This window comes from Podarcis liolepis (assembly GCF_965112155.1).
Source record: "Podarcis liolepis genome assembly, chromosome: 8".
In the NCBI taxonomy this organism is placed as follows: Eukaryota; Metazoa; Chordata; class Lepidosauria; order Squamata; family Lacertidae; genus Podarcis; species Podarcis liolepis.
Genome location: NC_139560.1, coordinates 57,263,642 through 57,335,730, shown reverse-complemented (window position 1 = coordinate 57,335,730; position 72,089 = coordinate 57,263,642). Strand labels below are relative to the sequence as shown.

The following is a 72,089-nucleotide window of genomic DNA, read 5'->3' as shown; positions in this document are numbered from 1 at the left end:
GCTGGAGACCAACAGAGGCAGCTACAACAAAGGGAAGCAAGAAGAAAATTGTCTGAAAAGCAAAGGAGTGCATGGGCCATGCCAGGCAGCTTCTGTGATGCCGGATGGCGAGAGGAGACAAAGGCAAGAGATACTTTGGGAGAACCATTGTTGCTGACATCTAGGAACCACCAGGAACAGAGAACTGCTGCATAGCTAGCCACTGCATAGAAGCCACCAAGCCTGGTGTTGGGATTGAAGACATCGCCTGGGTCAGTACAGCACCTCACCCACTGACCTCAGCTCTGAACGCCCTCTGGGACACTTTGCAAACAAGTCACAGTGAACTACCTGTCACCTCCTTCAGGCCAAGACCTGCATGAGTCTACATAACAGTGGAATTCATCAGAACAGAGCTCCATATTTGAAGGCATCCTTTGCATTAACTTTTGATAACTTTACTATTTAGGTAACCAGAAAGTGAGATACTTGCGGAGGAGGAACTCATTCCACTTCTGATGCATTGTGATGCATAATAAAGGTATATGTCAGATAAGAAAAAATATTTAAGGAGGCTGTGATGACTAAGAGAAAAAGATAATCTATTTCTTTTTTTGAAAAAGAAACAACCATACTACCAGGTTTCAAAGAAGATTATCAAAATAAGTCTCTCTTAAGCAAAAGAACTAGAATAAAATCTGGCAGATAAAATCAATTTGTTTAAGAACCAAGCTGTGGCTTAACTGGGTTGTGAATTAGGGTCTTAGTAATAGGGATAAGCAGAAGTTGAGACCACCATCTGAAATGCTTCAGCATTTAACCTCTTATACAAAACTAAGACAAGCTGTCTGCATCTGCGCAAGATAAACCATTAATATAAGGGCCAAGACCTATTTCCATGTTTTTGCTGAAGGTAATGTCCCCCCGCCCCAGATTTGTCCCAATATGGAGAAGGATGAATTAGGGATGAACCACCTGTTTTCAAATACATCAAAGAACCTAACAAAGGCTTCTGTTCTAAAGGAATACACAAAACATTCAGCAATAGGGATATGCATTGTCAGAAGAAGGATTTCTGGTAACCTGTTGCATTTGAGTTCCGCCACCGACAAATGATTGTGTCATGGGATGGACCGCTCAGTCATTTAAGATCCCTTAGTCAGGGCTCCCTTCCTTTGCTTTTGTGAACATTTTTTGGAGGTTCTCACTTCCCTTTCCACTGTCATCTGAGAGCCATTGAAAGCCAGTGTGGCGTAGTGCTTAGGGTGTTGGACTAAGACCTGGTAGACCAGCCGTGAAGCTCACTGGGTGACGTCAAGTGACTAGGATGGAAACATGGATGGAGGTAGCATGCTCATCCCCACTTTCTCTCCCTCACAGCATTCTAAACACAAACAAAAATAAGTAATAATAATAATAATAATAATAATAATAATAATAATAATTTTTTATTTATACCCCACCATCTTGTTGGGTTTCCCCAGCCACTCTGGGCGGCTTCCAACAGAATATTAAAAAATACAATAATCTATTAAACATTAAAAGCTTCCCTAAACAGGGCTGCCTTCAGATATCTTCTAAAAGTCTGGTAGTTGTTTTTCTCTTTGACATCTGGTGGGAGGGTGTTGAACAGGGCGGGTGCCACTACCGAGAAGGCCCTCTGCCTGGTTCCCTGTAACTTGGCTTCTTGCTGTGAGGGAACCGCCAGAAGGCCTTTGGCACTGGACCACAGTGTCCGGGCAGAATGATGGGGATGGAGACGCTCCTTCAGATATACTGGATCGAGGCCGTTTAGGGCTTTAAAGGTCAGCACCAACACTTTGAATTGTGCTCGGAAATGTACTGGGAGCCAATGTAGGTCTTTCAAGACCGGTGTTATGTGGTTTCGGCGGCCGCTCCCAGTCACCAGTCTAGCTGCCGCATTCTGGATTATATATATATAAAGAGAATATTTTAAATTGTTAGCGACTATAGCTATTGTTTGGAGATGAGGTGGGGGTGGGGGAGGCTGGCTTTAAAAGCTTCCATTTTGCCCAGTAATGTTGCTATTTGTCAAAATAGTACATGCTGTAATAATGCAATCCACAGAAGTGCTTATGGGGTTTCCAGCACTCAAGAATTACAGCACCCAGAATAGAAACAGCACTAGCAATCTTGTTACATCTTCACAGCCTGGAAGAGAAGTGCCCTGATTAATTTGTTGTTGCCTGCATGTGTGTAGAGCATACTGAGGGAAATAAATTGATGTACTAAGATGGCGTTCTGTTCAGAAAATGAACCGGTAGGTGACAGTTCCCCTCAGGCACCCAGTTCTACAGCCTAGGGTTGGAATAGCCAAGTGGTACCTGCCAAAGGGGGCCAACAACTCTCATGAGCCACAGCCAGCATGGCCAATGATCAGGCAAAATGGGAGTTGTAGTCCAACAAAACAGAGGGCACCCCTGGCCAAGGCCTAGCTCTGGTCAACCCCCAATATATTTGAAGCAATATATATTGGAATGCCTCTCCCAGTAAGATCCTATCCAGCTTCTTTGGTCTTCATCCATGCCATTATCTGGGTGCTCCCTCTGAGGGCAGTTCAGAGGCTGGTGACAAGGAGAGGGCCTTCTCAGTTGTAGCTTCTTGTTTGCACTCTCCCCAGTGAGTTTCATCTGGCACCACCATTAACAACCTTTTGGCCCTTCTCTTCTCTCAAGCATTTGATGGATTGTAATAAATGCTCTGTTGCTTTTTGATAAAATGTTTTATGCTTCTGAAGTTTTTGCTATTTTGCTGGCTCTGTTTATAGGTTACTGTAATGGATTTATTGCAATGTATCATTTCTGACCGAGAACTCCCAGAAGTGCAAGCTGGATTTAGAAGAGGCAGAGGAACCAGAGACCAAATTGCAAACATGCGCTGGATTATGGAGAAAGCTAGAGAGTTCCAGAAAGACATCTACTTCTGCTTCATTGACTATGCAAAAGCCTTTGACTGTGTTGACCACAGCAAACTATGGCAAGTTCTTAAAGAAATGGGAGTGCCTGATCACCTCATCTGTCTCCTGAGAAATCTATGTGGGACAAGAAGCTACAGTTAGAACTGGATATGGAACAACTGATTGGTTCAAAATTGGGAAAGGAGTACGACAAGGCTGTATATTGTCTCCCTGCTTATTTAACTTATATGCAGAATTCATCATGCGAAAGGCTGGTCTGGATGAATCCCAAGCCGGAATTAAGATTGCCAGAAGAAATATCAACAACCTCAGATATGCATATGACACAACCTTGATGGCAGAAAGTGAGGAGGAATTAAAGAACCTTTTATTGAGGGTGAAAGAATGATGGTCTGAAGCTCAACATCAAAAAAATGAAGATCATGGCCACTGGTCCCATCACCTCCTGGCAAATAGAAGGGGAAGAAATGGAGGCAGTAAGAGATTTTACTTTCTTGGGCTCCATGATCACTGCAGGTGGTGACAGCAGTCACAAAATTAAAAGACGCCTGCTTCTTGGGAGAAAAGCAATGACAAATCTAGACAGCATCTTAAAAAGTAGAGACATCATCTTGCCAACAAAGGTCCGTATAGTAAAAGCTATGGTTTTCCCAGTAGTGATGTATGGAAGTGAGAACTGGACCATAAAGAAGGCTGATCGCCGAAGAATTGATGCTTTTGAATTATGGTGTTGGAGGAGACTCTTGAGAGTCCCATGGACTGCAAGAAGATCAAACCGATTCATTCTTAAGGAAATCAGCCACCTCATGAGAAGAGAAGACTCCCTGGAAAAGACCCTGATGTTGGGAAAGATGGAGGGCACAAGGAGAAGGGGACGACAGAGGATGAGATGGCTGGATGGTGTTATTGAAGCTACCAGCATGAGTTTGATCAAACTGCGGGAGGCAGTGGAGGACAGAAGTGCCTGGCGTGCTCTGGTCCATGGGGTCACGAAGAGTCGGACACGACTAAACAACTAAACAACAACAACAACATCATCATCATTTCTGACATTAAGTTATGCCTTTGGCTTGTAATCTTTCATAAATCAACAAGAGATAGATAGATAGATAGATAGATAGATAGATAGATAGACAGACAGACAGACAGACAGACAGACAGACAGACAGATACACACATACACACAAATAAGACAACTAACTAATAATACAAAATTGCCAAATGAACTTGTAAAAACCACCATTTCTCAGTCCCGGCTCTCCATATTTAAAACAGGGGTAATATAGTTTTAATTACTATGCAGAGCGGCTGATGGAAAGAATGAAGCAAACAATAAAGAAAAGTAATTTGCTTGATTAAATTCTATAAATGATTCATACAAATTAATGTAGAATTTAATGCCTCCCAATTAGCTCCTAAAATATTTGCTGTTGAAAATTAGCAGCATTTATGGCTGCTTTGTAAGTATGTTTAACCAAAAAGTCAAGTGCCTGAATGCAGGATTTTTAATAAGACAAATCCACTGCAGAGAAATTCCTGGAAAATGGTTTGCCAAAGCAAATGTCAGGCAGCCTTGGCTCCTGTTGCTCTGGCAGACAGCATTCCTTCCTCATGTCTCTTGCAAATGTTCTGTATCAGGCAATAAAGTAGTCCTTCTCTAACAAATGCAAGGGTACTCTGATAAATTAAGTCATCACCTTCACCTAGCAGCAAATCCTGTGCTTCTTCTACAGCCATTTCTGCATCCAAATGAACAGAAATAGAAACAATTAGCCTTTTCTTTCAACTGCTTGGCCATCATTCCTTTATGCACTCTTTTTTTTTTTTTTAACATCACAATCACTAGTTGTATCATGCATGAATCCTTTACGTGGGCTGCATTGTCATTCATCGAATGACAGAATTATAGAAAGTTGGAAAGTACCCTAAAGGTCATGTAGTCCAGCCCCCTGCAATGCAGGAATCTCGGTAGTGGCGCCCGCCCTGTGGAACGCCCTTCCAGCAGATGTCAAAACGATAAACAACTACCTGACATTCAGAAGACATCTTAAGGCAGCCCTGTTCAGGGAAGTTTTTAACGTGTGATATTTTACTGTATTTTTGGTTTTTATGGAAGCCGCTCAGAGTGGCTGGGGACACCCAGCCAGATGGGCGGGGTATAAATAATAAATTATTATTATTATTATTATTATTATTATTATTATTATTATTATTATTATTATCTCAGCTACATCATACATGACAGATGGCCATCCAATCTCTGCTTAAAAACCTTCAAGGAAGGAGAGTCCACCATCTCTTGTGGACGTCTGTTCCACTGCTGAACCGCTCTCATTGTCAGAAAGTCCTTCCTGATGTTTAGTCAGAATCTCCTTTCTTGTAACTTGAATCCATTGGTTTGGGTCCTAGCCTCCGGAGCGGGGGGGGGGGGGAGTAAGCTCCATCTTCCATGTGGCAGCCCTTTAGATATTTGAAGATGGCTACTATATTGCCTCTTAGTCTCTTCTTTACCAAGCTAAACCCTCAACCATTCCTCATAAGGCTTGGATCCAGACCCTTCATCATCTTGATCACCGTCCTTTGCACACCTTCCAACTTGTCAATATCCTCCTTAAATTATGGTACCCAGAACTAAACACAGTACTCCAAGTGAGGGCTGACCAAGGCAGGGCTGTTACTTTCCTTGATCTGGACATATTCTACAACATGCCCATAGAAGGATCGTGCCCATTCTGTATCCTCTGTAATCCTTCTGACCCAACAACTGCTCTTGTTACCTGTAATGTTTCATTATAGCTAGTGGGGAGAATAAAGGAGCACACGAAGACAAATAAAAAAAAGGAGGGTGTTAATATGAATCAAAGTTACTTTAGGAAAGCCAAGGCTTTGCTGAGTTTTGAATTTTAAGTAAAATAAAACAACCACTTAAAAGGAATTCAAATTAATTATATAGTTCAAAGTCAAGGGCTGTTCAGACTAATCAGATTATGATGTAACTATCTCAGTACAAGGCCTGGAGGCTGAAAAATTATTGCAAAGCAATGGTTTGGTGAATGACTTCTAACAGATGACAGTATAATGAATTACTTCTGGTAAAACATACTATTATAAGTCAACAACAAAGAAGCACACTACAAATCATTCTTGGGATGACATCCATAATAGTTCTTCAACTCTAGTCCAAATTTTCTTTCGAGACCACAGAAACAATAGCAGTTAAATGTTGAATAAGCAGAGGTTTCTTTAGCATGTTCACATCATGCTGAAGAGGCAAGCCTTTTCTCTGGTTCAAATTATTACCCACACTAGGCCTCAATAAGGAGAAAAGACTTGCTGTTCTTTAAAATGACATCTCAGTAAGCGTGCGGTGCTTAAATAAATCATTCCATGATAATTTTCTAGAGCAGCCTGCCCACATGATTTCCTTCTCTGTCACACAGACTGCTGGAATATATATATATATATAATCTATTTTTACATTTCAAAATGTAAGTTCCAATCTGCTTGGGTTTTTTTACATTCCATGCATTGAGACATATAGCCAGTTTTACAAAAGGAGCTCTAATTTCTGTTCCACCTCCCAAAAAAGAAGCAAATTATAACTCTTAGGTTAGGCCCTGATGTGCTTTGTGCTTTTCTTGTGATGTGTGCTTGTGTAAACTGAATTTTATCAGGTCTTCTCTCTCGATTAATGCCCTATTTTGAGGTATTTTACAGTGAACATAACAAGTTTCTATCTATTCAGTCATTTAATAATAAGTAGATAAATTTGCCTCCACATTCTCAGGTGAGTGAGGCCATGCAAACCAGCCTTGCCCTGATGTTCCCATCTCCATTGACTCTGCCCAAGGACTTCTGTGCTTTGAGAATCATAGAGGTGTAGAGCTGGAAGGGACCCCAAGGGCCATCTAGTCCAACCCCCTCAATGCAGGAATCTTTTTGACCTCAAACCCACAACACTGAGATTAAGAGTCATATCCTCCACCGGTTCCATTTGTGTGAAGGATTCTGAGGGTACTCAGCTGAAATAGTGTGGAGTTTCCCTTAGTCTTCCCACTAAACATGTGGAAGGAGGAGCACTGGTAAGGATCTTGGGGACAGAGTTAGTATGGATGAACAAGCCTATAGGTGTCCCTATTTTCCAGGGATGTCCCTGAATTAGAGAAGCCGTCCTGGTTTCTGATTTGATCCTGGAATGTCTCACTTTTCCTTAGGATGTCCCTAGTTTCACTGGAGAAATCTTGGAGGGTATGGAGTTATCTGACCCATCTGACCCATCTGAAGGCAATACTGTATTGGGAAGGTTTTTTTAATGTTTAATGTTTTATATATGTTGGAAGCTGCCCAGAGTGGCTGGGGCAACCCAGTAAGATGTGTGAGGTATAAATAGTAAAATTATCATTATGGAATGGGACGTCCCTATTTTCATCGGAGAAATGTTGGAGGCTATGCATCCCCAGCCTCCCATTCATGCAGGTTAAGGTTAAAGTTATATCTTGCAGTTACCCTTACCCAGGTCCTTGTCCCATTGTTTTCCTTTCACCTTCAGACTCTGTAATTTTGCTTCATTAAAAATCAATCAGTCAATCAGTCAATCAATCAATCAATCAATCAATCAATCAGAGCATGCACTTTCTCACTTATTCACTCGTCCATACTAATAGATACCTCTTTCATTTGTTTTGTTTTGTTTTCTACTTGTTTATCTATTGCAAAACCCCAGGTCTCTTTCATCTTTTGTTACGCCTCCCCCCTATGACAGCCATTTTGTGACTGGCGCCTACAGCACTTCCTCAAAATTCAAAATGTTCCCACTGGCCAAAAAAGGCTGGTGACCCCTGGACTATCTGTTTAACTGCCCCATCACTGTGAGTGTCTTTACTGGTATAATATATATACTGCGACCCTTGGTTTAGGATACAAAAAATGACTGGACTATTTACTTGCTAGCAAGAACAAGCATTCTATACAGATTATAGCTTTCTTTGCTTTGGCTCTGACAACAGAACTTTATTCAAAACCATGTGCTTGACTGCCACTTGGATTAACCTTGAGTTTGCTTTAATGGGAGTCAGCTTTGGGTTGTATTTTTATGAAAATGTCACTTTAAGGTTCCACGTTCTGCTACTGTTATTTCTGAAGCTGGGCCATCTGCCTTGAATTCAGAAGAAGCCAGAGTCTTCTGTACTTCGTGACCTCATCCTGTACTTTTAGAAATCTTGTCTTTGTGCAAAACACTACAATGATTTCAGCTGTAAAAAAGAGAGCCTGCCAAGACCTCAAAAGTACCGAAGGCTTGTGGAAGTATGAGAAACGGTATAATTACACATGAGGGGAGATTGCCAGGTAAATTAACTCTTTATGTCTCCTGCCTTCCAAACCTGCTTATAAACTCCACCAAAGCATAGCAACGAGATCCTGCTTTTCTTTATTCAAGGAGGCACAGCTATATTTAGACAGATTCTAATGAAAAAAACAGAATGTTAATGCAGACCGAAACATGAACGCAGAACCTAATTCTGCTTATTGTTATCTAGGAGACGTGGCAGACTGCTGAGGGGCTCCCCATGTTTTGCAATTAGAGGGGCTTGGTGGAGAGATAAGGGAAAGTTGCTTGCCTCCTCACAAGCTATAATGCAGAACATGGTCTCAATGTTTATTTATATCCCATTTTTTCCCTCCAAGGAATTCAATGAGACATATATGGGTTTCCTTCCAGATTTTATTCACCTGATGACCCTGTGAGGTAGGTTAGAGGATAGTCACTGGTCCAGAATCACTTCACAAGACTTATTGGCTAAGTGTCACTTTGAAACAATGGTCCCCCAGTCCTTTCTCACACTCTACGGCATCTCCCTGCTTGCTCACTACTTATTTCCCTTGCTTACCAATTCCGATGGTTCCTTTATTTCGTACCAGATTCCAGAAGAAAGTGGATGAGAGATAAATAAAAGAAGAGGGCCAAGAAGATGGTTGCAGTTCAACTGCTTCATTCTAGCCCTGAATAACTGATTCCCTTCCTTTGCCTTTCCCCTTCCATCTCTCACCTTTCCTTGTAATCTTGCCTTTTTAGTTTGTAAGCCCAGCGTCAAGGCCTGTCTCTTATTACCTCTAGTGCTGTGAGCAACTTTGGGAGACAATAACAGTCAGAAAAGCAGGATAAAAATTAGAGATATAAGAAGGCATTGTTCTCCAGGCCAGCCTGTATTTGTCACATGCAGCATCGTTTCCATTCTGCTGCAGTTTGTCTTCTGCTAACAAATATGTTATTAATCTTAGTGTCTGCTGTGGCAAAATTACATAACTTGCGCAAGTAAGTACATAACTTACAATGCTATTATGACAATATTCCACTCCATTCATTTCAGCGCAAAAGACACATAATGCAAATTAGAGGGCATGTAATCAATTACATATCCCTTGTAGATTGAAAGCAACAACAACAATGAATACCAATTGTGTTCACCTGGTTGATTTCTGTTCTGGACATGAGATGAATAACTGTACATTGTCAACTTCCACTCTTGTTTCCATTTTCACCAGAATTGTCTGACATCCCTAATAAATAAAGTAAGCAAATAAACAAAATTATAATGCTTAGGAAAGGATGTGATTAACTTTGGCTAACAAAATGAACTGGTTACCTAACGTCTCTGCAGTTTGGGTCACCAAATACTTGAAGGAAGGACAGACTGCAACAATGAAGCATTTTTGTTAGCTCTGCACCACAGGGTAGCTATTTCATCTCTCAGTATCTTTCCCAGTTGCAGTTTTTGAAAGCTCACTGCAGGAGACGTGCTCATTCTTCCTAGAGTTGTAAATTCAGGCTTTCCGTCCAAGCTTTCCATCTTTTCTGTTTTTTAGTTTTTGTTTTGCTTGATTGTTCAAATCACGGGCACTCTCCTGCTTATCTTTTACCACAAACCATAACTGCAAACGTAGGGAAAAGAAAAGTCTGTGTTTGCCTTTTCTTGAATTCACTCTCCTTGGTCTGATGATGTAGCTGGAAGTTTTTATTTCTTTAATATAAATATTTAAAGCATGAATACAGCTGAAGTCTACATAATGGCCAAGACACCAGTATGCCTAATGGGGAGGATACACTTTGCAGAGTCACACAAACAGAATATGAAACTTAGCACACACAACTATATGAAAAGAGTTTGTCTGAGATGGAGGGGAGTGGGGGAGAAGGCAGCTGGTGGTGCAGCAGCCGAGGGCTGCTTGGCTGGAGCTCTTGCAAGTCTGATGCAGCAATGGCTGAGGAAGACCCACCCTCTGCCTGATCCCAAACACCACCTGCCCTGTGAGGAGGGTGAGGAAGGCAGGCACAGACAAAATCAGGGCCTGCTCCAGAAGGACAGGCAAATCCCTACCCTCACCATCTTTACATGTTATGTAATTTGTTTTAGTCCTTTAAAACTTGACCGGTTTGGGTGCCTTTACGGAAAGGCAGCATGTAAATGCAAAGAATGAACGAATAATCAGTTCAGTGCTGTTCTGCCACTAAAAAAAGAGAGAGGAGAGGTGATGGAAATGAAGGAATGGTGAACATTTTGCCTTCTTCCTCACCTGTCAGTATTTTTTTCATTTATTGAATTTATTGAATTATAAATTTCATTTATAACCAGGGCGGTTCACAGAACAAAATCAGAATATAAAAGCACAAAATATATAATCAAAATAAAAACAACAACCCAATATGCCCCCGCCCTCCCCAACCCCCACATTTTAAACCTGTGGGTCTGTATTCCCCTTTGCTGCAGATGTTGATTTGCTGCCAATAAACAGTTGGTAGCTAGGACCACAGGTACCCCTTGTAGCAAAGGTTTCCTCTTTTTGGTTTTATGGCTGTTGTCATGATGACTTGGGTCACACCCACACCACACATTTGAAGCACATGGCTTCCCCTAAGGAATCCTGGGAACTGTGGTTTGTGAAGCGTGCTGGGAATGGTAGAGTTCCCAGGATTCCTTGGGAGAAACTCATGTCTGTTGAAGTGGTGTAAATAGGCGCAAAAAGCATAGGAACACAGGAAGCTCCCTTATATCGAGACAGACCATTGGTCCATCTAGATTAATACCTTATACACTCCCACACAGCCCTACCTGGGAGATGCCAGGAATTGAACCTGATAACTTCTGCATGCAAAGCAGATGCTATGTCACGGAGCTACAGCCCTTCCCCCTGGTTCTTGGGTTCTTTGTTCCAACTGGTGCTGGGCATGGGGGGGGGGACAGTCTGCTACAGAAACTGATGGCCAGCATCTGCTTTGAGGTTGGTGGCTGTGGGCCATCTGCTCTCTTCAAGCCATTCATCATCTGAAGTCACTGAGGGGTCAGGCTCAGCAGTTACATTGTCAGCAGATAGTCAGCCAGTGTTGCTGCACTCATAAACACCAAATTTATGGATGCTGAAAGGAGCAACATGGTAACCTGTTTAAACGCAATCATGCGTGTGGCTCTTACACTTTGTATCTCTTCTCCTTCCCCACAGCTCCTTAATTCAGGGAAACTAGAGGAAACTTAAGAAAGGAGGAAACGTGACCGTGCTACTGGTGAAACAAATGTTTGTGGCAAATGGTACCAGAACTGTATCTTGTTTCCTCATAAAGATGCTGAAGGTGACTTAAATTGCTACTCCGGAGACAGTGATATTGGCAGACTTGCAATGACAACAGTGCTCTTAGTAGGTACCATCTTTTCTATACAGGATTTTGGAAGCCATTCAGTTATTTTGGTAATTAGCATTGATGGGGAAAAAATGTCAAGGAAGACAACAAGATAGTTGACATTTATTTTTTGGTATCCAGGCCAACTTTTTATTCTTTTAAACCCAATTTATATATTGATGGATCCCTGGCCAAAAAAAGAGAATGTCCAGGACATTTTATACTTTAGCTTTAGCCAACATGCTTGCTTTTGAGGCAGATACTGGCCGCAGTTTTATATACATTTACTAGGGGTTGGAGCAATTTCCCAGTGATGAAAGGTTGCAGCACTTGTGCCTTTTTAACATTTAGAGGAAAGGTAAGTTGGTGAGGGGCATGACTGCGGAGCATAAAATTATGCATAAAATTATCCTTTGATAATACTGGAATATAGGGATTTCCAATGGAGTTGAATGATGGAAGATTCTAGACAGACAAAATAAAGCACTTCTTCAGACTGCACCTAGTTAAAGCTATGGACCTCACTCCTGCAAGAGGTGCTATTGGCCATCAACCTGGATGTCTTCTAATGAGGATTAGAGAAATTTATGGAGGATAAGGCTATGTTTTACATTCACCGTGGGAGGCAATATGACTCTGAATCCCCCTCGCTGGGAATCACAGGTAAGGAGAACATTGTTGTGCTAAGGTTCTCCTTGAAGGCTTCCTGCAGGCATCTGATTGGCTACTGTGAGAGCAGGATGCCGGACTATAGACAGGCCTTTGGCCTGATCTAGCAGGGCTTTTCTTATGTTCTCAAAGTTAGGGTGAAAGCAACTACAGTTTAAGTATTTGTAAGTTAAAGCCTTGTACAAATGTGAACACAAATCACAGGAACTACTGTATTCTTAAATGTTTTAGAGCACAAGGGGGCTTTTTCGTCCCCGCGGCCCTAAAATTATACAAGGCCAAAACATTGGCACAGCTCCTTTATGGATCCTTTCTCTGCTTTCTCCCCCCGTGAGAGAGTTCAATCCAAACTCCTTAGAGCTCTCCTACAAGTCCCCAGATGCATTTCAAATGCATGGGTTAGACTAGAAAAGGGATGAGTGTAGAGGCTTATATCTGCCTAACATCAGTCTACAAATGGCTGACAAATGGCTCCCCCAAGGAATAGCCCCACTGATCCTCTGCGACCAGTTCCAGTCAGGCTGGCAGACAGCAGTCCTGAACACCCTTCAGAAACTGGGTTTTGTCCCTCAAGCGCTTTTAAGTCTGGGGTTGGGCCAGGCAAAAGCTATGGTCAGACAAAGAATCATAGACACCGAGAGACAACAGGACTGCTCAAGGTGCCCCGACTATAAAATTGGAGAAATCAAGAGATATATAGCCGCACCAGCAGCATATCTCTTCTTTCTCTTACCCAAAAATGGAAGAAGAGCTTTTACGCTCTGCCCTTGCTGGTCCTGGAAGGATCCTTTAAAAAAGTCCCATCTGCTCAGAGACTTTGCGCCTGCCCATTGGGAGATATAGGAAGCCCAGAGCACTTGTTCTTTAGATGGCCCTTTTATGAAGAAGCATGTAGTGAGACCATTGATCCCCTGCTGGTGAGGCTCGCTGATCTCCTGGAAAAGCAAAAATTCAACCTTTTCCCGTTAGGCAAAGATCATAAGACTACCCAGATGGCTGCCAGATTCTGTGTACAGATCTGTAGGAGCAGACCATCCCCCGACTCAAGCTAGTTCATTAAGAAAATCCCCAAACTCAGTTCCATGGGTGACTCTGGGTCATCTCTCTGTGGTAGCTTATCTTAAAGTTTTATATGCTTATTGCATTTATAAACTTTAAATTTATTGTTGTACATTTTTTAAATGTTTGTTTTCCTTCTGGGATTGTACCCCCAAATGTTTTATGAGCTGGTCTCTGACCGTAATAAATTATCTATCTATCTACTTTGAAATTCATTCTGGTATACACTTCATGAACCTTTATTCATATGTCCATGTGGAAAATCTGTTTTAGAGTTCCTATTTTTAAAAAATAAAAAGGGGGGGGGGGAGAACTGCAGACAGTACAATTTTTCAGCCTGAAAGAACAATTCAGCCAAAACAGGGTGAATAAAAATCCTCCTTTGCTGAGGTAGGTGGTTTCATCTGTAAAAACACACAAGAGACACATTTTTGGCAGCTCTGGCTCTGGCTGCAGTCTACCTAGTGCAACCCACCACTGTTTTCTAGGACAGCAACTCAAGTCACAGCCAAGGAGGATGTTAGTTGAACGACCTTATACTGTCGAGCTAGCAGAAAGTTTCTGCACAAAGAGATGGCACAGTGGAGTTCCCTTGTGATCCAAGGCAATGTGCACCCAACTGCAAGGACAGGAATAGGAGATTAAACAAACAAGCTGAAGGTTTTCCTACTACTTTGCTATTTGACGCCCAGCACAAAGCAAGCATGCAGTGCCTTGCCGTGGTGAAGTTGGGAGAGAGCAAGGTTCAGTTTACACAAGAACACAGGCTTCCAGACTGCAGCCACTCAGTTAAAACGCGAGTCTCGACGTTGATAAAGATGCTTGAGTGGCACATTTAGTGCTTGCGTCCTGGTAGGAAGTTTTATTTCTTTTGCCGTCAATCTGAACTCAAAAGTATTTAATACTGATGTTACTGCTAATAAAGATCGCTCACTCTTTTGCTGGCATCACCCATGAGGCAAGGTGAGGTGACTGCCTCAGGTGGCAGAATCCACAGGGGCAGCAGATCTGGCTGGGGGTGGGGAACTGCAATTTTGGTGGTTTGTCTCAGGTGCCAAAATGTCTTGGGCCAGCCCTGTTTCACACAATGCAGAAGCCTAGCCTAACTCTTATCTCTTTTAACGTTCTTACGTTTAGGAGTCCTGCTCCTTGAACTATGCGCTGTGTGAATGAGTGCTTTTATTTGGTCTGTTCTGAACCTTCCAGCATTTAGCTGCATTGGGTGGCTGCAGGTTCTAGTATTATGAGACACACCTAAAAATTTCTCGCTATGCATGCATAATTTTATACACCCCTAACATGCCTTTCTTCTAAGCCCCAAACCACCACAAATATGCACAAACAGATGCTTCTCCAGGGAAAAAACCAAGCTAACAGTTAAAGGCCTCTGTAAGCAGTATCTTTTTTCTTATATTCCTTTAAGAGTAAAATTTCCAGCCTCAGTTAAGGAGGGAGGTCATGACTCTCGCTCCACAGAAATAAGCATCTGCATACAGGTTCATTGCTCAAGTCAATTCTTCAATGACAGCAAGATAAACTGGTCAGACAAACAGAGGAGAAATGTTTGCAGGGAAGAAAGTCTCCACCTGGGTCAAAGTCTCCTCCTCCTCTGTCTTCTTAATTGGAAATGTGCATTCAAGTGCAAGAACACAGATTGAGCAAACACTGAGCCAAAAAAGAGAACAGGATGCTTGGTTCTAAGATGGAGGGCAGGGGGTTCTGAGAGATTGCACTCAGGTTGCAAACAAAAGAAAGCAGAACAAATTCTTTAAAAGGCTATAAGCAGCCTTTGTTGATGCCTTGGGTTCCTATCTAGCCAGGTGCCTTTGACAAGGCACACACACACACAAAAATCCTGAGGCAATGAAGGAGGTAGCTGGAGTTAAGGTAATTGAACTAGACTTCCGGTTTTGGCCTGGATGTTAGGAAAACAACAATGGAAGGAAGATACCTGTACAAGTCTGCAAGAAAAGGGTTACTGGCTGCATTGCTCTGCCTTTCATCGTTTCCTTTTCCTGGTATCATAGTAGATGCTCCAGGCACAAAAGATCTCTGTTTTATCAAAACAGCATTGGTGATGAATAAACAGCACGTTCCTAAATTGCGGAAATATTTCTTCTAAAAACAAATGTTTCTAACCGTGACAGACTTGAGATAATTAAATGATAAAATGAAACTATTTCTTTGGTAGTTCACAGTTTAAGGAATATCAGTCAAATATGTAGCCAACTGAAATGGAGACAATGAGTTGTATCAAATGGTGTCTCTCCTCTGATGGAAGGCACTTCTTTGATCCAGTGAGGGTTTCCATCAGTGGAATGGGAAATCTGTTTTTGTCCATTCCCTCTTCCTCCATAGTCCCTGCCCTGCCCAAATCTACCCTCAAGCACTGGGGGATGGACGTTTTGGAACAATGTGAGAGCTGTAGAGAAGGGAACAAATTGCCAGCTCACCACACTTTTACCATTGGCCCAAATTCTTTCAGCCCTTGAATTTTATTTTCGCAACTAGCTCTCTTCTGTAGTAATAGATTTTGTTTGATGTTCCTGAGAAAGTAAGTTACCTGAAGTTTGTAGAATGTAAAAAAGAACTCTTCTGGATCAAGACAAAGGCCAATTGCCAATCTAATCCACTCTCCTTTCCTCGCAGTGGCCAGTCAGGACACCTCTGGGAAGCAGGACGCAATTCCAGCAGCACTCTTTCCATTTACGATTCTCAGGAACTGGTAAAGATTACCTATGAAGCGCTATCTATCTGCTCTCCTGAAGGAATAAAGTTTCTCTAGATCTTAACTGATAGCAGTAGAAAGGGCATGGAAATGGTTGAGCAGCACAACAGCAATTGTATCCACAACTGACAATGTATACTAGCAGAGAAATACAAGATTGCCTCAGTTTTAAAGAGAATAAAAATAGCCCAATAGATCAATTAGGCACTAAGAAGTTGCAACAGGCAAGCAAAAGCAAGCCTGCAGAATGAACTTTGTATGTAGAGGCCAAACAATATATTTCTTTTCGAGGGAAATTCCTACACACCTCCTTTCAGTAAAAAAGGTAAAGGACCCCTGGAGGGTTAAGTCCGGTCACACTTGACTATGGGGAGCGGTGCTCATCTCACTTTCAGGCTGAGGGAGCTGGTGTTTGTCCTCAGACAGCTTTCCAGGTTATGTAGCCAGTATGACTAAACAGTTTATGGTGCAACGGGACACCATGACAAGTGCCAGAGCGCACGGAAATGCCGTTTATCTTCTTGCCACAGTGGTACCAATTTATCTACTCACGCTGGTATGCTTTCAAACTGCAAGGTTGGCAGAAGCTGGGACTGAGAAGCAGGAGTCTCTGTTGTGCAGACGCAAATTGCCAACCTTCTGATCAGCAAGCCCAAGAGGCTCAGCGGTTTAAACCACAGTGCCACCTGCTCCCACTAAAAACTGTGGTACATTAACTCCATCTATGGATGAGAGGGATTGCCAGCATAACCGGGAGAATAACTAGATCACTGGATTCCCCTCAGATCATCCCCTACCACTCGTTACATTTGCTAGCTGCAATCCAAGCCCTGGAAGCCTTCAAATCTTCCCTGCAGCAAAAAGTAAGAATGATTAGGTGGTGCACTTACCCGTGGATGTAGCATACCTACCTATTCCTAGCTCTTTACATCCCCTTTGTGCTATCTTGCTATATGGGGAGGCAAACAAGTATAAGTCTGCATGTGGCCCTTGATGTGGAGCCACTATTTTTTTGACCTTGGTCTGGAGAGAGGCCTAAAATGTCTATGGCAAGTGAGTCAACCCGGGAGGGGATAATGAGGCATGCAGGTTCTCCCAGATACTTGTATGCATTTCTCTTTTCTTTTTCAAAAGCCAAAATTCTTAACCCTGTCACAACCCCCCCCCCAAAGTTGGCAGAATGTAGTAAGTTTAGTTTATTGGAATCAACAGAGGTCTCCAATCTGTAAAAAGCATAGGTCTCAACTGCAGAACAAGCACTGCCCCTGTCACCTCTACCTCCTTAGTCCTGGTAAATAGATTTCCTTAGTAAGTACTGGCTTTATGAACTTTTGAAGGGTCTATCTTTGTACTTCCGCCTCCCTTTGTCCTTATAGCTTATTTTGCTGCAGGCAAAAAGCCGGGCTATAATGGAGATTTTTGTACCCTATGTGCAATCATCATCATCATCAAACAACTGTTGAGTTTTCTCAGTGGTTTTTAACCCAGAATAAAGCAAATTGTTATAGAACCACCATAGAACCAAGAGAGACTAGAGTATTGATCAGTGCAACTGCTTCACTTCAAAAGCTACTGCACTTAATTCAAAATGTTCCCTGTCAGCACAGTTGAGCTGTATATTCAGCCCAAAAAAGACTTCATTAGAGAACTAAATTATTCTTCATACGAATAAAGCAACATACTTATGATTTATACATAGATACATTTATCTATGTACATAGTACTTCAGACTGATTTTTACCATGGAAACCTTGATTCGAATTAGGATGGGGAAAGGAACAAGGAAAAAATGTGAGAAAATACAAACACATTTATTGAAGCTTCATCCTTGCTGGAGATTAGAGGTAAGGAGCAAATCCAGCCATCGCCAATCTGGTGCCATACAGATGTTTTAGACTACAACTCTCATTTGCCTCAGCTAGGGCAAGCTGAGCTACGTAATAGTGATATGCATAATGCTTTGTTATCCCCTCTTGACACATGGCGAGATGCTTTTGAAAAAGAGAAGAACTTACAAAGGTAGAGTTTGTCACAGCATGGGAACCAGCGGCTCAAAGTAAGAAATTCCATTGAGCTACTGCAAAAACCTTGCACAAAAGGCAAGGAAAAATCTGGATCCCAACCACATTTTTCACTGACAAGCTACAGGTGGCTCATCCCTTGACCTACACACACAATAAAAAAGAGACTCCAACCCATCAAAATGTGGCTTGAACAATATGACTAAACACATAAAACATCATCTGCTCAAACACAATCCTGTGACCAAACTGCTTTACAAGTATTTCTTGTCAATTCAATTAGCAAGCTCAACAGGAGGGGACAGCATGGAATGAGAGGATTTCCATCAAAGGCATTTTGATCTTATTCCAAAATATGTTGCTAATTATTTTCATAGAAGTGTAATTTTGGAAAAGGTACATCTTATTGCATGGAAGCAACCAAAATAGAAACATTAGCACAAAAAATCATGAAATGAGAAAAGAGCTTACAAAATGTATTTTTTTATTATTAAATGAAAAGAATCTGTTTTGTAGATCAAATATGAAATAGAATGTACAAAAAACTTTACATCTGTCCTCTGAAAGAAATAAAATGCTATCAGGAATTCGCTAGCAGCAATTCCTTCCAAACACAACACAAAATGCATGAATATGTTTTATGGCAGTACAATACTACACAGAATAGCCTGTGCTAGAACTGCAATTACAGAGAAGTAAAGTTAAAAATCTAAATGGTCTCTCTCTAAAGGATACTAGTCCACAAAGTAACTTAAAAACATGGGAATCAACCATCATATATTCTCTTTGAAGCAAGTGGCAGGTAGGTTGAGTGCAGCGTTCACAAAGCTTGCATATAGCATTCTCAGTTCCTATACAAATATAAATTGTTCTTTATTTTTATTTTTAAAAATCTTTCTATTTGATAAGAATTCACTGTGAAGAAAACATATCCCATCCCGATCAAGATCCTTTGCTTCATCCATGCAATATATTCCTTAGGTATTCTTTCTGAAGCTTGGTACCCAAAGCCGTCATGGCAATAATTTTTTTAATGTTCAGATGCAAATCTTTGTACTAACGGCTCATATAATAAGGTTCTGCAGAGCTCTCACAACATGTCTTTGGCATCACACCAAGTCCCCCTTTAATACTTTTCCTTTAAAAAAGTATATATTCCTTTAGTAAAACACCCTAAAAACATCTTATTTCAGGTTTTGTAAAATAATGCATTATCACCTCCTTTGTTGCTTTGCAAAATATACACCATATTTCGGAGAGGAAAACAGGAAATGCCCACCATTGGAATTCTGAATGGTTGCAAAAAGAAACACATAATTACAAGTCCCCTCCCATATGGAGGTTACATAAAGTCATTCAGTTCAGCTTCCAGTGCTGCCGCCATCTCATCCGCTTCCGAGCTGCTGCCCTCCTCGTCGTCATTGCTAGACCCTTTGCTAGATTCGCTGGCACCATCATCTTCATCCAGCTTTCGCTTATGACCCCTACAAATTTGGACACAAAAAATGGACATGATTAAAACAAGATCCTTACGCAGTGCTATTTTTCTAGCAAAAGAGGTGCCAGAACTCACCATGAACACCTCCCTCGTTCTCTTAGAATGGCAATGGTGCCCACCCGAGAGGTACCGGAAACAAGTTTCTGTGAGTTTTGGCTTAAGAAAGCCGTGTCTTTAACTGCCTAATAGTGTAGTCTTCAAATGGAAGATGGCAAGCAGCAGAATCCCTCCCCCAAATATTTCAAAGCTTTTACACTGAGAAGAAAGGTCAATCTCTAAGCACATAACATTTTCTAAGTGCTGTATAGAGATTGAAACGACAGTCCCTCACAATATAAGAGACATGAAATAAAAGTGGAAGAAAGCAAGCAAATATAGGGACCGAATCTTGAATTTACACAATCTCAGCAGTGTCATTTACACACACAACCCAGCAACCTTAGTCCACTGGCCAATGGCAGAAGCCAATATGTGATTTATTTTAGGTCTGGAAGCCCAAGGAAAGTATAAAAAGACTGTATTCAAAAGAAAGGCATCACTTGCAGTATGATGATGCACTTTAAAAAGTTCCGAAACTGAAAATGACCCCCCCACCTCCCCATTACAGGCTATGATAAATTCGAGTTTCAGGGAGATCACTTTCTACAAATTTTGTAGCAAAGCATTTACTGTCTGACCTTGCCCTATACTGGACAATTAATATGCTCAGGTTTAGAGAGAATTGACCTTGTTCTTTTCGTCTTCTTTACGGTATATTTTGAATTTTTCTGCATTCAATTATCCCTAGAAGCAGAGCCAAGTAATGTCAAACACAAAATACCCATCATAAGAGATGATATGGATGCAACAAACACAGTGTCAAAATCATAGCAATCAAGAAAACCTCACCCTGTTACAGTTCCCCCTCTTCTCTGCTGCATCTCCCAACACTGCTGCTCTAATAAATACGCATGTTACTCTCCAATGTCTAAGGAGCCTGTGGTGCACTGCTTTAATACTGTAGGGTAAGGTTTTTTTCCAATGAATCCGGGGACACTTCTCAACTTCAGTAGGAATGATAGGATTTTGTATGGGGACTGATTTGTAAATCCGGGGACTGTCCCCGGGAAATGGGGACATCTGGTAACCTTAGGGCATGAAAGTACACGCCCTATAGAAAATTAATTTCCTTGCATAATGGACTCTTGAATAAATAGTCCTGAAACCCTAATGCTCCCTTGAGATACATCAATATTTCCATTTTAGGTTACTGCACTAAACAGAATTAGGACCTGCAAGCTCCTGAAAGCTTTACCGCTCCCCTAGTTAGGAATAAAATTTCATTTATCTGAATCATATTGGTATAGAAAACCAGTTTCACCAACTTTGCTATGAGAGTGTGAACTGTTCTTGCTGGAACTGTAATCACTGCTAATTAATGAGCCACAGAGATGCCAAGTTACAAGTGGCACTACATAATGTTCCGAAATGTAGTCCAAAAAGTCCCTACTGTACTGTCTTGCCAACATAAAAGACAAAATAAAACATGGAAGGTTTGTGCAAGTACTATTCATTACCATTAAGCTGATAGCCAAGATAAATGCGTATTTGTTCCCATGTCTGGCATTTTGCAAAGGGTAAAGCTCATGACACACTTTACACAGCACACAAATTTGCCACTCGTTTCCCTTGTGTCGCTTGGAGAGTACTATAATGCAGCCTTCACCAACCTGGTGCCCTCTAGCTGTTTTAGACCACAGTTCCCAACAGCCCCAGCCAGCAGGCCGGTTGGGCCTTTTAAGCTGTGTGTGTGGTGGATAATGTTATTTTTTGTGGTTTTTTGTGTTTTTATATTGTAAATTGCCCTGTGATCATCAGATAAAGGGAGGTATGGAAATTATAACAACAACAACGTTGTGGTGGGGTCATATAGAATCCTGTACAGTGGTACCTCGGGTTAAGAACTTAATTCATTCTGGAGGTCCATTCTTGACCTGAAACTGTTCTTAATCTGAAGCACCACTTTAGCTGATGGGGCCTCCCACTGCTGCCGCCGTGCGATTTCTGTTCTCATCCTCAAGCAAAGTTCTTAACCCGAGGTACTATTTCTGGGTTGGCGGAGTCTGTAACCTGAAGCATCTGTAACCTGAGGTACCACTGTAATTGCAAAGATGGAAGGGACCACATGGGTCACTTAGTCCAACCCCCGGCAATACAGGCATTTTTTGCCCAAGGTGGGCGTGAATCCATGACCCTGAGATTCAGAATCTCATGCTCTACCAAGTGAGCTATCCCAAAGCTGCCTGTTGCTCTTATCCAACAGACCTTCCCTTTGAGTCTCTGATGCTTAACATGAAGAATAGTACTGACTTTCAGAAAGGAGAGGATAACTCCCTCTGTTTAAAAAAGCCACACCAGTTATGAGCCGAACTCAAACTACCAATTAGTTTGGCTCAATCACCCCCTGCCCTCCCTGTTTTCTATCCAAAGCATGACTTGTAAAAAGTGGGAGGAACCACCAGCAGGGGATATTTTCATTACCTACTGTGATTCTAGTAATACAATGGAAGCTTCAGAGCATGCTCAGAAGCTTTCCACCACTTCAGACAACTATAGTTCAGTTCATTCTGGCAGAATCTATTCTACTCTTTTCTTTTCTGTCCCTCAGAAAAGAATATGAGATTTCCTCCCCTGACTGGCAGGAAGCAAGAGGAAGAGAATAAGAAGAACTGGAAAACAGTAAAGGCTTGTTTTCATTCTACTTTTCCCATTTCCTAGTGAGGTACACACAGCATATTTATTCTTCATACTCTATGTACCCTGAGAGGTCCTATATCCTCTTCCCAACAGAATTAGTGAGCTGGGCACATGCTTCTCCACCTCGCTGTCTCCTTCCTGTGTGTCAAGCATGCTAAAAAGCAAGTGACAACACACAAGGAAAGGAAGCTTAATGGTGTACATCTTCTGACACAAGTACATACTAATTGCAGTTAAATAATTTCCTGAGAAATCCAAGGGAAAATAATGTCTCCTGATGTAACTCAAATATTGTTTTTAATTATCCTGAGGTGCAATCATGCTAGGGTAGCTCTGGGAGGATGCTGCAAAAACTCACATACTTGCATATTTCAAGTGTGTACAGTCTTAGATCAGCTCCTTACAAAAGATGCAGGAATTATTGCCACAATCAGACACCAAAATACCTAGCGTGAGAAATGCAATTAACACCTTAACTGAGGTCCTTTAATATTTTGCTCATAAAGGTTTTCACAATCAAATCTCCCTTAACAATATTTTTTCTTTCCTCTGAGTCCCTACAACAAGCAAGCAACATAGTGATGAAATGATAATAAGAATGTATAAAAAAAAGATTAATGGAAATTATCCCAAGTAATAGGGAAAAATGATAGGCTCATGGCTTGTTAAGACAGCACTCCCACACCCTGTACAGCATTTTATGAGAACGGCTTTACTTGCCTTGTCTGCAGTTGCTGTTCTTTAAAAGTGACCTGTAATGCCCCCTCTGTCTCCTTCTCTATCAAAAGGAGCTGATCCTTCCTTTGCAACATGTCAGGAGAATCACAGGGAATGTGAGCTGTTCATATTTGGGTTTAGAGCTGGGATTGTGGCCATAGTTTGCCCATATGCGATTTACAGAAACAATGATGAATAACAAATGCTCACATAACTGAGATTCTGCCTCTGTCTTTATATCTTCCTTGAGTAGAGAAGAGGTCTGTATATTAATTGTAGTACTTAACTTTATCCTAATAAAAATAAACATGATAATAAAATGTTTGCCCAGAGCAGCAGTCTTCAATGTATTCAGACATAAACATCCCTGTTTAATTTATATTACTATATTTAATTGTCTTCCCTTAGGGGGTTTCTTGGATCTCTTCACATTAAATCTCTGATGCTGCAATATATGATGGAAGCACCTGGGAGTAAGACCCACTGAATTCAGCGGCTTACTTCTGAACAGACATGTATACAATTGCACTGCTATTTTCTAACTTACTCTTGTATGTGTTTTGATGTATAACTGATTTCATGTATATATGCATGGATTCACTTCAGTCAATCCCCAAAGTACAATTCAGGGCATATTACACTGAAAGCAACTAGTCCAACATCAGGGTGCAGACATTTTAAGTGTTTACTTTTGTGCCAAAGAGCCATTAAACGTTATAGTGGTCAGGATTAATGCACTTCAGTTATTACAAAGAGCTGAATGGTACATTTTAGAGTTCATTAGGAAAACTATGTTAGATGCATTTCTGATATCATGAACAATTTGTATACTACCAGTTACCAATGCTTATTTTAAAACCTAGTGGTTTTTTAAAATAAAAAATGGAGTTACAAAAGCATTCCACAATAAATGTTACTTGGAATCACTTGGAATCAGTACAATACATAGAATACTTAACGCATTAGCTTGCCTCACACAGATTACAACAGGCTACAAAAAGAGAGCAGGAAAAAGCAAATAACATGTTGCTAAGGGTCAGTGAACAGGCTTGATTAGTTTTCCAGAAAAAGCAAATCTCCATTTCAGACCAACTTATTTAAAAACCTATGCAGCCTCACAACTCATGGCAAAAATACTTCAACACAGCAAACAATAGATGGGATCTGTTCCTAACATATTTGGGCGGCTCAAGTATGATATGTCACACACTGCAAAAAATGGGGAAACATTCTAGCACCATATGCCAATCCTATCCTCACCTTGAGATCATGTTACAATGACACACTTCCTTAGCAGGGCTGACCCAAACATCAGATTGAGACAGTCACATGCTGAGGGGCTCAGAGCCAGGAGAGTTGTGTGTGTGTCACATGATCTGCTCCATATGCCCTAAGCTAGTCTGCTACCCTCTGAATCAATGGAGAAGGCTGTCTTATAATCACTGTTAAAGTAAGATTCAAGTGTCTGCCTAGTTGCTTTCTGCATACAGAATGGAAAGACGAGGGCACAATCTTGCCTTTGCCCCTGGCAGCAAGTAATATTGGGGTAGTCCGGTTTCTTTGTAATACTTTGCAACATCAGGTTTTGTTTTGGGTATTTTATTTTTGTTAGATCCCAAAAGCTACCCTTGTCAAAATCCCAGGCTTAATTTAACACTATGTCTACTGTCACTATCTATCATTCTGTAGTTTTTGACATATAATTAACCTAAATAGCAGCTGTGTCAATTAGATAGCACATCAGAGTTAAATACAAGCTGGTAACGGTAGGGGGGTGGGAAGTGTTCCTTGCATATACCTTTGACAACTTTCATTGTACTTTTCATATAATAGCAATGGATACTGAAAAGGTATTTCCATGCTTATTTTAGTGTCTTATCTCTAAGAAAATCCCAGAGCTTGTATTATATTGTTTTCATGACATGTTCCCAGAAAGAGCTTGAATAAGAATTTGAGTTTGTACTTGGGAAAACTGTTTCAGTCTCAGTTGTTCTTGGATTCATTAGGAGGTCTTGGAGAAGCTAGTTATTAGTTTCAACTTTCTGTTTCAAAGGCTGTATGATACTCAATTACCTGTTAGGACTACAATGTGAATGAAAGACACTGGGTAGTATAAAAGTATCCAGTTATCTTAACTGGTTTTTCTACATTGTACAAGAACTTTTTTTTTTAAAGAGGTCTGTGAAAACACCCAGATTTTGGAAATAGAAAATAAACCTGAAATATGGTAATCATGTTACCTTCATGTAAAGTACCTGACATTTTGTTGTCAATGCGACATGGAGCTTGCATAATACTTCAAACAAAAGTCACAGCCAAACAGCTTGTTGTTATGTCTTGGGATAATTCTAGCAATTTTAAATTCAAGGTTCAGATGGGAATCTGTGTATGAGAGATTGACAAGCCATCTCAGTCCTACTCAGCATTCAAGTAGCAGGAATAATTTTATCTAATTTAGTCTACAGAATGGGGAAAGTGGCAATTCTATTGTAAGTTAGCATTTCGGTTGCCTGTTCCTCCTACAATTCCTGCTTAAGTCCCTGATTGCATACCACTTTGTTGGGACTCCTAAAATGTATTGTGGAATTTTAAAGAGAAATACATTGCTGCTTCCATAACCAAGAAAACTATTCTGAGGAACCAGCATAGGCAGCATCAATATTAATCAATAAGGCCACCTTTCACTAAAAAAGGGCCAAAGATCTATTAAATGAACAAACCTAACACTGTTAGGATATGGTCCAATTACACTAGCTGTCTTTATGGGTATTATAACGAAATCCATACACAGCACGCCATTTTTTTGTTTCTGATCTTAAAAACTTACAAACTCTGCTAACCTGGAAGTTTGCCCCAGGATGAGAACGGAAATCGTGTGTCGGTGGCACAGCGGCAGCAAGAGGCCCCATTAGCGAAAGAACGCCTCTAGTTAACAGTTTCAGGTTAAGAATGGACCTCCGGAATGAATTAAATTCGTAACTAGAGGTACCACTGTACTTCTAAGCCTCAACCTCAGAACAAAACAATGGCTACATTCACAGGAGTTAAACAGGGGAAGCAAACATGGTGGCCTCCAGGTGTAACTCTCATCAGCCCCAGCCAGCACATAGGGATGATGGGAGTTGTAGTCCACAATGACATTGGCTAGCATTGAATAATGGTTTAGAAATGCAAGTATAAATGTTGGGCTCATGTGTTCCATCCACACTCTATTTCCATTCTTTCTTTATCTTGCATGCAACAACTGAATCCTCTTCACTCTCTCACTGCAAGGATAGCAGTTAGGTTAGGGAGAGACGGCGAGAAGGACCTCCCTTCTATTTCAGATCATTCTTTGAGATTGCCTATTATCTCTGAACATTTTGATTCTAACCTAAGGGCACAGGTTTATTTGTTTCCAAACAACGAAACGTGAGCAACACAGGACGACAGGGCTTATAAAACAAAACTTTTCTTCATTTTTTTAAAATGCAGATTTCACTTAATGTCCTGTCTGAAGAAGCCCTGCGCAAGGACAGCTGCTTGTGCAGCAGGGCTTCCCCCCACCCCCTGGTACAGTTCAAAAAAATGGCTTGGGGTGTGTGGGAATCCCTAGAACAATGTGTGGGACAGGGGTATAATTCTGTCTGGCAAGCTGGTATGGTTGCGCAGATGGAATGATTTGAAGAGCACAACACTGAATCCCACCCCCTATCTTGATTATCTAAAAGGGGGGTTTGAATCTCCCTACCCTGAAAACCCCCTAAAATGTGCTCTGGCTAAAGGACACTCATGATCAGTTTTGTTGTTGTTTAGTCATGTCTGACTCTTTGTGACCCCATGGACCAGAGCATGCCAGGCACTCCTGTCTTCCACTGCCTCCCGCTGTTTGGGTCAAACTCATGCTGGTAGCTTCGAGAACACTGTCCAACCATCTCATCCTCTGTCGTCCCCTTCTCCTTGTGCCCTCCATCTTTCCCAACATCAGGGTCTTTTCCAGGGAGTCTTCTCTTCTCATGAGGTTGCCAAAGTATTGGAGCCTCAGCTTCAGGATCTGTCCTTCCAGTGAGCACTCAGGGCTGATTTCCTTAAGAATGGAGAGGTTTGATCTTCTTGCAGTCCACGGGACTCTCAAGAGTCTCCTCCAACACCATAATTCAAAAGCATCAATTCTTCAGCGATCAGCCTTCTTTATGGTTCAGCTCTCACTTCCATAGTCAGTAGATCAGTAGAAATGACTAGGAAAAATGTTCCTACTGTGATTATCACTCCCCCCTCTCCATCATTCTTTTTGCTGGCATAGCCTTTTTCTGTGAAGAAATCACTGTTTGGAGTTTTATTTGGCATTTTTTGCCACGTCTGACCTTCACACATGCCATGACTATTGTCTCAAAGCCAAGTCATATTGAGGCTAACAACGCTCAAGATCAAGCTATGATAAAAGGGTCTTTTAAAGTTCTCTTTAAACCCATGAGAGCTTTCCTTACATAACTGAAACAACTTTGACAGCACTTGAGTCTCAGGACATTAAGATGATAAGACATATTTACGCAGTATTAAAATAAAAAGAGAGAAAATATTTTTGAAGCAACATAGCACTTAAAGTTCAAGTCATATTAACTGTACTTTTTATTCAAAGCAGGAAGTAAACTCACTATTTAGCATTGATGTAGTGCTAAGATGATAGGCATTGTAGAGAAGTAATAATTCCTGCCCTGAGGTCTAATAATATTCATGAGACAGAAAGTAGCAAAAAAGGAGATACTTGGCCATAGATTTATAATTAGAAGTAGAGACAGGATTGGGAAGAGTGACATGGGAGTGGAGGAGGTAAAATAAATAAAGGACACTTCAGAAAAGACTTTTGACTATGGAGGAGGAATTTGGATGAAACTACATTCTCCAGCAGTGACAGAAATATTATAAGCTTAAATTTCATTGCTCTGTTTCAGACATCAGCAAGACACCTAGGAATGTTATGCTGGGATGACAGTGAGGAGGAGAGAAGGGATGGGAGAGGAGACATGACATGACAGAAAACTAGACATCAGCAAGTAGCAGCAAAACACATGAGAGTGAATCAACAATTTTGAGAGCCATGACAGATGAATGAAGGGGGTAAGGACTGTGGCACATATGAGAATAAGGAAAGATGATGTGGTGGATCAACTGAAGCGTAGAATAAAGAAATCAGCTTTTGGCATATCACACATGCCAAAAACGTTGTAGTTTTTAGTGCATTTCCAGAATGGCTGCACTATTTATATTAGGCCAAGAGTTTGAAATCAGGGGTGAGGAGTTCTGATCCTCTTTTTGTCTTCGAGTAGGAACTACTGAATATCTGAGCTGGCCCTAGTAGCTTATCACTTTAAAGAATTAAGAATTTGGAACTCATGGGTAAAGCTCTACTAAGTATAAAAAAAGTTTTGCACCTGTATTTGTTCAACAACAAAAAAGAAAAATGCTGAAGAAAGATGAAAGAATATTTTAAATCTATCACTTGCGCACCATGCATACTTTAAATCGTACCATCCTCTGTCAAGTGATATCAATGCAGTAAAGAACTTAGTAGAATTCAAAGGTTAGATACTTTGTACAGATAATGAAATTCTCTAAGGATAAATCAAAGGGGATATAAGTCATCATGCTCACATTCATGACCTAGAAAGAAAAACTAGGTATGCTTTTCTTAACTATCCTACTGCAACTAGAGTGGTTTAGGAATGTTACAGTAGAGTAACATTTGGGTATCTAACTACATTTTGCCTTTTGTCTCTTTTTGTCTCTGAAAATCTTCCAGCTAAAAAATGTGTTTATACAGGAAATAACATTATTTTGACGCAGATATATTTTATCTGTGTTAAGTTCCAGGAAAGAATTTGACCTCCATTCTCATTATAAAAGCACAATAGAAATATTGATTAACAGACATTTCCAGAGTTCTGTTGCATATATTCACTTTTAGAATCTATTCATCATCCATTCATTACTACAATATGAAAAATGACCCAGACAATTATTTTTCAAATTTATAATATGGGTGCATTTTCCTGTAAAAGATGGTTCCCCGCTTATGAATTCATGAATCATGGCTTGTGCCCTATATACCACCCTATGGTTTTTCCTGCATCCAAGATCTATTAAATTACTTGAAAGGAAAAGGAAGGACTTGCTATTATTGGGGCTGGTAGTGTATATGCCATTGTTTTATGAAGCTCTTAAATCCCAACATCTCTTCCTGTGATCATTACTTGTCCAGCTCTACCACTTTTAGCTGTCCCTCAACAACTCTTGCTCTAATACTATGACCTTTCTTCCTCCTTCCTCTTCCCCCTGGAACTGCTTTTAAAGAAAACTTTCTTTACCTGCTTACTCTCCTTTCTCTGTTGCCTCCCTTGGAAGTAAGCTCCTATGAGTAAGGACCAACTGAGCAATCCATGCTGTTACATGCCTAGTTTGATCCTATATGACATGACGGGGAGGGTAGGAGAAGCTGTGCAGGGGGAATCAGGAGGAAAGGTGGGATTAAAAAACTAATAAATTTTAAAAAGTGCCCAGCCGAAATAGCTTCCTGTTCATATTCCTGGGTGAAAAGTGCTCAGCTGCCTACAACTTACAGAACTAGCCTTCCATATCAATAGTTCATTCCTGTAGTCTCTTTGGATAACTTGGCCAAGTTATAAATGGCAAGAAATGACACTATTTGAAAATCCTATTAAACATCTTGAGAAACAAAACATCAAACCAATGTAGTCTTGACTGGATTGTATAACTGCAAAATTGGGAGTCTGCTGCATGTAGTATGTAGGACAATGACCTAAGAGTATTTTTCTTATTGAAGAGGATGCTATGAAACGATTTGTCCAAAATGAGGTTTTGCAGCCCGTTGTAAATCATAACAGTATTATTCATGAGCTTTCATTCCATCAAGTTGTAGATCTATGGAAACTGTCAAGTGATAGAAGAAAGAAAAATGTATAGACAACAGACGGTGAAGTTAATAAATTGTTCTGGTGGAATACATTTGTCTTCCTTAGAAATAGCCTTTAGAGGCTATATATAGGTAACTTTTTGGTATAAGGACACTGGCAGAGAAAAGTGCAAGAGAATCTCATCCATCTTCTCTTTTTCAGCAATTTCTTTGAAGTTTCTGACAAAAGGTGAGTCTTTTTTTTTAATATGGTACTTATGACTCTTGCTGCTATTTATTTGACCACTGTTGAAACTGCAAGCATTTATAACATTGCGTGTGGAGGAGAATCCATGTATAATTCTCATGAGATAAACTTCTGTTCCATCTGATGCTGCACTCTAATTCTGCAGAGAAATTATGGAAGCGTCTCAACTAAAGAGGAACGGGGAGGAACTACCCACACAGAGAAGCATCATAGATGTTTTCCATTCCCAAGCTCTTTGAGGAACTCCCAAGAGCGCATGGGGAATGTGCATGTTCCAACATATCTTGCAAGATCCATAATGTATTCCCTGTTTTTTGTTTTCAAAAAACTAGTGCTTAATGAACTCTGACCTGGTTCAGATTAATAAATAATTAGAATATAAGAAAGTAATAATAAGTTCTGTTATTGAGCAAATGCAGCTAACTGTAATAAATAAATGTTGTATCTCGTTATGGAGAAGACTGACGTGTTTCCAACTTTGTATGCTCCACAGGCGGTGAAAAGGAAAACAGTCAGAAGTTACAGTCAAAAAGCACATGCATTTCATGTGCATGAACAATGAAGTACTATGTTTTAAGAAATGTTGAAGTACAAAGGGTGAATTCATTATTCTGAGAAATGAGAGACTAGAGCAGCAGTCCTATGGCAAGATCTGCTGGGCTGAGCAGCTTAATATGCAACAGATCTTTGGCTCAGCTGGCTGATTCCCAGGTTGGCCAGTGTTAAGTCTGGAACCCTGGCTCAGCAGAAGATATGCTGGCATAATGTGCTCATTCCAGCCTCAGTTGACTGAACCAAAGCTGGTGTAAGTACCTAAAAAGTGGTGTTCTACAGATGGAACCAGAGGGGGAGGGGAACCTAGGTTGGATCCTAGGCTCATTCAGTTCCATCATGTGACCTGGCAAGCTGGCACTGAACACTATTTTAAGGGCTTGTTTTCCCTTGCTACTGAACCAGGTTTGGATCTGGTGTAACTTTATGCCAGCTGAACTTACCCTGGCGTGCTTTACATCAGCTCTGTGTGCAAAGGATTACTCACTATGCAAATAGCTGTAACATTTCAACAGAGGTTTGTCAAATATCTTAAGATATGCAGAACTGGTTTTAGATGGAACAGCTAGCAAAGACTACCTGTAAAAAACGTAAAGGATCCTACTTGTGAATTATGATTTTAAACTCCCCAGATGTTTTAGAAGCTGTATCTGTCATCTTCACTTATGGGTTTATTAGATTTCTGTAGGTAAAAAAGCATAAGGGAGGCTCTGAGCACAGAGCTGTTAATAAGAGTGCATGCTTTACAGTGCATGATAATTGGTAGTTTGAGGTCAAGCTAGCAGTCATGAGAGAATTGTTGCCACTGTTAAGGGTACACATCTTATTTCAAAATAGGTTTGAGTAATTTTATGTACCGTATTTTTCGCTCTATAAGACGCACCAGACCACAAGACGCACCTAGTTTTTGGAGGAGGAAAACAAGAAAAAAATATATTCTGAATCTCAGAAGCCAGAACAACAAGAGGGATCGCTGTGCAGTGAAAGCAGCAATCCCTCTTGCTGTTCTGGCTTCTGGGATAGCTGTGCAGCCTGCATTTGCTCCATAAGACGCACACACATTTCCCCTTACTTTTTAGGAGAGAAAAAGTGAGTCTTATAGAGCAAAAAATATGGTATTTATTATAGAAGCTGTATTGTGTGCCATATTATTGCCCTGACAGGCAGTACTATAATTTAGAGACCTGAAAAAGCACAGTATTTGCATATCATCTGACCAAGCAAGCATTCATTTCTACAATAGATGTTAATAATATTTAACATGGTAGGAAACCTGGATAATATTCGAATATGTAGCTTTATTTGGTAAAAGCGCCATTGTTTCATGTTCTGAATTTTTAAACTACAATGTCTTCTAAAATTTAAAAAACAAACCTGTGCTCAGTTTTGTAGGGAACTCCTGCAGACTTTAGCCAAAAAGCAAAATGGATAAGGCTTCAATCTTGTAGTAATACCTTGGTTCTCGAACGGAAGCCATTCTGGAAGTCCATTTGACTTCCGAAAACATTTGAAAACCAAGGCATGGCTTCCAATTGGCTGCAGGAGCTTCCTGCACTCAATCAGAAGCCACTTCGGACGTTTGGGTTCCAAAGAAAGTTCACAAACGTTGGGAGCCAAAACGTTCGAGTCACAAGGCATTCGCGAACCAAGGTACGACTGTATATGCATAGAATTAAGCCCCACAGAACAAATTGGGACTTGACTCTGAGGAATCATAAACCAGGACTGCACTGTTTTGAGTGTGAAATTTCCTAGTCCAAACTTCACCTCGGTCATAACTTATACAGTGGCCATAGGTAAGGCACCATTTTCTCAGCCTTGGCTGTTACCACTGCAATATACCGTATTTTTCGTCCTATAGGGCACACCGGCCCATAGGACGCACCTCGTTTTTTTGGGGGAAAATGAATTAAAAAAAAATTCCCCCCCTCCGCCCTGGCTGCCGCCCCAAGCCTTGCGCTCACCTGCCCGAAGCACGGGGCACCCTCCGGAGGGCTCCCCGTGCTTTGGGTGACAGGCTGCCGCCCCAAGCCTCCCGCACCCGGCAGGACCTCCTGCCGGGCGTGCAAGGCTTGCAGACACTCGCCCAAAGCACGGGGAGCCCTCCGGAGGGCTCCCCGTGCTTCAGGCGACAGGCTGCCGCCCCAAGCCTCGCGCACCCGGTGGGACCTCCTGCTGGGCGCGCAAGGCTTGCAGACACTCGCGGGGGCTGCAGGCTGCTGCCCGCAAGCCTTGTGAGCCCGTGGGAACTCCCACCGGGCTCGCAAGGCTTGCGGATAGCTTCCTGAAGCCTGGAGAGCGAGAGGGGTCGGTGTGCACCAATGCCTCTCGCTCTCCAGGCTTCATCGAAAGCCTGCATTCGCCCCATGGGACGCACACACATTTCCCCTTCATTTTTGGAGGGGAAAAAGTGCGTCCTATGGGACGAAAAATACGGTAGGTATAATACTGCCCTAACCTTAAAGGGTTGCTATAAGGATTACTGAGACAGTGACTTCATTCAGATGCAACAGTAAACTATGATTTAGCATTATATGAATGAACCTCAGGGTTATGCATTTCTCCTCTTCCCTGCTGCTGCCACAAGATTGCAGGCATTCCCTTCAGCATTAAAGCACTCTCAGTTTATCAACAGGCAATTTTGAACGTTATCATAAACTGTGGTTTAGTGTGCCAGTAATAAGCAGCTGCAAGCCTTGGGTTCATGCACTTTCTTTCTTTCTCTTCTAGCATACAGTGGTGCCCCGCAAGACGAATGCCTCGCAAGACGGAAAACCCGCTAGACGAAAGGGTTTTCCGTTTTTCAATGCGCTTCGCAGTACGAATATCCCTATGGGCTTGCTTCGCAAGACGAAAATGTCTTGCGAGTCTTGAGATTTTTTTCTGCTTCCCCCCCCTTTTTAAGCCGCTAAGCCTTTAATAGCCTTTTAGCAGCTAAGCCGCTAAGCCTTTAATAGCCGCTAAACTGCTAATGGCGCTAATCCGCTAATCGGGTTGCTTCGCAAGACGAAAAAACCGCTAGACGAAGAGACTTGCGGAACGGATTAATTTCGTCTTGCGAGGCACCACTGTAGCTGTAATAAGAGATCAGAGGCTTTTGCATCTGTTTTTATATGTACAGAAACTGCACTTTAACATTTCATCTACACCCAAGGAACTGTAGTTAATGTAAGCCACGGTTATTTCATCCAAGTTCCAGGATCTTCAGACTTTCTTACTGGCAGAAAAGCTTTGGAAGTCTGTTACATAATTTTTATATGCACTTTAAAGAAGTAGTAGGTGAAAGAAATATAATGCAGAGAACACCAACACTATTCATTTTAATAAGGTAAAGAGCACATACCTGGGTACACTGCCTGTCAAGCTTCTTTCACTTGAAGATGTCGAAGCAGGTCTCTCTTCTATTTTTACATTTACAGTTTCTTTTGCTTTACGCTGCGGTGCTGACTTTCCATCTCCTGTCTTCTTTTTTTCACTGTCGCTGTCGTCACTGCCTTCTCCCAATATGTCATCAACCTGCCAAATGATCAAGCGTTAGTAATGACACGACAGTTTAGCAGAACAATTGCACAATGACTGCCTATCCGTATCAATGACTTTCTGATGCATCTTTTAAAATTCCAAGCTTCTCAGGGCAGCATAAGGCAATACATAAATTAATGCAACAGTCAAATGAGAATAGAATACTGAGCAATTACATCTGTGAAAAAAAAAGTATCTGCAATTTAATTTAATGTTTTAAATTGGATAAAACTGAATTAAATTAAATCACAACTTTGCCCCAATACTGGGTATGGAAAGTAAGCTACAGGAGAAGTTTCAATATGCACATGTTCTTGTTGATGTGTGGGGCATCAATAAATAATGACTGACTACTTCCAAATCATAGTTGTTTAAAATTAATAGAAAACTCTTGAAAATGGAAGAGTATATGACGGGATAGAGCGAGAGAGAATTCTACCCCCTATATATAGAGACCTATATAGAGAGAACCAGAAAATATATGTATTGAGAGATGAGTCTGAAAAAGCTCTTTAAAAGTTTTACCCACCACTTCTAAAGCATCCTTTTCTTTCAGGTTGTAGGAATGCTTGAATCAAAGACAGAAAAACTTCAAAGCACCATATTTTTTTGATTGACAGAGCAAACTAGCACAGCAAGTAGGAGGTATTTGTCTAAACTGGTATCCCATTGATGCTGCAATCATAATTATATGTACTATGAAGTTACCTCCTCTGACTTCAGCAAAATTTCAGAATAAATGTGCTTAGGATTGGACTACTGAGACAAAAAAGCCTGTGTCCACATTCTAGAGCTTGATGTGACTGATACTCTATATGGATTAACATCTAAGGCATATTTTCTAATGTAAGTAATAAAAGTATCCAAAGCTGAAGGAACAGGGATATAATAATACATGTTTGGAAATAAATGTTTGCTATAACTTGTAATTCCATGTTGTACGTTTAGGCAATGGCGAAAAACATTATTTGCTGCTATGATTAAATGCAACTGGAGGTCATACTGAGGAAAAGAAAAGTGTGGAATTGTGTAATGAGATCTAAGAAATTTTCCGTTAAACCTAAATGAAAAGCAGCTACTATGATTCTTAAAAAATGTTTTATTAGAGTACAACATACAACACTGTAACACATAAAATACAATACATCCAAAGTAATATCCCAAAAACCAAATAAGTAGTTATCCGACACAACCATTTGTGTAGACAAGAATGTAGTTTATGTTAACCAAAAAGTATTATATGTTTCATTTTAGTCATGTAGATAAAAAGCTGTACTGATCAGCTCTAAAAGAGTCTTTATCCTTTAAACCTAGTGCCAATTTTATTTTGTTAGATAATTTCCCCACAAGTGCTATTTAATAATAATAATAATTTATTATTTATACCCCGCCCATCTGGCTGAGTTTCCCCAGCCACTCTTTCCCCAAACAAACTTTATTATTATTTATTAAATTTGTGTATCGCCCTATACCCACAGGTCTCAGGGAGGTTCAAAGAAGCATTCTCCAAATTCTTGCTGCATCTTGTTATTACAAACCTGGCCACTAGTAAAATAGAAATTATTAAAGCTTTAAACCTGGCATAGGCAAACTCCAGCTCTCCAGATGTTTGGAAATACAATTCCCACCGTCCCTAGCTAACAGGACCAATGGTCAGGGATGATGGGAATTGTAGTCCCAAACATCTGGAAGGCCGGAGCTTGCCTATGCCTGCTTTAAACTGTAAGTACCTCCCATGAAACGATTGAGCAGTGCCAGCTGTGGACATTCAAAGGCATTTTGTTTGGTAATTGCTTTTATTTCAATAAATATTTGCTACCAGAACTGAGGTCCATGCCCGCCACATATGTTGATTAGAGCATAGCAATACACTGTCAATAGAGAAGGTGGGGTGGAAGATAATTCATGTTGCTTGAAACTGCAAAGTTCTGTATTTTCTGCCTTTCCCTGAATAAATGCTCCTGCAAAAGTGTTTAATGTTAATGTCTGCATACCCGAGGATGGAAACCAGTTACAAGACATGCTGGCGCCCAATGTATTCCTCCAGCACTTGAAATGCAAGTACAGAAATAACTAACATCCTTGAAGCGAACTTATGTATAAATAAAAAATAATAGTGTCTTCTTGGTTCTGCCATTTTAACGAGAGGGTGGTTTCACTAAATGTGATCTGTTTTCCATATGCAGTTTAAGAATTGAGGTCTCTCCAGCATTCATGAGAACATTCCAAGGCTTACTTCAGCTACACAGGCATCTAACATACAGACTTAAGAAGTATAGCATCCTCTCAGTCAAAGGCTTTATAATAATAGAATCTGAACTAATTTCTAGTCTTTTTTTCCTTGTATTGCCTCTATCTCCAGAGCTCTCAGGCTGGCTTCTTATATTATACCAGTAACTTTAACATAGCAGTCTCTCCACCACTACAAGGAAGACACAAAGGGGGAAAAGGCAACAAAACATCCTCTTCTCCCAAACAAAACAACCCCCCTCACTTTTGTTAGAGTTATTCAAAGGCAAAAATTAAGCATGTGCCTACAAATTATTTTTATTTTTGAAATTTTCACTCATACTCCAAGAGCCATAACTGTCCCTGCATCACTCAATATTATAGGAAAAGGAACTGCAGCCAAACCAAAACCTGATCCCTCTAGAGTCCACATGACACACTACTGATGTCATTGAAAGCCACCTTCCATCATTTCTCGGGTTAAGAACTTAATTCGTTCTGGAGGTCTGTTCTTAACTTGAAACTGTTCTTAACCTGAAGCACCACTTTAGCTAATGGGGCCTCCTGCTGCCATGGCACCGCCGGAGCACGATTTCTGTTCTCATCTTGAAGCAAAGTTCTTAACCTGAAGCCCTATTTCTGGGTTAGTGGAGTCTGTAACCTGAAGCGGATGTAACCTGAGGTATACTGGTTATACTGGCTGATAGGAGTTAGAGTCTAACAATCTATGAAGGGAACCAGGTTGATTACCCCATAGGCTCATAGGATGTGTTGGTGGCTTAGGGAATGAAAGGTTTCAGGTGCTAACTTGACTGCTCAAAGTTACTGACAGCTGATACTGCTCTTGGCCTCTGAGGGAGACTAAATTCCCTTGACACATAGGGTTCTGGTAATGAGCTCCGCAGCCCTCAAGGCTGGCACCCATGAGGATGACCAAGGGGGTGCTTGTGGTTAGGTTGGCAGGGTTCAGCTACCACTGGAGAACAGAGTGGAGTTGGCATGGCAGGACACTGGAAAGTGACTGTTCTGTGCTATGGTCTTCTGGTGGTGGTGGAGGAGCCATTGGAGTAACTGTAAACCAAAGACAAGATGCCTAGACAAGAAGCCATGAGGCTTAGTGAATGTAACAAGGACATTAGGTCTGCTGATATTCTGGCAGCCTGGGAAGAAATGCCTGGACACAGGTTCATTAACCTTTTTGGAGACAGGACTACCTGGGCTTAGGCTGTGTCCATTACGGCCCTAGGGTACTGAATGTTCTGAGAGGGCAGGATATGGCTTTTTATTTCTTAACCAGGAAGCTGTGAAATTCTAGTGTTGAAAGTGCTGAATGTCTTGTAGGCTTTCTACCTCGAAGGGAACCACAGGAGGTGGTAAACTAAAAACACCTTTCTATCTGAGGTGGAATACTTTTGTGAAGACTCTTGGTGCTGACAACAAACAAGCAAAACTTGAACTGGTGATGCTACCTTAAACAGGTATGCAAACCTGACAAACTGCCGCCTTGAAGGAGGCAATGGTGCAGCCGCTCCTGGGGGGAAAAACCACCCGCCTGGACCCAGAAATTTATTTCAACCACTCAGTTGTCAATACACCTTTTGCAGGGTCTGGTGATAACATGATTTCCTAAGCCTCCTGTAGGTAGACAAAGGAAAGACTCTCAGAACTAGGAACACTCTTATTTTTATATAAGAGAAAGGGATGGGCAGACTGGAGAATGGGTGGAGTTAGGGGCAAAAAACCATGTGCCGCTACATAGCTGCTGTTCCAGAATGACTGGAATCTTGAAGCACTCCTCTTCAGGAGCAGAATGCAAACATTTTGTTGCAGGTTACACTTTGATTTCCTGTGTTCTTCAGGGATGCTAAAAATCAACAAGCAGAATACAGTTTCCTTTTGATACAGAGAAAAGGATCATAGAATCATAGAATCATAGAGTTGGAAGAGACCACAAGGGCCATCGAGTCCAACCCCCTGCCAAGCAGGAAACACTATCAGAGCACTCCTGACATATGGTTGTCAGGCCTCTGCTTAAAGACCTCCAAAGAAGGAGACTCCACCACACTCCTTGATAAGATCTTGATAAGAAGAAACAAGTACACACTGGCTAGGTCTGCTTTGTAGGATACAGCGTGGGATAACTTTCAAAGCAAACTAAAACGAGGTTCCTAGAAATCGTCTTCCTTTTCCAGGCTTGTTATACTGCCATTGAACTATAATGATGACTCTAATTTGCCAGGATAGTGCATAGAAGTGTGGGTGGATGCAGAAGCCTCTGACTTTTGGTGCCTGGTTGTAATCTACTGGACAGAGACAAAAGCCAATCTTGTGTTCTGCCCAGTTGCATCTCTGACCCTGTCTCCTACCTGCATGCAGCTCCCACATTGTCCACAAGGGAATGCAGCCCTCCAGCTGAAATTTCAACTATTCCTGTTTTACTATGTCTTAGGGAATGCAAATATATCACAGGAAACTCCATTTCAACTAACTCTAAGTTTCAGGGCACCTTAAGACTGGGACACGTTATAAGAATCAGCCAATACAATTCTACATACATTCTGGGAAAGAAGCCATGTAGATCGCAAGTCCATTCTGCCTCCAGCAAATGGACCAGCAGGAGACCAAAACAGGCTGAAACATCCAGCACATTTGATGTGTGTGAACATAAAGACAAGTTGAGGCAGTGCTTTCGATTACTGATATTAGAACTAATGTACCTCTGCAAAAACTTGTAAGGACTTGACCATTTTTGGGGAAATTTTTATTCCAATATTAAAGTAAACAGTGTGTGGTTCTTGGGGAGTTATTCATCTTCAGATTATAGGCTACTAGCAGTTTCTCCATAGCAGCAGGGGATCCAGCCACTATTTATTTAAAAAATGCTTATGCAGATTGCAGCTATTCTTAGGAATTGCCTATACAGGACTTAACATTTTTACAATTCATACAGAGAATAAAAGCTGAGTAGATGGAAATAAAGAAATGACATTCTCTGGAGCAAGCAATTCTGACACACACATATGCAAAATAAAATCAGTATTAGTTAAGAAACTAACGAAGAAACCTCCAATTTCCCCACTATCCTTTAGCATCCAAATACAAAAGTTTTACTTCCCCATCATAAGGCTGAAGGGATACAAAGGGCATCCTTCATAAGAACACTGCATGAACTATGGGCTGCAGGTGCCACTGAGGTTCTAGTGTATCTGCTAGGATTATAGAGAGTCCCTGCATTTCATTTCTAATTGTGTTTCAACTTCAGGAATTGCAGTGATAAGTTCTGAAGTGTGGAGCAAAAATATTACTGGGTGAAAATGAGATAAAGGAAAAAATCTATGCATCAAGGTATTTCAAGAAATAGCTCAATTTCATCTCATTTGAGTGTATACGTTTCAGAATAAGACTTCATAATATTCAACTTTCATTTCATATCTGCTACACACATAAAAAGTGTTATTTCTTGTTAGGAAAGGAAAGCAGGGCCAGATATTAAGTAACTATACAATTAAAATACTTAATATCTATTACATGTTCTGCAGTATGTTCCATGTAACCAAATATAGATAGATGAGCCTCAGGTAGGAAACACTGGGTATTAATTGCAATAAAACTGTGCAGTCAAATTCCCTCTGAACGAATATAAAATGTATGTTATGCTAAGAAACAGATGATGTTTCCACATTCAAGTTCCCGATGAAGCATTATGATAACCCAGTTTATCAATGGAAATTAAAAATCTCATTTTTGAGCTTAACCCTCACTCTTCATCTTCCCATACCCTAGAGGCGCTTGGGTATCTCTATTGCACTAAAAACGTGTCATGTCACTTAATTACTTAGCAGTACACAATCGAACTCACCTCTTTATCCATACTTTCTAAATCTTCTTTACAAAGAGTGTATAGTGGCATAGTTTCAGACATACTTGGCTGGCGTTTCCGTTTAGATGGGCCAGGCTCTTCATTCTCACTTGCTGGCATCTCCTCTTCATCAAAAAGCTGTTGGTGTGGTTGAACAACTCTGAAAAAAGATTCAAAAGCTCTGTATTACATAACTGTTATGATCTGAACTGAATAGAATGTCAGGATAGATTCAGTTTGGAATACAGATCCATTTCAAAACTCATACAGTGGAAAACTTTGCCCCATTCTTCATGTTGCTCAATATGGATTTCCCTTTTCCACACTTCAAAGACTTCTGAAGGCAATGTCAAAACAAAGCTTTATCAATTAGAAATGCAAAAAGAGTGAGCCACTCATGACCCTGATTCTCACAGTAGCACTTGTTCTCCCACGGACAAATTAGGTAAAAGTTTGGGAACCTATCTTCTTTCAAATGTAGAAACAGTCCCTGCTCCTGCCAACCTAGCAGTTCGAAAGCACATCAAAGTGCAAGTAGATAAATAGGTACTGCTCCGGCGGGAAGGTAAACGGTGTTTCTGTGCGCTGCTCTGGTTTGCCAGAAGCAGCTTAGTCATGCTGGCCACGTGATCCGGAAGCTGTATGCCGGCTCCCTCAGCCAATAAAGCGAGATGAGCGCTGCAACCCCAGAGTCGTCCGCGACTGGACCTAATGGTCAGAGGTCTTTACCTTTACTATAGCCACCTCACTTGGGACTCTCACCCCACCATAACACAGACCCCAAAGAAAGCCTCTTTTTTTGCCACTAAAAATTGATCCAATTTTTCTAAAGCATTAGACCAGAACAACATTATGTAAAAAAGTCAAAAAGTGTTCAGCCCCACTGTAATTTGTTTTGGATAATATAAATGTGCTTAGCCAGAAGTTCTTCTTCTTTGGCGATCACTCGTAGCTGAGTAAGATTGTCTTACATAAACACGGTTTTAACAATGAGTCTGTGACTATGGAGGCCAAGTCTGGATCCACACGTCCTTCCACAGTGGGGACATTGGGCGGGAGTTGATCATGGTGTGGATTTGCCAAGCGTGCCTTCCTCCAAGTACGTTTCTCCCTTGCATCCTGAGTTCAAGTGTCTTCAAAGCCCATGACACCTTTGGTAAAGGCTGTCCTCCAACTGGAGCGCTTGCAGGCCAGTGATTCCCAGTTGTCAGTGTTTATGCTACATTTTTAAAGATTTGCCTTGAGACAGTCTTTAAACCTCTTTTGTTGACCAGCAGCATTACGCTTTCCAATTTTAAGTTCAGAATAGAGTAGTTGCTTTGGAAGACGATCATCAGGCATCTGAACAACATGACCATTCCAACGAAGTTGATGTTGAAGAATCATTGCTTCATCACTGGTATTCTCTGCTTCTTCCAGTACACTGATATTAGTTCTCCTGTCTTCCCAAGTGATGTGTAAAATTTTTCAGAGACACCATTGATGGAATCTTTCGAGGAGTTGGAGATGGTGTTTATAAATGGACCATGTTTCACAAGCATAAAGTAAGGTTGGTAGTACAATAGCTTTGTAAACAAGCATTTTGGTTTCCCTGCAAATGTCCCGGTCCTCAAACACTCTGCACTCCAACCGGGAGAAAGCCGCACTCACAGAGCTCAGGCAATGCTGGATTTCGGCATCAATGTTGGCCCTTGTGGAAAGATAACTGCCTAGGTAGAAGTGATCGACATTTTCCAACGTTACTTAATTGAGCCAGAAGTAACCACAATAAGGGAGAGAGTAAAGAAGGATACTTGTTTCCCTACTTTTATATTACAGGTGGCTAATCCTGTTGGGGGACTTGAACCCTACACACATACCTTTTCTGGTTTCTAAGGCTTCACTGAGTTTGGCAGCAGTGGCAGAAAGGTTTATTTATTTTAAGTAAATATGGAGCTGGGGTAGGCAGAATCCAGCACCCTGATTGGGATACAAAGCACCTCACTGTTTATCATTCCAGTTCATCACTTCAATTGTTCAACGAGTACCGAGGGAACATTGCCTCACCCTGCTCAGCTGATGGCAGGGATCAACTAAGGAGGGAAGCTCGCTGTGTGTGTACCTGTGGCTACCCCAATAGTGCATATTTTGTGTATGCGAGGGTGTGAAGTGGCCACACACACCATTGGCATGTGCTATACACACCCAACCCCCGGACTGCCCAATGGTGAATGCAGCCAGGCCAAAAAGGTTAGCCACATCTGTGTTACACTTTTCTTTAGAAAAAATGTAGCGTCATGCATGGACTCAAGAGCACCTATTGCAAGAGGAAAACACACTTGGGATTATTCTTTCACAATCCTGTTTAAAATCTTAATGCCAAGCAAAACTTGAAAATGATTTATGAAATGTTATGTTCATCTACCTGAATAAGGAATGTTCCCCATGGACGGGCAGAGAGAGAGGAGGAGCTGGTGCTTGAATATACAAAGACTGGCTGGAGCTTTGAGATCCTTTCCTAATTAATTTTCCAGTGTTGGGATCATAAAGCCGAACTTCAGGACCAGGCTGACACTTGGGATGAATAGGAGTTGGGTGGAAAAGAGCAGTCTGGAAAGCACTGTGTATATCTGGAAACATGGCAGGACTGTACTCTCTGTTAGATGAAATGTTTAAAAGACTTAAGTTAGCAGTCAACATTCCTCATATACACACATAAATACATACATATATGTATACTGTACAGTATATAAAAATGAGCACACACAAACTTGGCCCACCACATCTTCTCTCCTGACTATTTTAGTCCAGCACTGTCCCACCTGCCCTACACCTGAAGTCATACAGGGGCAGGTATGGGGCATATGTCAAATGTGGAGCAAGTAAGTGCAGGGCTTGGCTGAAAAGTGCTTTTCAAGTGCTGCTAATTTGCAGGGCCTGCAAAGCCCCTTGCACAGTGCTTCCCAAGCACCCAACAACCAGCACAGCATTGTGCACAGAACTTCCCAAGTGTTAACACAGGGCTTGAAAAGTTTGCTCAGACTTGTGTGCAGCATTTCCCAGTGTCTGATAATCAACTGGCCGGTGCACGTTTGGAAAGCACTGTGCAAAGGACTGAGAAAGCCCTTTGAACTCTCTTTTCCCACTCCAGCAGGCTAACTTGTTGACATACAGTATGTCGATCATCTAGTGTCATGATGATGCCAGATAATTGACAGGCGGGTGGTCCTGCCTCCTTGCCAAAGTTGGCCCATAGTATACATAGTGGGTTTGAACTTTCAACCACAGATCAGCAACATTTTTGGAAAACAGAAAAGCAATGTAAACACTGATTTGTGTCAGAAAACTTCTAGGTATTCAACCATTAGGTCATTAAAAAATAAATAAAGTGAGGGTCCTTATCCAAAATTCACAAAAAGAAAAGAACCACTTCTTAATGTATAGTTAGTTTTAGAACATACACCCTGGCTACATAATGCTAAATTAGGGATGGGGAACCTTAAAAGAGGAGTTATGCAGCCCCCACAAGTATCTCTGTCTGGTCTTCGGGACTCTCCCTAGGCCGCATCTGCTCCTCAGGACCCACTCCCTACTGGTCCAGCTCCACACCCTCCTTGATTGTTAGCATCTGGTTGAAATATGACCCTGAACTCTGATAAAGCCTCATGCTTTCCTGGAGTATAGAGAGGGGTGTATGAACATCAAGCCCACTGTACAAAGGTAAAAATTACATTACATTAACTGCTCAGTCCACTTTTGCCTTTGGCCCTACCCAGAACTGGCATGTGGCCCCCAGAAATTTGTCTAGAAAGTAATGTGGCCCTCGGACTGAAAACAGGACCCGTGCCTGTGCCAAACTATGGCTTAGTGCAGTGATGGAAACCCTAATTTAGACCGAACTACACAGACCCCTTCTACATTGATATAAAGAACTGTACATTAAAAATGTTCTCATTATGTCTAAAGATTTCCACATTCGTAGCTCAGCTGTAAAACAGCAATTATTTCCACAAGAATTCAGTCTTGTGGATCAGATTTTATTAGAGCACACCAAACAAAACCTGTTATTTACATTAAATAACATCAAAGCAATATTTCCAACTATAGAAAACATGCACACATATCCATCCTATTGAAACTATGGAGCTGGTCTGAAGTATCCTTACTCCGCCTAGTAAAACATAATGCAATTTATGTAATACCCAGCTTGATATTGGCCAAAGAAAAGCCTTGCCCATTCATGGAAACAACACATGTCTGGCAGCATTAATTATGCGATGGCACCCTTTAATCCATACAGCTTATGGATGTTTATGCACATATAAGAGGGGTTATTACTAAGGAAGTGTTTATAGGAATGGAGCACTAGCTCTATCTATCGGTTCTGGCTAGTTTTCATATCTGAATGAATAAAAACAAGATTAAAACAAAATGCTCCTAAGTTTGTGGTGCTCTTGGATCTAGGCTCAGACCTGGCTGTTCAAGCTGTGGCCAGGAATGCCTATGCAAAATTAAGATGGATACACCATCTGTGCCCCTTTCTGGCACCTTCTTGTCTTGCTTTGGAGATCCATGCCTTAAGTCACTTCATCTCGATTATTCTACATGCTCTATGAAGCTGCCTTTGAACACCAGGTGGTTTAGGCTTCTTACAGGTGGCTCATGTTAACCTCTTTTTGTACCAACTGCATTGTGTGCTTATTTATTTCCAGGGACAATTCAAAGTGCAGGTTTTGACCTGTTGAGTTCTAAACAAGTGGCTTGGGTTAAGGTTATCCGAAGGACCACCTTTCTCTGTACTGTATAACCCTGTTTAACTGGGATCTTCTCTTTCAGCTATTTGTAAGAATGGATATTAACCGTGAGCCCCATAGGATTTTAAACTCAAGTGTATTATTTAAATAATAAAACATTACTTTTTACCTTTGTGTTTTAAGGTAATCATCCTTCAAAGGAAACAGTTGTTCTTCTACTTTGTCCCAACGCTCCAAGCAGCTCCATAACCAGTCTGGATTTACAATATGGAGATTTTTATAGTTCTCAGCTTGCCGTACTTTTTCTGTGCCTATTTAAAACAGCCAAACATTAGCATAGGTGACAGAAAGGCTTTTCAATAAATCAGCACTGAGAACAGTTTACAGGGATTAGGTGCTGAATTCAGTGGGATTTAAGAACACAGCTTGGATGCTTTTAACATTCTCCCCATGCATTTAAAGCAGTCTGTAACATGGCAATGACTACAATTGTAAGGTCTTAGTTGTTTTCACAAAACCAGGATCCAGATGCAAAGGTAAGATAATTTTGTGTGTGCAACAGAGGCATATAGCATTATAGTTTTGCTGACAGGCCTAGCCAACTGTTCAGATAAACAACTTATGCATTTCTAGATACCAACAGCGGAAAGAAACACAACCTGGGCTAAAGGAGGAATGAAGAAAAAGAAGAGGAGGGGGATATGATACCCCGCTTTATCACTACCCTAAAGAGTCTCATTCTCCTTTCCCTTCCTTCCCCACAACAAAAAACTCTGTGAGGCGAGTGAGGCTGAGAGACTTCAAAGAAGTGTGACTAGCCCAAGGTCACCCAGCAGCTGCATGTGGAGGAGCAGAGACACGAACCTGGTTCACCAGATTACAAGACTACCGCTCTTAACCACTACACCACACTGGCTCTCAAAGTGTACGAATGTTCTTCAAAATAACTGAATCCTGATGGTGTCTTAAAATATTCATGCACAGAAATATATGAACAGCAGTATTAGAAGCTTGCTACATTGCTAGATGCTTTGTGTGACCACCTATTCACACAGAGCCCTAGTTCAAACCCATGTTTTGGATTTACTAATACTTACCAGCTCTTGCTGCAATAAGGTGTGTTGGCTTATTGGGGTCATCTTCATTCAATACTAGGTTTTTTGCAATCTTAGCTCCAAGTGCAGTAGCATGATAATGCTCCCGTGTTTTTTCTATGGGATAATTGGTTGGGTATAATCCACTAAATAATATGGTAACATCTGACAACACTTTTCGTTTCAGTTCTGGCACTATTTTTCTTATATCTGGAATTTCATCTGTTTCTTTTCTCACATATTTATCATACTTTGAGTAATAGTCCGTGTGCACCCGAACAAGAATCTCTTCGAGATATATTAAATGGTCATCACTGTCTGTATCGTCATCTTCCTCTTCCTCCATGCTTTGATCTAAAGATTCTCCCACAGTTATCCCAGATTGCTCACTATTTTGAGATTCTGTCTCTGCCTCTTTCTTGTCCACGCAACCATTTCCTAGGCTACAAAGGCTGTCTTGTTCACTCTCTTCATGTGCTTCCAGATCGAATGCCTTGGGATGTGGATTGATGCTAGGTGAGGATACAGAGTCAGCAGAATGGTTCAGCTGTCCGTCCTTTTCTACATTCGTATCAGTTCCCACCAGAGGCATTGCACTTTCCTCTAGTGCAGGCTGTTTTGATTTTCTCCAGCTTCTCTTTCCTTCATTTTCACTATCTGTAGCAGAAGAGGAGGAAGATTTCCTAGCATCCAATCCACTGTCACTTTCACTATCACTCGACAATTCAAAGTCCAAATAATTTGTAGTTTTGTTTTGAATCTGTTGTTTGCCTACAACTGTCCTATTATCATCGTCTGAAGACACATGAGATTCCTTGGCACTCATCACATCATTAGTAACATCCATTCCATGTTTAGAATCACTTAAGGAGTCTCTAACTTTATCATTGCAATTCAAATTCCAGGATGGAGTCTCACTGCCGACAGAGTTATTGCCGTTTACTTCATTTGCAGATTTTTGAATGCCATTGCTTTGTTCGTCTACATTTCCCACATTCTTTGCTTCTTCAGTGTCTCCCGTTGCTGTTGCTGGGTCCGATGCCTCCGTTACTTTTGAAGAATGATTTGCTAAATTAAAAGATATGTATGCATATTAAAATGAATCAGTCTTTGAAGCCAAAATGCTTAGTAACAAATATACAAAAGCTAAAGACACTTAATCCAATTATGCTTATCTTTATTTAAACCAGAAGCCTGGGGTTGTGGTGGTGGTGGAAATAATAGATGGTTTCACTTACGTTTTTTAGGTCAACAAATAACTAGCTCAAAACCTTACATGGAGATTCAATTGTTTCAGAGGATGAAAAAAAGGTTGAACATCCTATTACAACATAGCACTCAAACACAGGGCACAACATGTGTCCCACCTTTGGCACCCTGTGCTTGGGTAACCCTGCCCACCACCACCCTGGCATCCACTCTCACCATGCAAAAGTGAAGCAGGGCTAGCTTGTGTCTGACACACAGGGTGGCAGCAGCAAGGTGTGTGTGTGTGTTCTGTCATTGCGTAGTTCCTCTTAACACGGTAATGAATGGAGGAGGATCACAAGCTTACAATAGCACAAGAATGGGGAGATGGGAGGTCCCTTTACACAAGCAGCAAATAACAAGGCATTAATAGAGAAGTAAGGACACTTGTCTTTTCAGACTTATTGATACTCTGCCTCGGGATTCCAGGCATAAACATCCACGGTTGCAACTGAGGCCATAAGTTGCAATATTATTAATTGGGGGGGGGGGTCTGTAAAGTCTGTAAAGTTTTGAAATGAAGACAACTGCCTTAAAATAGATCTGATACAGCATGTCTGGCTTTAAAAGCACATTTACTAAATATAAAGAGGAAAACAAAGGTACCAAAAAGGTTAATGTTCTAATTTTAGCACACCCAAATAACTACACGTGGATGTGCTATTTTCTACTAAGCTACTTCAATGGAGCTTAACTTCCACTAAAGGCACTTTTAGTTTCACTGTCACCATCTGAAAACATGCTTACCCTACTTGTTAGTTTTTGTTTAGGCTGAGGAGACTGATTTGGAACTACAGTATTCCGAGTCACATTCATTTTCACTAAAGGAAGGTTCTAACAACAACTAGCCTGTGGGCAATTTATCACACTTTATCCTCTTCATGGTTGTGCTTGTAACTGAGGGGTAAAACAGACATGACATTTAAAAAGGTCTGTGTTTTTTGTTTTTGCCGTCCTTTAAAATAGCAGCTATGGGGTAGAGGGATTCATATTTGGACCATAGGGCTGAAGACCTTCCATGGCTCATTTTCCCCCAACAAAAATCTCTCCCTGCCCACAGGTCAGGTAATACTGCAGTCAATGACAGCTTCAGGAACAAAAATGGTTGTTTGGAGTATGCTGATATTTTATGGGAAAACAGCATAGCAAGAGAAAGATTTTAAACCCTGCCCTACCCTAGGAGCTACTATTTTTAAAAAATGGGGGGGGAGGGGGAGGAGAGGACCCATAAGAGTCATGCTTAATATAATGTCTAGTTTGCTCTTCCAAACTATTTTAAACTACCAAATTTGACTTGTACTGCATCAAACTGTTAAGTTTTATGGAATAAAAGCAATTTTAGTAATGGAACATTTTTCCCATGGAAAAAGATGATACAGTATTGTATTGTCTTCACAGGAGGCAAGCAAGAGGAGCCCTAACCCTGTGTTAAATAATGATATGCTCCAATTAAAGGATGTATCTTTGGAGAATGCAACTCGTGATTTTAAATTTGATTTCAACTTGAGACAACTTGGTGTATTGAGATTCCCCCAAATGCTGTGTAACAGTGCAACAAATTCTATAGACCCAGCAGATCTGCCTGAGTAGTAGTATAATGCAATAAATGAAGGTGGTCCACTATTCTTGTAAAAGGTAAAGGACCCCTGACAGTTAAGTCCAGTCACGAACTATTCAGGCAGTCAAACTGAAAAGGAATCTGAACCTGAAATCCTCACTTCTACTGGTTTTGAAAAACTGTTTTAAGATTAGTTAATGAATTGTTTAAAAATACCATGTTATCGATATGATACCTTGCAAATGAAGAGGAAACATGAACACACATTAAAATAGTTACCTGTTTTTCTCGTTTGAACTTCCCTTGATCCAGGCGGTGCATTAATATCGCCTATGCCCTGAAAGTATACGTATTTCTTCACAGTTATCAAATTAGGTGCATATTTCCAGACATCCTCTCTGTCATCAATAATACAAACCATGGAATCACCACAAGGAAATAAGTTTCTAAAAACAGGAGAAAGATTAAGTGAAATGAACTGATTAGATAACTCTTTAAAATGATTCATATTAAGGAATATCTACTCAATTAAGATATAAAATAGGAAGACATTCTAAATTCACATATTGATTACAGTCCTTTACATTATCAGTTTGTTTTCTTAAAGCAACTACGATTTCATCTGTATCATCACAATGATTAATATTTATCAGTTTTGCTTAAAACTGTCCAGAAGCTGACCAAAGAAAACAAACCATGATATTGAATTGACATACATACATATAAATATATATACACATACACAAGTCCTTCACTTTTAAATGCACAGAAAATAAAAATCAGATCCACCAAGAATGGTTTTTTGATAATCAGCTGTTACGAAGATGGGCAGTAGAAAGCATCACCTGTAACTCTGCCACCTGGAAAACAATTCAATCAATCACTGCTTTCAACTAAGCTATATTATGTGATTAACAAAGTAGTGTCAGGTACCACCTAGTGGTATGAGTGAGGCTGTTCTACTGGACAAAACGATAGAATTGGCTTATAATCCCAAGAAATTTAGCTTTAACTTTGAATGCCATTAGAATTTTCAAGTTAGGGTGCAGCTGTTTATGATAGAAATGTTGGATATGCAATGGGAGCACAAAACTTCCTTCTTATAAAGAAATCCAAATACTATGACTCAGCTTCTTTGGATGGTAAAGGTAATAGTTTCATACTCAAAGCTTTGATATGTGCAGTACATATAGAAACAGAATAACATTCAATCATTCTGTATAAGAGATTTAAAATAGACCTATTACCCATGAGAATCTGTTTCTATCGATTTGTCAGGCAGGTCAGAGATCCTGCTACACTGATGTATCCAATACAGCTCTGTCCAACTAGGACACAAGTCCTACTTAGTTGCATAGTTTTCTTAGAGCCTGTAATAAACTACCGTACTCCCCACTTTCAGCTCTACACAGAGAGACTGAAGGAATCATTGGGTTCATGCGTTTCTGCCCAATCCGCTTGCCAAATCTAGAAGATAATGTCTGCGACCAAAGGTGCTGAGAACCAAAGATGCTGAGCCTATTTGAATGCAGGCTCTCTGTTTTTCTAGATACTGAATATACTAAACAAAAATGGCTTATATCCAGGGCAGGGGAGACTTCTACTGAAATACCTGGGGGATGTTCTGCTGTGGGTGGGTGTGCACAAGTGGAGAGTGTAACACCTGAACAGGCTCCTATTCTGCAGTTCCCAAGGTCAAAATAGATATGATGGCAGCACGCCCAACCCCAGTCATGCCAAATCCCTACAAAAGCAGAAGGGGAGGGGGAGGAAGGGGGAGATTTAAAGCATGGTGTGAATGGGCAGAGCTGAACCCTTCCATCACCCATGGTTTCTCCCTGAAGCAACCTTAAAAACAACAACATATTTTTGTTCTGATTGAGCTCCATGACACAAAGTAACCTCCATTGAAACCAAAATAGCTTTAAAAAAAGTAGTAGTTTGGGGCAGGGAATTCACAGGCAGAAAAAAGATGCACTCCTATAAATAATTCTAACTCGCATTCCTGCCACCTGAAAATCGCTTCAAATGCAAATAGTTATAGAAAAACAAAAGCAAAGGCAATCTATTTTCTTATCAGTTTCTGTTAATGTGGGCAGGATATAATCTCCATTGCTTTACAATAAAAAGGCATTGAGATGTATATGTTTATGACCAGGAGTGGCAAGTTGGGGAGTTTAAAAAGGTAGTTAGATACTGAAATTATGTTATTTGTTTCCAGCAGTATCCCTCCAAATGCTTCACGAACAATATTCCAATCCCAATACATACCTAAGGTTCCCAGTTTTAGAATATGGATCAATACATTCATCCCTTGACAATATTCGATGGGAAAAAAGCTTCTTTTCGGAGTCCAAGAATGCTTTTAAGGAAAAGAAGTTCAAAATTAATATGTATTTTCCACAAGAATCATCATACTTAGTATGATTTTCTTTGGAATACCACAGGATCGTTTTAGCCAAAAACAGCTTTTAATATGAATTACTGTGCATAACTAAAATTTATTAATGAGATCCCCAAATACATTCATCTACTACATAAACCATAAATACTACACATAAATTAAGCCATTAAGGCTGCAATCCTATACAGCCTTGGAAGCAAGTCTCACTGAATTCAATAAAGATTATTTCAGAGTAGGCATGTATGGTATTGTGCCATAAATAATTGTAATAAATACTTGCTAATATAACTTGCAACATGACTGATAGGGTCACAATAACATGTCTACCCAGAAGAAAGCCCAATGGAAATCCATGGGGTTTTCTCCCAAGCAACTGGGGTTATGAGTGCCTCCTGAATGTTTTTTAATAAAATGTGAGTTTTCATTAGATGGAAAAAAAGATTTTAAGTTTATATTTGTAGTTTATTTAAGAGTAAACATAGCATATTTAGGTCAACATATTGGCCAGTCAAGCATCACATCTTGTTTTGCGATACAACAGTACACCCCGTTGTAAAAACTTCATAGCAAGTCTCAGCATTAGACGATTTCCCCCATTTGTTCAGTGCCATGTCTTGGGTTTGTAGATAGCCAAAGCAGTGGAAAGCATTCTACAATTCTTAAGCAAAATGGGCAAGTTAAGGGAAAGTTTAAATAGGAGTTCTTGTAGTTGCAGGTTTTAAGTTATACTTGTAAGATTTGAACATAAATACTTCTGAGCTACCTTGAAATAGTAACAGCCTTGTTTTTTAAAACATGGCTGGATGACAATCGTCTTGAAAAACTGATTTTAAGGACTATAATCAGGTAAGAATTCTGCATTTGATTTCTTGGCTACTTCCTCATGTTACATAAACCATTTTTAGTTTCATCAGTGGGGGAATCACATTAAAGCAGGCCTGCACTTGTGGTCTACCAGTCACATATTGCAGTTTCATAAGCCTCCTGGTTTAGCTGCTTGCCAGAGATTGCACAAATTAAAGGCTTGTCAAGCATCTGGCACCACAAAATATATGTCAGGGTCGGCTGCATTCACTTTGGTGTGTCACAGGTTGCATCATTATGTATCTGGAGAAGCCCAGTGCAAACTTTGTTTTATAAACTACACTGTCAAAATTTCTGAGAAAGTTATTTTAAAATTGTGACCCCTATGGTACCGTGCAATATCCATTTCTAGACATGACTGGTGATTCAGGGAGTGATGTGATGCACTTTGAAGGATTTGGATGTTCAGAGGCTATTGACGCAGCACTTTCTAGAATTCCCTATAAAAGGTTTCAGTGACACACTTCCCAATATCACTAGTCACCTATCAAAAATTGATACATGTGGGCAAAAACTATTGTGTCTTACAGGAATAACTTAAAACCCACAAATACAAGAAAATTTGAGAGTTAAGGATAGAAGTTCAACCTTAACTCACCCGACTATGCTTAAGAATTTCAGCAAATTCATGTAGGGTCATCCCCTTGCAGTACCTAGGCATAATGAATTGAAAGAATTAGCTAGACAGAACCATCACCAAGTAAACTTAGAAAGATGCATTGGCCTACTAAAGTGAAATAAGCCACTTAATGTAGAAAATAAAAGTGAGGTGTGAATATTTTAAGTAAAAATGTTACAACAATATTTCCATAAATGGTCTGTTGTTTTTTTCTCCATATTCATTATCTACACAAGTCAATTGCTAACTAGATTGGTCGGTGGGCTAGATCAAAACACAAGCCCACGCCTACAAGCTCCTCACAGCTGAGTGAGTTCACTTTGTGTCTCTTCCTGGAGATAAAGGTAGGACCTTGAACAACAGAAACAGGGAGAAATTATCACTATATCAGCCAGTATATCAGCTGGCCAGTCCTTTATTAATCTATATGTATCAACACATGTAGATTAGGGTTAAGGAGAAAGTGGAAAAAAGAAGGAACAGATGCTTCTTCTTTCAACAGATACCACCATTCAGAAGAGACCAATTAGCAGGAATAAACAGCTTACATAAAAGAATCAGTTGAGGAATAAAACGGGATATACTTTCTTTTTTGGTTTTCACCTGCTATTTAATTATATCAAAATAATACATTATGTGTCAACTGACACTTTCCTAAGAACATATTTCATTTATGGGTGATTTACATTTCCATGCATGAACAACAATACCCAGTGGCTCGATTAGCAACAAACTCAAAGTAATGGTTATTTAATGACCTGGTTTGCACAATCAAATCATGACTCAACTAGCCAAAATATGAATGACTCCATGCACTTGCATGCGGCGTCCATCACAGAAGTGGAGAAACAAACCAGGAAGCTGCAATTAGCTATGGCTTCCCATTATGTGGGAACCAGAAACAATAATTAATGGTTTCCAAACAAGTGAAGATTCCCAACTCATCCTTAAAAGATGTCCTAATATTCTAATTTGGTTGGACTGAATCTAGCATAGTTTCCCAGTATGCATGTAAAGGGAAACTGTGGTTAAGTACGGCTTCAATGCTCATTTGCCCACTCACATGAAAAGAGGACTTTGGGGCTGCATGAGGGTGATACAGCCTGTGGAAATCCTATTTTATTAAGCAGAGTTAACAGTGGTGCCTCGCAAGACGAAATTAATTCGTTCCGCGAGTTATGTCGTCTTGCGATTTTTTTCGTCTTGCGAAGCACGGTGTCGGGAAAGTTTTGGAAAAGCTTCAAAAATCACCAAAGTCTTTAAAAACCTCAAAAAAGGCTCCTCGAAGTCAAGTTGCAACTGTATTAACGGTGTTAAGAAAAAGGAAACAAACTTGCAAGAAGTTTCCGTCTTGCGAAGCAAGGCCATAGGGAAAATCGTCTTGCGAAGCAGCTCAAAAAACAAAAAACCCTTTCGTCTAGCGAGTTTTTTGTCTTGCGAGGCATTCGTCTTGCGAGGTACCACTGCACATTTCTTTCTCAACCCAAGAACTGCATTCCCTTATAGGGAACTTTTATGTGCACCCCATCAGTACCCATTCCCATTATCTTTCATACACATGCTTACACCCATTCTCATCCTTGACTGGCCAGGTTGGCTGGAAACTGGAATCCAACAATATTTGGAGGGCCACGGGTTTTTCATCCAAGCTCCACTGCACATTAAATGAAGTCTTCATTCAACACAATTTCTCTTTAAATTTACTGCCACCTTGTGTTTCAAGCATGCACACACTATTGTAAACAATGACTGCTATAAAAACACACAGTTGGAGAGTTGATTTTCTTCTTTCAAGCAGAACCATGACATTTCCTAGATAGATCTGAGGGGAAAAGTGAATCCCTCCACCCAGATTACATACTCCACTCTTTTCAGGGCAGTTATATATTATTCATCACTTCTGGCTTCTCATGGTCTCATGTTGAGGGACAACAGTGATTTTCAAAACAGAAGAAAGTTTGCATCTTGGAGCAAAGTCTGCAAACTGACCTCATGGGTACATTATCAGATTAGCCATGTACGTTTCCCATTTTTATTCCTCCTCTTCCTACCTCCCCTCATAGCTTTGTGTAATGCCAGATGAAGCTTCTGCGACAGTTTGGCTTGTCCCAGTGAAGGTACTGCACAATTGCAGATTTTTGGTTTTGTTCTTACAAATGAATGTTGCTTTTTGTGTGCTTTGCAAAACTGAGGGCAATATCCAACGAAGTAGTTCAGTTAGTGCATGGACCTCTGGCTGTGCAATGGAACTTCTCCCTGTCTTCTCCCTCAGCAAACTCTATGTTTGTTCTGGGGGTTCCCCCCAAACCTGCAGAACAGATATGGGGAGGGCATGGGGGGCATCAGGGAGAGATGACATTCTATTGAGAAGCCAGAAGTTCTTGTGCTAACGGAACTACTTCATTGGATACCACCTTGAGTGCTTTAAATAGCCCAAAGTAACAAGAAGTCAATGGTAGAATGCAATAGGATAATAATGCTTTCAGCACCAAAGAACTTTAATTTACTGCCTGTTGGAATACAGTGGAACCTTGGTTTTCGAATAATAATCTGTTCCAGAAGACCGTTTGACTTCCGAAACGTTTGAAAACCAAAAACTCAATACAGAAGCCTCAATACAAAGGGGAACTCAAAACGGAAGCCGCGTGGAATGTTCAGCTTCCCAAAAGCATTTGAAAACAGAAGCAGTTACTTCTGGGTTTTTGGCATTCAAAAGCGGAAACGTTTGACTTCTGAGATGCTCGAAAACCGAGGTTCTACTGCCTTCATTCCTCATGTAAATGAAACAATGCACCTAGCCACAATTTAGCTGGATCAAAACTCTAAATAAAAGGGATGATGAATCAATTCTCTCAATCCCATGCTAATCTCTTATCCTGTTGTAGATTAGCAGATATTATTGTCTGACTGTTACTCTCAGAATGATTTGTTTAAGCCACCTTGAGTGCCAATCAGGGAAAAATGCAGGGTGTAACAAGAATACCTTTGAACAAGATTTGAAAAGCAATTTGGGGACAGCGCTGCAGCCACTTGGTAGCTTCTATTCTAAGTACCATAATAATAATAATAATTTTTAAAAAAGAATGCCCTATATTATGGCATTTAGAATAGAACCGTAGAGTTGGAAAGGATCCTGAAAATCATCTAGTCCAACCCCCTGCGATGCAAGACTCTCACCTAGATCATACATGGCAGATGGCCATCCAACCTCTGCTTATAAACCTCCAAGGAGTGAGAGTCCATCACCTCCCATGGAATTGCTTACCTGCAATTGTATGTGCATAAAGTCTGCTTCCAAAGGTAAACACATGTAGTTCATACAACTTGGCAATCTTTTCTAGGAACTCTCTGCAATGAGGACGCAATCGAGTATGTAGCATAGGCTCCCCTCGACCTAACTGAAAATGGAATATTCCCTGAAAGGGAGAGATAACACTGGTAAGACGTAAGCTATAACTCATAAATAAAACCCATTTTCTGGCATATACAGAATGATTTTCAGCTTATAGAAGAATTTAGTTTTCAACTACTATTAGGTGTACCAAACTTTTAAAAATTAGCAGTTTGTATATACTTACAAATATACATTATAAAGTTCAAAAAAAAAGAGCAGCTCAGCCTTTACATTTGCTTGCCATGGTTTTTATAATATCTCACGAACTACAACTTCAGTCAAGGCCAAGCCAATGCCCAGTAATCATGAGTTGTAGTTCAGCAACATCTGGAGTCACAGGCTAGACCACCTTATCATAGAATGACTGAAAATAGTCACTATATGATGGAGTAGTACAGTGGTGAGTTTTTTCGTCTAGCGAATTTTTCGTCTTGCAAAGCACGGTGTCGGAAAAGTTTTGGAAAAGCTTAAAAAATCACCAAAAACCTCAAAAAAGGCTACCACACCGCGTTCTATGAGTTGCTCCTCGAAGTCAAGTCGCAACTGTATTAACGGTGTTAAGAAAAAGGAAACAAACTTGCAAGACATTTTCGTCTTGCGAAGCAAGCCCATAGGGAAATTCGTCTTGCGAAGCAGCTCAAAAACGGCAAAACCCTTTCGTCTAGCGAGTTTTTCGTCTTGCGAGGCATTCGTCTTGCAGGGCACCACTGTATTAGCTATTTATCAAGTAGATCGATTTAGTTAAGAATATTTGGGAGCTAGCTAGGTAACTTCAGTTTCATTCCCATTTCTCTAGCTAGGATCCAGAAAGCCCACATGGGCAGCAAGTCTTTTCCAGATCTATCAGTTGCTACACTGGAGAGTACACCAGATCTCAGAGCAAATTTCGTAACAGCTGAAGTAGGAGAGGTTCCTGAAAAGTCCCAACCTTTATACACCTCTAGTTGTGTGGGCAAGTACTTTCACTGAATATTCACTAGATGATTATTTAACTAAGTTTCACTCAGAGAAGATCTATTGGAATTAATGGACCTAACTAGTTTTCATTAATTTCATTTAGTCTATTCTGAATTAAAATTTAGTTGTCTACCACCTACTGTTCCTTTTCTGGCAAAAAGCAATACAAGCAGATTTCACATGATTTTTATATTATTGATTTTATCTTGTCCCATCCTGAAGGCTGTATTTCTTATTTTCAATGCCTGGACATCAAACTCTAATGGTTGTTTCTTTGTAGTTACTGCAGATTTAGAATGTATGCCAGTATTTTTATTTATTATTGGTTTGTTTTATATTTTCTCTCAGTGCTAGATGCCTTGAATTTCTTCTGGAAGCTAGAATAATAAACAAGGGCTTAGGATCTACTATATATTTTGGAAAGTTTTTTTTGCTATGAATTGGATGCCTCTTAGTTTATGAACTTTATAAAACATTTCATTCTTGAAATATTGAACAGTTTTAATGTATTTTGGCAAAGAACAATAATCAATAATGTTGCTTTACTCGGTTAGACATCTGTTGGCAGTGCTGTTCTGTTGTATGGATCAATGTCTGGTCCAAATCTACCATTAGCACCAGTTTTCGATTTCTGCGTAGCCTCTCCTGGTCTTCTCTTCCCAACTGCTCAGCTTGCTACAATAAAAACAGAGTATCCCATTAAGTGTATTTGAAGCATAAAATGAGGATTAACTTGAACAGATCTCAGTAGACACAGTGCAATGTACAGTAATTTCAAAGAAGAAAAACAAACAACAGCCAGCCAAAATTCAATTGACTAAATAGCTCCTTTCACTCATATTAAAGAACAAATAGAAGTGGAACATCATCTTAGAGTTACCCTCTAGGCCTCCAAAATCCTAGCAATTTGTATGTATCAGACTCACTGCATCAACATGTTTAATTAGTGGATTTTGCAGCAAAGGGTTTATTTGAACTTCTGGTATGTGGCAGATGCAGTGTGCATTTTTCCCCTACAAGCAAAAAAATAAGGAGTGCTATCCAATGAAATACTTCTGTTAGTGCAAAGACTCTGATTGCAACAGAACCTCCTTCTCTTCTCATGTGCAATCTAAATTTGTCTTGGAGATTCCTCCAACCCCCCCCCCCCGAGCCAAACCCTCCATTTGTGCAAATGGAAATCTTTATGCATGTTGTACAGAGTACTCTCGTTATTTCCACTGCTCTTCACGTACTGTAAAAGCAGCTGGTTTCCTGGGTATAACATTCTACTTGCACCCAAGTGTTTGATGGCCAAAATATACTGTTCGTGGCTACATTTAAAATATTAGCTGTGAGGGTATGTGACTGATATACACATTTTTTTTTCAATTTCAATAGTATTTTTAATTGTGTTGCTTTATTGCTTTTGTGTTTGGCAAAAAGACTGGGATATAAATTTAATAAGTTTGCCATCTAAACTTGTATTGGCAGGATTTGTGCAAGAAGAATATAGAGTGAAATCCAAGGGAGCAGGCAGTAGTTCTCTCTTCAAAACTAAATTTGATCACAACACATCAGAAACATGTATAGCTTAGGATTCTATCTACTTAAAAGAGTTGCTTTCAACTTCAAATTTAGCTAAGACAAACTTGCTGTATTACATGCGTTCATAATGAAGAAATTCTGCTAATTAGATCTGCTGAACTTTGGGCCCCTGCCAAAAATAAGGGGAAGAGTAGGAGTATACTGTACTTACTTCAGAGCTAACCATCAATTCTGGTACACTATGAACCATTGATACAGTTGCTGTGGATACTGGCATATTCTGTGTTCCATTCTTGCTTCGTAACCTAACAACGTGAAAGATATCAGACAAATTTTATTAATAACAGTTACCAAAAAAAACCTCTAACAGGACTGATTTGTGCTATAAGTTTTAAAGACAACTACCTTATTTATCACTTGCGCCAACCAGCCTTAAACAGTGTACACAAACAGTAAATTTACATGATGTTTAACTGGCAAGCAGAATAATATAATTTAAGAACAGGAAAAATGGCACACCTTGGTACAGAGACCAGAGTCATGCTTTTTAAACCAAGTAAAAAGTACCCAAGTACATATTCTCATCTATGTACTTAAATTATTGGCATCCTAATGAAGCATATAGAAAAATGGTGAAAAGGATTAGGATTCATTTCTGTTTATTGAGAGAAATGTTAGGCTTTTAGAAAGTCTTAACTATTTACAACAAATAACACATTTCTGTTTTGCAATATAAAATTGTTTGGGTTTGGGTATGTTTTGTTTTACTTAAAATTCCAAAAGTGAACTGCATTTGCTCTCAGAAAGAATTAAACTGGAATATAGGAATACAGGGTGGCAGCATCCCAATATCTGAATAAAACTGCTTTCAGTGTAATGTAGGTATTAGAGTGTTGGATGAAGACCTGGGAGACCAGGATTCTAATCGCCACTCAGCAATGAAGTTCGCTTGGGGGACTTTGGGCCAGTCACTGTATCTTAGCCTAACCTACCTCCATAAGGTTGTTGTGAGGATAAAACGGGGAGGGGCAAAGCCATGTGTGCTATCTTGAGCTCCTTGGAGGAAAGGTGGGCTATAAATCAAATAAATAATAATAATAATGGTGCATGAGCAGTTGTGCAATACTGATTACGCTTGGCTTCAAAGTGTTGTTCTTCATCCACCCTGCTTCATCTGCACATAAGCTGCCATATGACATCAGTGGGCAGCAGTGTATTTTGATAGTTATAGCAAGAATACCCTGTTTGGCCTTTGTGAAGACAATGGACACAAAATGGATATTTAAACATGAAGGTTTCTTACAGGGAACAGCCTTAATCTTTATTTCAAACCCCCAAGACACTCCCATCAATTCTATTAATCAGAACTATTTCAAGAGGTTTAACAAACTTGACTGTATTTATGGAGACCTGAACAGGGAACAGTTCCTACTACAAAAGAAATTTTACTGTCACGGTTTTCTATGTACAACATTGTCACTCATTTGGTTCTTTATTGTTACATTCATGCCCACTAGTTCAGCAAGTATGTTTTACGTTCCTTTTGAAAGAATGATTCTTTGGTTTATCCATCAATAAACCTGTGCTCATACCTACCAATGTTTTAGTCCGCTGCATACATTTTATGAAGAATGCCATATTTATTATAATCAAACTGATGTTTATTTCTATTTTGTAATATTATGCTGGTGCAAGTTCGCATGCTCCATATTCCCACTTATTTCTGGCACAGCTGGGCATACAATAAACATAAATTGTTCTTTCCAGGTATGAAGAGCATTATTCCAGTGCAACACAATTGATTTCAATTTAAGTTCCTCAAAGGTGACAATCCTCAGTTTAATGCAGCACCATCAGTAGAAGTCAAAGTCCATACAACAATACTCACTGTGTCAAATCCTGGCCACACTCTGCACATAAGCCTTTCATAACAACTGGATGGCTGCATCCTTCCAGCCGCACCAGGACACCTCTGGAAAGCAAAGAAAAACCTTATCTAAGGAAAAACTGATTGCATTATATTATATTCTGTATCAGATTAGAAGTAGGGAAATCAGGGTTTACACTGACTGTCACACTGAATACTAGAGCAGCAGTTACCAACCTACCTCCTTCCCCCGGACCACCTGAAAATTGCTGGGGTGTGTGTGTGCATGGGGGTATCTCAGTAGACCACTCAAAATTGTTCTGCATATTAAAAGCACATATAATGCACATTTTAATATTAGTATTCTTGCTTTTCTAACGGGATGGATATGCCCGTTTTGTGAATGAAGTCCTATGAAGCTAAATGTAATGTTTGTTAGCCTCTGATCAGGTTCAGTGTTAATTTTGCTACTGCATTTGGAAGTATGGTAGCTGTCAACTTTTTAATACGCCATCTGTGTGGTGGTCATGGAGAACCAGTGATCCATAGATCACAGTCTGAAAATCTTGGCAACAGTTGCTTGGTGGACACAAACATAAAAACTATCCATGATATTTCACAACTTTCTTATGTGGATTCACACAATACAGAATGTGTTTGTTTAATAGTTTTCTTTATGCTTATTTCTATTTTTTATAACAGCTGAATCTATTACTGTTCACTTTAGTTATTAAAAAAGCCCTCTTTTAAAGGATTTAACTGATCCCAGAAAGCATACATTTTAGAGAGATATTCTATCTGGGCACAATCCATAGCACAAGGACTGTGCCGTAGTGCAGTGGTAGAACACCTGCTTTGCATGCAGAAGGTAGGACAAGGTATCTCCAGGTAGGGTTGGAAAAGAACCCTGTCTGAAATCCTGGAGAGCCAATCCCAGTCAGCATACGCAGTACTGAAATAGATAGACCAATGATCTGACTCAACATAGGGAAGCTTCTGAATGTTCCTAATTCATTGGGGAGTTCTCCTGAACAATGTATATGAAATGAATGGATTGTTTGAAATGAATGCTTGATTAAGCTCAGGGAAATGGTTTACGGTTGGGAGAGGGCTCATAGCTATCTGAAGTACTGGTTGACAGGTCATTTTAGTTTCACCTCATAGGAATAAAGTGCTTGTCTTGAATGGGTTTTTTTGTTTTTTGTATTTAAGGAGATAAAAATGTAGATCAATTACTATTTTAAATGGTTTAACAGCATGGCTCTCTAGAATGGGCTTGTAAAAAGTATTCACAATACTACAACCTAACGTTTTGAGATGATGTGAAGTTCTGTGCATTTAGTTTCACTAAAAGGCGCATACCTCTAGAAAATCCCAAATAGCACATTTTCAAGACACATTTCAATCTGATTTGCCAGTTTTAGAATTCAAATTGGTTTGGTTGCTCAGTGGATGATCTTCACTGTGAAAAGGACTGTGGAGTGTAACTCTGCTAATAATCCTGTGTGCCCTCAAGGTTTCTTGGTACTCTCTCACATTATGTACCGTATTTTTTGCACCATAACACTCACTTTTTTCCTCCTAAAAAGTAAGGGGAAATGTCTGTGCGTGTTATGGAGGGAATGCCTACGGGTGGCATGCCTACGGATTTTCCTCCTCTAAAAACTACGTGCGTGTTATGGTCGGGTGCGTGTTATAGAGCGAAAAATACGGTACTTCTTATCTGCTTGTTCAAAATGTGAGATGAGGGCACAGCACCTTGGTGATTCCACCTACTTATAAGGGAGAGCCATTACCACTGGTCCAATCCATTACATATATGCTACGGGGTGACACAGGGCTATATCTTGTTGAGACATTTACATGAAACTGTTGCGGAAGAGCGTACATGCTCTGGAGTAAAGTGTTATCAGTATGTACAGTCCCATCCAGGTGAAATGGTGGCATTTTAGCCAAGGTGGTGCCTTTCAGCTGTTGTAGGACTCTAACATGGCTCAATTCTAGGCAGCAAGGCCATCAGGATATCATGCTGACCACTTCTGTTTTAAGCTACTGCTTTGACTCGGTAATACGATGGGTGAGGGCTAATAAGGTGAAACACTGTATTTGGCTTGTCCTTGCACTACTTGTTAGGGATGCTTAGGCCTGCTCTCAACTCTTTTGTTTATGGGTGCCTAAGTGATATCTTTGCTTAAAGCACTCTTTACCAACTTAGATTAGTGTGCAAATTGTGGCCTTCCAGAACAAATGCAATATTCCCATTGTTATCCATGGGCTTTCTGTGAAAGGCATTATACTCCTGCAAAATGGCAGTTCAAGTTATTAATAGATACTCAGCATGCTAAGCATATTTTGCCTGTTTTGACAAAATGTTGTATTGAAATTGGCTTCCAGTTTGTTACCAGGTATATCTTAAAAGATATTGGTTTTTAAAGCCCCAAACTGCCTGGAAGTGAGGTATCTGAATGATTGTATTATCCCATATGAATTCTTTTGTTAAGGTCATCTTCTGGGTGTTTCCTCCTTTCAATAACTTTTCACTTTATAACACCCTGATTGTGGAATGCTCTTCCCAAGGAGGTTCAGCAGGCATCTCTCGCAATATGTTTTAGGGAGCAATCCTAAGTATGGAAAACCAGTATGATTTATGCAGACCTAAGTTAAGTCACATAAAGTACATCATTTCCAAACTCCATTCAGGAGCAGCCTGACAGAGGGAAAACAAGCCTTTAAAATAGTTTCCCATCCCCACCATTTGCCTGGAGCACTTATTTTTCAGGGCTCACAATAGTGTAAGTTTGGTCAAACTTGGCTCAGTCAGCTTAGCTCTGGCTGAGCAGGGATGCGGGAGTTATTTATACCTGCGAATCTCTGGCTGAGTCAGGCTTGGGGACTTGTGCCTGTGTAGCCCAGCTGAGCTGGGAAATGGCTGGCTGACCTCGAGATCTGCCACATCCTAACTTGCTCATCCTGATGGATCTAGGGTTAGGACCTTGCCCTTAGGCATGAAGTAAGAACTATTCAATTCTCAAAAGCTTTGTCTACAGTGTACTTTCGATAATCATGCTTTGGTTGATGCTTTGAATTGGCTTTACTTTTACACATACACACACTTAAACAAACAGTCAGGATATTCATTACATTTTAAATAAATAAATAAGACATGGTAGATGCTTTTATCCACTCCAAAACTGAGCTCAAAACAAAAACAGGCACTGAATACTAATAAGGCCATTTGCAGAAGGACATCTGCAGGCAGGTAACACCTAAACTACTTGTTCAGAGCAACATAGGATCCTTGCTGCATGGGAAGAAAAAAGGCTAACTCAGAGACAGACCATTAACATGCACATTCTTGTGTGTATATGTCTGGTACACATAGGAAACAAGACATATCATAAAGGCAAATGAGAAGATGGGGCAGATTTGATATACTTGAATTCTGTACTAACCACAGAAGGAAAAAAGCCCCTTCTTTCTCAGCCAGCATGAAAACCAAGCAGGCACTTGGAAAAAGGAAAGATCCACCTGTCCTCCCTCCACCTGTATTCTTGATAGTGCATCCACAGTGCAGGTCAATATCACATGTAGTTTGCTATCCCAAGGTACTATGCATCTCAGGATCTAAATGCACATCCCAAACTACATAACAGCATCTTTTTGCATACATATATCTCTGGAATGAAGTTAGAGCGTGTAGCTACTCTGAAATCTTCTTTAATAGATGTTCAGGGATGACAAGAGTTAAGGTCCATCAACTTCTGGGGTGTGATTCCCCACCCGAAATTTAATGTCTAATTAATTTGACAATAGTGTTTCCTACATTTTTTGTGTTCAGGCACAACATAGGTTGAGAAATCATCGCTGCAAATTAGGAATTAAAGAAAAAAGTAACCAAGATGAAAAACTGTTCTGAACTGGATCAGACTTGTGTAATTAGTGTAATCTTGGGTATTAGAATGAGTGTTTCATTTGTATAAACAGACATAAATTTAAGTGATAAAGTCCAACATATTTAATTTTAACATTTCTTCTACATTTTACCAAGGCCTGCTTCCTCCACACAGTCTACACTCATGACTGCAGCTCTGACTTATTCAGGTTAATTAAGGTGTCTCTAATCACAGGCTGTTTGTCTTGCTGTCACTCACTTTGAGCCCTTGGGCTAGGGTGTACTACAAATTTAAACACAAACAACACACACTACATCAGGTTTACATCCCACCCTTCCTTCAAGGAATTCAGGACATTCTCACAACAATCCTGTGAAGTAGGTTATCCTGAGACGGCAACTGGCACAAAGTCACTCAGTATGCTTTGCAATTTGTACTCAGTTTTTTCCAATCTATGCCAAATGCTCTAACCATGGCACCACATTGTCTTTCCATAAATATATAGCTCAAGTCACTGTATTTTATGGGACTCCCCATAATTTGTCCTCCTTTCCTCCTTCTCGCCTTTTATCATCTCTTCTGCTGTCAAAGTTTTACTATAAGGTCCCCAATGGAGAAACCTTGAAATACAACAACTGGTGGGCTTGAAATAGAAATACAACCTTGAAATACAACAACTACAGGTTTCCCAGCCCTATATTACAGTAATTAGTTCAGGCAAAGCATGCACGAAACAGTAAGTAGCTAGCCAAGCTCTACTATGATGTCACAACAAATCACCAAATGACATAGAAAGAATTAAGTAAGAAGGGTCTTACGAGAGCTTGGAGATTTGCTGAGGAGGCCCTTCTTGTAATACCACCATACACTGAAATTTGGGAGCCTATGACTAGCCTAGAAAACCTTCTGGGCAATGGCAAAGGCTATGGAAAACTCTCATCCCTGATATATACTGTCCATCTTTCTCCCTCTTCCCATAGTTCAGTAATGTAGTCAGGTGGAATAGTTTCTTTAAACTGGATTGTGTTCTTTGGGGCTTTTAAAAGCTCGTTTTGAATTCCAATTACTTGTTATGCTCTGTGAGCTAAAAATAAAAGAAAGCTCCATTTTTGCCCCTTAGTTTCAAAGATCGGTTTCCTAAGGCGCTTCAACCGAGACCCAAGGAAGGCGGGCGGGCGGGCGGGCAGCCTGAAGCGCCGGCCGAGCTCACCTGGCTGCGGCGCCTTTTTAAATCTGGGGCCGCATCTGAGCCAGAGGAGGAGCGGGGCCTGGGCTGTCACAGGCGCCGCCGTGGAAGAGGGCGGGGAAGGCACCGGCTGCTCCTCCCGCGCTTTCCCGCCTCTCATCACCCTGTCCCGGATCTTCGCAGGAGAGGGCAGAGCGGATACCGGGAGCGCTTCTCAAGTCCAGGCGGAGAAGCCGAGAGGCAGAAGCCACCGAAGGCGGCGCTTTCCCGGGGCCCGGCCCACCGCCCGCCCCGAGCCCCGGACGACCCCTCTTACCCGGGCGGGATGACTTGCCCGCGCTGCGCGCACAGCTCCCGCACCACTCCCGGCCGCTCCGCTTTGACCTTTCGCTCGGCTGTCCGCTGCGGGCCGGTCTCGGCGGCCGAGACTCCAGGCCGGGCCGGGCCCACGATAGGCACGCAAACCGCCAGCACCGAGCCGATCTTCACGGCCGCCCCGGCCGACACTTTCCATTCCAAGAGCCGCAGCGGCTGCGGGCCGGAGACGCGGATATCCGTCACTTCGGACGCGGCGGCGGCGTCCCCTCCTGAGGAGGAGGACGAGGCGGCCGCTCCCGGTTCCTCCATGGCCTCGGCCGCTGGGGCTCCCTCCCAGGCCGGGCCCGACTCGGCTAGGGACAGGTCGCTATGGCGACGGGGGCGCCGCTGCCGGTTAAATGAGGAGAATCGAACGCGAAACGTTGCGCTTCCCCCTCCCCCACCCACCAACTACCACATTTTTTTTAAAAAAAAATAACAACAAGAAGTAGTCACGAGCAGCGCCAACTGAGCGCGAGGTCAAGGCTCCGTTGCGCAGGCGCGGGACAACCTTTTTTTTTCTGGCGCCTGGGCCAGCTTAAAGGGGCCGCCGCGTTAAATCCGGCCCGCCTCTGGAGACAGCGAAAGCAATCGGATAGTATAGTACTGGAGCCTCTTCAACGCGCTCTTCCAGCTCCTGGGCGGGGCAAGTTTCAGCCCCCGCCTCCCGGTTCCTTCCGGCATCGCGCGCTCCTACCTTACTGGAGACGCAAGCGCGCGTTCGCTTACACGCCCCTCCGCGTGCGCTACATAACACTGCCCCGTGTTTTTCTGCCCCGTCGAAGGGGATTGTGGGATATAGATGCCGGCTTGCAAAGCTCTTCTAACGCTAACTACAAGTCCCAGCATGCATTTCTCTGGCTCTTTGGTGCATATGTAGCCGGCTACAGCAAACAAGACGGCAGCGGTAGCTGTTTGTTTGTTTGCTTGCTTGCTGACTGACCTGGTTTCCTGGTAGTTATTTAAAGTGGTAGTTGACTACAAGGGACCCTACAGAAATTCAGCATTCCAAATAACAAGTCCGTCCTTTATCAAACTTCTGGCGTGGGGATGGAGAACCGCAGTAATTCAAAGTGTCAAATGGCAAAACAAAGCTGAAAGATGTCTTGTTCTACAGGCATTATCTTCTGCAATTTGGGCCAGTGCAAAAACACAAACTACGTAATAAGCAACAGCCTCTACCTGTTGTTACCTAAAGCTGCAGTCCTATACATACTCAAAAGTAAGATGGATTTAAAATCAGTGGGACTTCTGAGAAAACGTATATGAGGTTGCAAATGTACAAGAGTCAGTCATCAAAAATAATTTCCCAAAATCTCTCCACCCAAATTTAGAATGTAAACAAAAGGAAGGTTAAAGTTGAACCAAAGCCAACCCATTTTATTTGCACTTCCTTAATTGCACTTCACTGCTTCACCATGGGCTGGATCCTGGCCAAGTTACAGAATAATCCTAACCGCGTCTACTAAGAAGGAAGTTCTATTGACTTCAATGAGTCTTAATAATTGAGGTTATAATTACAGCCAGGAGTCACATTTAGGTCTCACTGAAATCAACATGGTTTCGGTAGTTGTTACTAATTTTTCACATTGATATGAAAGATTCCTAAATACAACTTGGTCTGGATTCTGTCCCTGTGCTTTTCTTTAGCCTACTCACTTATTCATTGATTTCCCTGATCCTTTCTTATCAGAATTGACTACATGAAAAATTGTTTATTTCATATAAAACCCTTGACCTATCAAAACTATTGTTTATTATTATTTATTAACTATACGCCAAACACACATACTTAGACATGTGTTTTAACTCTGTTACACAAACTGATCATTCTAAACAGTGCCATGCCTCACTCTATGAAAAGATATGGCTAAATAAATATAATGATAGAATTAATTGTCTGTGCAAGCTATCTTCTGGTTGTCAATAATTATTCTGGTTGACAATAAACAGCTCCCTAGATGGTGATCCATGCTTTTATCGTGTGCAGTGCTGACAGTATATTATCCTGGCATAGTTTCATTAGGGAGCTCAAATAAACTTAGTAGCTACAACCATAATATCATGACTGTGGTTTCAGGGAGGGGAATTGACAATGGCTCATATAAACAAGGAGTGGGGCATTATGATGGAAGCCTACGTAAGATTAAATGAGAGAAATAGCATTGAAAAGAATGAAACCTAACAAAGCAAAGCTCTCTATTAAAGCAGCAAAAAGCAACCTTACTAGCTTTTGCTGAAGTTGTTCAGTAATAAAGCAAATAAATTCCTGGAAACCAAAGCTGTTTGCAATTAGATCCTTGGCTGCACTGATGGCCCTCTGTAATTAGTGCCATAAAAGATGCCCAAGTGAAATATTTAACAATGCTGAGGTTGTTGGAGAAAATGCAATCTTTTTCCTGGCCCGAAAGGCTGTTCTGCTTGACCAGAAGCACCCATTTGATCAATTGGTGGATTTTTGTTTTCGGAAATATGTGCTGTGGTTTCTGACATGAAACCTGGGTGAATATATTTTGTCGTTTCATTGAGTCACCAGATTCACCTTCTGGTCCTCAGATTCATTCTTCACTGATATCGCAAATTCTATCCTTATCCTTCAACTATTACAACCCCAGAAACTGACCCAAGAACCCTGGCTCATTTGTGCTATCACTAACACAGCAAAGCGACAATGGCATGTGTATTACCTTTCCCCACAAGATGGCACCACTCCCAAGTTTGCATATGTTGTGCCCCCAAGAACTTCTTTTGTGTGTACTGAGTGAGGGGTGTGTGTTGTGCCTATTGAGTGCGTGTGTGAGCAGTTGTGTGTCATATAATATTCTTCATATCCTTTGGCAACCCTATGGAAAAAGATGAAAGATGGAGACAAAACAGCAAGATCCCTTGGTATAAGGTTGGCTGTTAATCTAAACGAATGAGCAAATCACGATAAAAGGATAGGGCAGAACCTTAAGACATTCTATATAGTACAGCTGTTGTTGTTTTTCTTAATGGTATGTGGGACATAAAAGAAGTCGACATAATCAGATGTCTCCAGACATTAAAGGAGTGTTGTACACATATGGGAGGAGAGGAACAAAAGGCACACAATGAACTCACATCCGCAGGTTTGAATAACTGAGACTGACGTATTCTGTTGTGCTGCAGCAAGTTTGTCAAAAGGTGCACAAGATTAAAAGCAATATCAAAGGGAAGAGAAGATCTTGGGATTCTGTTCAAGATGCCCTGAGCAGAGAGTTTGAGTGGGGTGGGTGTGGGTGGGGGGAATGGAAAGTTTGAAAAAGAAAAAGAAATTAAAGGGATGAAAAGAGAATGATTTGTGGTCTGGACCTCAGAATGGGCCTTTAATCATGAAGAAGTCGCAGTCCTCTGAAACACATGAAGAAAACCAGGCCAACTCTGATCAATGCAACTGGAGAGAGAAAGAGAACAGAAGATGATATTGAAGTGCATCTGTTCTTAACCCAAGAGGAAACGAAGCTGATGACAGGATGTTCATTAGGAACTGAAGGGAAGATAAACAAGAGTTTCGTTTTTCAAGAGGAAAGACGCACATTTAGCAGACATGATGTTTAAAATTATAGTTCATTGGGAGGCAGGCAGTACAGTGATGCTGTTCTGCAGCAATGCTAAGGGGCTGGAGAGGATGCTTATTGGTTTAACAGTCACCAAAAAACCTCAGGCTGCATACACACTGCACATTTAAAGCAACCCCCCCCCCCAAGATCCATGGGAACTGTAGCTTGCACACACAGAGAGCTACAAGTCCCAGCACCCTTAGTGAACTACAGTTCCCTGGAATTTTTTTTGGGTGTGCGCGCTTTAAATGCACTTTAAACATATTGTGTGTATGCAGCAACATTGCAAGAAAATAATGTTACAAAATCCATAGCATGGCCTAGATTAGTGGTTTCCAATTGGTGGACCCTAGGATGTCCATGCTACCAATCCAAGGGGCCCCTGGCACCATTCACACAACAAAAACTACCATAGAGGATCAAGATTTCCAAAAGTAGGGGGCCCATGGCTTGGCTTTTGAAAAACACGGGATCCACAGTTCTTAGCTAACTGGGAACCACTGGCCTAGATTCTTCCCTTACAGTTCTGGCTATAGAGGATAAGATCTATAGCCTTCCTTTTAGTTAACTAGAGAAAGCCTGATATCATGAACTTCATATCACCTTTCTTAGCGTAAATATTTTTTTAAAATCTGAAAAGAATAAATGTGTGCAATACCCCTATTATCAAGGTCAGGAACGACTCTTCCTAACAGGTCACTAAGCTAGATAAGAAGGGTGTGCCTGAGGTCCAGACACAGAATTGCCACTGCTGTTTTCATTCTGCTGCCCCACGTCTGGGGTGTTAACAGCAGCCTCAATTACTCCACAAAGCAAGCCAAATATGTAGGCATGGAAATTTGTTATCCATGCTCTTAAGTACAAGGCATCAAAAAGCTTCCATCTGGAAGCAACCTCAGTTGTCTGAGATCTGAGCATTCTCAAATGAAACGATTCCAAAGCTAGGAGAAAGTTTCTCGAAGTTTGGCCACAGTGAATCTTCATTTGAAAATAAAAACTCACAGCATACAAGCCCATGCATGTTTACTCAGAAGCGAGTCTTATTATGTTCAGCAGTGGACCTTACCCTCAGGTAAGGATTGCAGCCTCAGAAAGGAAAAGCATAGAATCATAGAATGGTAGAGTTTGAAGGGACCCCTAGGTTCATCTAGTCCAACCTCTGTAATGCAGGGATATTTATGTTTAGCCCAGCTTCTTTACTCCTTGTGGCAACCTTGCCAATAGTTCAAAAGCTAAGATTGCAGTTCATTATATGCCCAAGTCAGCTGCTCTGTGGATGCTTACCTACTGTAAGCCATCAAAACTAACAGAGCAGTCCTAAGTGGGGTGAGAGGAGGGCATGGAGTGGCAGATTCTCCACTGCATCCACAGACCTCCTGGCTCCTGCTGGCCAGGGCGGGAGGTGAAGGGTTGTTTGTTTCCCCCACCAGAATATGGGCTGGCTTTGGCTCTCGCATATCCATCACTGGTTTGGCTCTGCTCCACCCACAACTCCCTGCTTTGGGACCTCATGCCAACTATTCAGCAACAGGAATACCACTGGCAGTAGGGTGCATTCTGCCACACTTTCTGCAGGTGTGGAGAGGGCCTCTGTGACAACAGGCACCCACCCGCTCCTCCCTGCCAAGAGAACCCGGAAGCAGGGCAATGCCCCTTTGCTAGCAGCACAGATCAGGATTTGCCTCTAAGAAAGCACAGGATTTCACTACAAGCCCCACTGATGTCAACAGATAGGACTCAGGTGTGCTGGATTATAGCTGAAGTGTTTGAGCAGTGGTTGTGTGCATAGTATTTGCTTGGCTGACCTGTTTGCTCATGTGGAAACCGGTGCGGTTTTGCCTTCTCTTAGTCAAAGGGTGGGGGAGCCTTCTCATATATGCTGCTTCAGAGAAGAGGAAGATTTTTATTTTATTTTAAATGAGGCATCCCTAGCACAGTCAGCCAGCCAGCGCAACAACCATCAAAACTGGTCCTTAAGCGAACAGGGCGCAGTCCCACTAACTTCAGTCTGACCTCAGTCAGATGTTAGCTGTCTGCCTTCCTGCTCACAACCACCTAGAGCATAGAAGCCAACTGCTAGGGGCCGAGGCGTCTTTGCCCCCCAATAAAATATTTGATGAGGCTGTGGTTCCCCGAAGTTGATGGGCATTGCCATGCAAATGGTGTGCGTGCACCGTGTCATGTGATCAATTATGCAGGGTGGGGCTTACCTGGCCCTCCAATATTTTATTCAAGTAGGCAGCTTCTTCCTCCTTAGTCTCAATGCTGCTCTTCTCGCACTCATCAGGGAGAGACAGGACTCAGCTACATTTGTAAAAATAAAACGTTATAAATGTGTTATAACACTGTGCCACCAGTGTTATAGAGCTGAAATTGGACCTCTACTCCATTATGAGCTTTAAAATATCTCCCCCCAGAGCATTTTCAGAACATTTTTTTAAATAGCTGTGTAGATGCAGCCAAGGGGGACCA

The 72,089-nt window shown here is 41.0% G+C and overlaps 1 protein-coding gene across 1 annotated transcript; it reads right to left on the bottom strand.

The window, feature by feature from the left end:
• Positions 1 to 18,532: 18,532 nt before the first annotated feature.
• On the bottom strand, positions 18,533 to 66,815 carry CTDP1 (CTD phosphatase subunit 1). Its single transcript, XM_083518608.1, has 13 exons — positions 65,996 to 66,815; positions 60,622 to 60,705; positions 58,945 to 59,038; positions 57,753 to 57,881; positions 56,121 to 56,271; positions 51,240 to 51,330; positions 49,248 to 49,414; positions 46,166 to 47,230; positions 45,238 to 45,379; positions 42,740 to 42,970; positions 40,336 to 40,495; positions 34,069 to 34,241; positions 18,533 to 19,549 (listed from the first exon to the last, which is right to left on the bottom strand). The coding sequence occupies exons 1-13, from the start codon at positions 66,304 to 66,306 to the stop codon at positions 19,408 to 19,410; spliced, it is 2,940 nt and encodes a 979-aa protein (XP_083374734.1). The 5' UTR covers positions 66,307 to 66,815; the 3' UTR covers positions 18,533 to 19,407.
• Between the last annotated feature and the right edge of the window lie 5,274 nt (positions 66,816 to 72,089).

Bases quoted from the DNA above. Each gene is read 5' to 3' on its own strand.
- CTDP1 (XM_083518608.1), bottom strand. From the start codon at position 66,306: ATGGAGGAACCGGGAGCGGCCGCCTCGTCCTCCTCCTCAGGAGGGGAC. The intron at 51,331-56,120 runs GTAAGCAATTCC...TTTCCTTAAAAG, and splicing joins TTATGCACATACAATTGCAG to CATTCTTGGACTCCGAAAAG. The intron at 47,231-49,247 runs GTAACTATTTTA...CTTTTAATTTAG, and splicing joins AGTTCAAACGAGAAAAACAG to CAAATCATTCTTCAAAAGTA.